The 72089-nt window shown below is 35.4% G+C and overlaps 2 protein-coding genes and 1 long non-coding RNA gene across 3 annotated transcripts; all 3 read right to left on the reverse strand.

Moving 5' to 3' along the window:
- Positions 1-4325: 4325 nt before the first annotated feature.
- On the reverse strand, positions 4326-13219 carry LOC145689075 (uncharacterized). The gene is made up of 3 exons (XR_014132084.1): positions 13067-13219; positions 7292-7512; positions 4326-4601 (listed from the first exon to the last, which is right to left on the reverse strand). It is a non-coding gene; the product is annotated as an uncharacterized LOC145689075 (long non-coding RNA).
- Positions 13220-22271: 9052 nt separating this feature from the next.
- On the reverse strand, positions 22272-22826 carry LOC145689738 (histone-lysine N-methyltransferase SETMAR-like). The gene has a single exon (XM_081763940.1). The coding sequence runs from the start codon at positions 22824-22826 to the stop codon at positions 22272-22274; it is 555 nt and encodes a 184-aa protein (XP_081620066.1).
- Positions 22827-26733: 3907 nt separating this feature from the next.
- LOC145690944 (uncharacterized) lies at positions 26734-54441 on the reverse strand. The gene is made up of 2 exons (XM_081766404.1): positions 53871-54441; positions 26734-30441 (listed from the first exon to the last, which is right to left on the reverse strand). Exons 1-2 carry the CDS (start codon positions 54233-54235, stop codon positions 30240-30242), a joined length of 567 nt encoding a protein of 188 aa, XP_081622530.1. The 5' UTR covers positions 54236-54441; the 3' UTR covers positions 26734-30239.
- Between the last annotated feature and the right edge of the window lie 17648 nt (positions 54442-72089).

Here is a 72089-nt window from a genome sequence, read left to right on the forward strand (position 1 = left end):
TGCTGCTATTTGATGGATCAAGACGAAATTTTCAGAACAACAAGCGTCATTCGATATAACGTCATGTCGATATAACAATGGGTAACACTGGAAAGACTGTCAAGGTCGCGTATGCTCTTTTTCCTGTTCCTGACACACAAATCCGAAGTGAGTGTTCTGCTGTTTAAGAACGGGTAGGGAAGGTGTAACATACAAGACCATAAACTGAAAACAATAACTGTTTCCAATAGCACACGTATTATAATACTGAATAAATACGTCGATTAAAGGATATATCAATTATACACTTCCTATAATGTTTTGTAAAAAATATATATGGGATGGGATGGGATTCGTTGTGATGTCAAAGTAATAAAATAACAACGAGTCCGCCACTCTATCCACCTAACCACGGAGGCAACGCTGTGTTTGCTCTTTTTTCTTAAGAAATAATCTTCATAACCATGGATCGTATCGCTTCGAACTTTAAGACAAGAGTTTTTCTGTTTAATTCTATATTTTCGAACGACATCTTAGTTACAGAAGCTAATTTATATTTGGCAGGCAATCTACACACTAGGCTTTAACCAATAAATGCAACATTTTGCTACAGTGTCCAGTTCCTTGATACAACTCCTTGACAACCCTACTGAATTCTCTCCGCAATCGTGCTCTGCTACTGAAAAATTCATAGAAATCATCGTTGCAAGTAAAGACAGAACCGAGCATAATTTTGATTTTGCTCATATTTTTATTATTTTATTATATTTTTTTTTAAATATCTCCTTAGATAGATTGCTTTCTATTATTACCACATACTAATAACTAAATTTTACCCATAAACGTACGGAAAATGAAATAAACGCGGAAAATCGTGTGTGGCAGTATACGCGCATTTTTTTGCACATGTGCATACATATCCGTTCTACAAGTAAGATTTCAATTTGGCATTCATATAATTTGAAACCAAGCTAGAGCGATCTGCCATACCCTGATATTATAATTGACAAACAAGTCTTAATTCATTAAAATTATTGGTTTGCAGATTTTTTTCTATACCCCCTTCTTTTTACTTCATGAACTAGAGTTGCTGAAGTTGTACTAGAGAAATACATGAGCCGAACTTTTCGCCCCAAGCCCTATCCATCGCTAACGTAGCTAACTCCAGTCCAACTCGGACCCGCAAAGCTCGGAGGTTCTTGGCTCGAACCCAACCTGACCATTAAGTTTTAAAAGGTCTTGGCCCGAGCCTGGTCCTACAGCTAAGGATCACTAACTGTACAAATTGCATTGTTTGCAATGTCTTTCAGTACACGTGCAGCCGTGCAAACAGACTTCAACGCTTAGCTATATTCCAACTATCATTTAATAAGAAACATTATTAAAGAACTGCAATTAATCGTCTGGAGCCCGTCCTGCCCTGAAGAGAAAGCAGTATCGAACCCGCCCGAGCCAGACCCGATCCAAAGAAGGAAATGAGCTGGTCCTCCCAAGTGCGATCTGTAGGCCGAAGCGGATTGCGGGTCTCAGACTGAGCCTGGTCCATGCAGATCACTAAGTGTAAATGACTTTCCTCCAAAGCTAAAGCGATTTCTAACTTGATGGAAATGGCAAATGTACAATATTTGATGAAAGTCTTTCGAATTGGTAGTTTGCATGTATCTATAATTCCCTAATACAATGGGAATGGTTTATTATCATCTCCTTGTGAATGGATTTTCCTACATTGACATCTAGTGGCTGAATCGCTTTATGACCAGCCACTCAGTAATTAACGTCATTCAATTCACAAGAACTGTTCGTTTAAGAGTATAAAATGAAATATGTTTCGCTGTTTTCATTATTATGTTATATTGATTGATGGATGGAAATTTAACGTCCCTCTTTAACACCGATCCTATGTGGCACGATATCTACAATTGACTGATTAATTCATTAAGGTTTAATGTGATGTCAGCATCGAAGCTATTAATTCCCGTTACGATAAGGCCAATGCCCAAAACATGCATCTTGTTCAAAGCAAAGACTTCTAGAAAAAATTGATGTTTAGATATAAGCTCGACCAAATAATAGAGTAAAAATAGCCATATATATATATATAAAGATTAAATTAGAAAATATAAAACGCTTAACAACAAAGTAACTAAAAATAAACTGCAACGAGGGAACCTATCTAAGTGTATCTCTGACTTCGAGTCGAGACTATGGCCGTTGGATACCTTCTCCCAAAAGAACATAACATGAAAAGGAATACATCCTCTATCCCCACACAGCACACCGACGTCCAATGTACATCCATTTAACGTCCGGGCAAGGATTTACGGGATGTCCAGTGGACGTGTGGTTTTGGTCCATACAACGTCTAGTGGATGTACACGGGAGAGTACAGGTGCCACAGTAGCCGTGCATCTACTGGACGTCCAGAACGTACATATTATGTCCATTTCTGGTACCAAAACGAACTAATTATGGACGTACAGACGCCCAATGGACGTTCAGAGGACGTGTTCTTTTGGTCCATACGACGTCCACTGGATATACACAAGATGTTACTTTGGGACAGTTGCCATGCATCTCCTGGACGTCCATTCGGAGCTAAAATGGATTTACGGGATGTCCAGTGGACGTGTGGTTTTGGTCCATACAACGTCTAGTGGATGTACACGGGAGAGTACAGGTGCCACAGTAGCCGTGCATCTACTGGACGTCCAGAACGTACATATTATGTCCACTTCTGGTACCAAAACGAACTAATTATGGACGTACAGACGCCCCATGGACGTTCAGAGGACGTGTTCTTTTGGTCCATACGACGTCCACTCGATATACACAAGATGTTACTTTGGGACAGTTGCCATGCATCTCCTGGACGTCCATTCGGAGTTAATTGGACCTATTATGGACTTCAAACTGATGTAGAGGATGTCCATATGTGGATATCATTGGAACTTGAACGTACAAATTGTGACTATTTTTGGTCCCTACACGGACCAATTATGGACTTCCACTGAATGTTCTAAAGGACTGCCACAGAAGAACTATTTCACTCGAAGCCCGCTACGGAAGCCATGCTATCTAGAACCAATCTATTTCTAACAGACGTTACACTTTTACCACATCAAAGTGGCATCTAAATAAACCTTATTCCATCAATTTTTACCATCAGTCAATAAGTACACACGTCAATATTTACACTATAAAGTTCTATGTGCAAACAAAGAAACAATGTGACATTACTATGGTCACGTTTTTTAAGAATACGTTTAGTTTAATAATCAAAATTCTGGTTGTGTACCACAAAAAAAAAAAAAGTTTCGACTTTTATCTACTAAAAGGTCAAACTATTCGAAAATTATGTATGAATAGCAAATATAATTTCAATTTTACATTGATTTTTTTTTCTAATTGAGGTTATACCATATATTTATTCATACATTACTGATCCTCCTCCTTTAATAAAGGTCGGTGGGTTTTACACCGTGCCAATAAAATTAAAATATTCTACATCATGTAGTTATTAATAAAAATCTAAATAAGTACGAAATAGCATGTGCCCTTTACAGCTAGATTAAAAACTACAATAATGCTTCCTTATTTCCCGACAATAAGCACTGAAAATGAAATTAACAAAGTAAAGTATTCTGCCCATACGCTTCAGTTAATAGAATTTGTATCTTAATTTATAATCTTCAAACCTGCATCCTCTTCCACTGTTTGCATTTGCGTAGAGAAATATCGAAAACAGAAAACTCTATAGTAACACTTTCGTTTCATTACCGCCACCTTCCCCATTTCTGTGATTGATGTAAAAACCTCCATCGATTCAGCCTGAAGTTTCATAGCGTTCACCTCCGGTGCTTGGTGTCCCTGGTTCGATCCCAGCTCGCGCCGTGTGGACTTTGTGGTGGACAAACACCGTGCTCGTGGGTTTTCTCGGGGTTCTCCCGTTTCCTCCCACTTTCTTCATTCCACCATTTCACTAATCTCTCATCATCACCGTCTCCTTTAGCCTAACCGGCATAACCGTGAGACGTAAAACTTAAAGATTTCATTTCATTTCCTGAAGTTCCATAATTCGTTTCTGAAATATCACTTCTCTCTTTTCCTTTGTATGGACAACAGGCTGGACAGCTAATCTTCTTCTTCTAGCTTTTTAACATTGTCCCCAAAACCTCTTTTTTTATATTATCGTACTCATAAGAAATAATAACTTAAACATGACGTCCCTTAATGCCCGAGAACGTTTCAAATACTTAACTTTGAAATTGTATACATTATAAAAATAAGGAAGTCGTAACAAAAAGAAAGAAATAAGATAACAATACACTTTATTGAGTGACCTGTCATTACGTCTTAAAGTTCTTAAAAGTTTCCTTATTTATTTTCAAGAAGATTGTAATTTTTTACATTTGTATACAAAGAAAATACATAAAACTATCTAGCTATTTAAAAATAGTAAGATATTTCGCTATAAAACTATCTAGCTATTTCGCTATAAAAATATAAAACTATCTAGCTATTTCGCTAGGGCCCATGGGCACAAAACACTGAAATCTGGTCCTGTACACAATGAGTGATTGACTTAAGTCCTTTCTTATTCCTGTTCTCCACATTTCTTTTTTCTGAAATCAAGAAAATGGGAAAATTAATTCTAGATACTATCAACATCAGAACGATCAAAATTATTTAAAAAAAAAACAAATTATGAGCTTGTAGTTAAATAAGTTTTTATGTTTAATTTTAAAGAGTAAAAATTACGTGACCGGGGTCGGGGATCGAACCTGAGAACTTCTAACTTTAAACTATACAAACGAGACTCAAAGGTACAAAGTTAAAATTACAAATTCGAAATTGACCCACAAATTACAAAATGTATTGTTATTAAAATGTGCTTACGTAAGCATTATGAAAGATTAAGCACTTAAAATAGCATGTTTCAAAGGAAGCCATGTCTTCTGGACAATAGAAAGAATGTGTTGAGATGAATAATTATGGAAATTTACGAAATCATATTACGGAAAAAAAGGAAGAAAAGCACTTTAAGAAATGCATGCCCTTACACTTTTTTCTGTTATGACAAACTATTACAGAATTATATATTGCAGTTGGAAGAAAGCTGAAAAATGTATATAAAACCAAGAAGAGATTCAAAGTTTTCTACTGTCAAATGAGAATTGAGCCGCAAGCAAAGCAGAAAAGTACCCTCTGATGCTTACCACAATTGGGTGCAACACTGCATGCTTTCCACTAATCTAACATGTTCAGTGTCCTTGCAGGAATCAACCTCCAAAGCACATGAAATCTTCCTAATTATAATGTTTGTATATAATCCCTAATGTATACCATAAAGCATAGTCTATTTATTACTTTATTTTTCTAAAACTATATGGAATATAAAACTTTTTATTGAAAAAAAATCTATATTTGAAATATTGTATGGCGCGACATCATCATTTCACATTCTTAGAATGACACTGAGAAAGACATATTTTGATTTCCTTTTTTTATTAACTCCATCCACCACAAATCACAAAGGAACATAATGCTTGGAGAGAGTCTTGTCATTGCAATGTGGGAAACAAATTTACTATGAACGGTTACGGTTGTTATTTAGTGTTAAAATTAATTTTAATTTCAAAAGTATTTAAGAAAATCTGAAGGAAAAGGAAATAATAATAATAATAATAATAATAATAATAATAATAATTGATTACACAAAGAAACTGCCTACCTGAACACATTTTTCATTAAAACTAAAATCATACCTTAGCCAATTCCAATTGGGTTTTACTACATGCAAACAAACTGAGAAAGTGAATGGTGAGCTAACAGCAACAGCAGATTATAGCATTCTTCAATAAACTACAGCATACTCCCGATTATACGCTGGCGTCTCCCGGAAAAAAGTTAACTCAATAAAGCTACTGCACGAGTCATACAGAACGAGACTGTTTAAATATAGAGTATAAATTAACTTACAGTATCGTACCTTGGCTTCACTGTAAATATACACTTTTTCGTTGATTGTTTTACGTTGTACTGAACAATACCGGCACAAATATTTTTAGTGTTCTGTATACATATTTGCACGCTTTTTCTTACGTTTTACGTACAATACAATAAGTTTTTAAGCTAGGACAATTCTTATTTTACGAACAAGTATTGTTTGTCATTTTCAGCTATTCGCGGTGCCTCTGCCAGCTAATTCCGCGAATAATCGGGAGTTTATTGTTCTCTTTTTCTCTACTGCTGCTTGTTCGGTTAACCTGAAAGAGCTTTCAACTAATAAGAAAACTTTGAAAACTGAAATGAAATTACGAAAATATTGAGCCCTAAGAAATTACTGAGTCTTTGCAGAATCATTATCCCTTCATTCATTGGAAAACTAAAGAGAACTCTAATAATCTCCAACAGAAGGATAGATTCGGGATCCGAACACCTATACTATATGTCGAAATTTTTATACTTTTTACAAGTTTCAAATTTTTATAAAAAGTCTGATTTGAATGCATAAAGATAGCAGACGATTTCTGCTTCAAACCAAGTAATTGCCCAAACTCAGTATCTCAAACACATAGTTGTAATTATAAATACATTATTGCACTTTTCTCCAGAAAGGCATAAGCAGATATGTCGACTTTTGGCGAAATCAAGATATTTTGCCTTTTTAGCTTTATCATTTGTGAGCAAAAGCATATAACTATAAGGTTTTAGCAAGATATGAACCATAGCATTTCATTCCTTTTCTGTAATGAAAAAAAAAAGATCTGAATTCGCCTTCAGAGCTACAAATCGACGCAGAAAAGGGGCAGTTTCAACAGAGTTAGCAGCTAATACTGAATAGATATTTCTACCAAATCCTGTACTGTTGATCTACGAGGTTGCTGCATTGAACTGTCGAAATATGTCTAACAGCTAAAGTATAACTATTTGTACTCCTGTAACCCTATACAATTTTGAAAGTAATACAAATTATATAAAACTTTAATATTCTCTTTCGCATGGATCCTCACGAAGCACAAAATTATGCACAGAACTTATTCGTTATTTCTTGAGCTTCATATGTTTTAATAATAGATTTAACTAAGTTGAAAAGTAAAACGGGATTAAAATATATTCGAACTTTGGAACTTCTAATAGTCTCTAACAAAATAAAGTGCCTAATTAAATCCATCAAATTCAGTTCAGCTAGTTTTGCATTTCCCGACCAATGCATATGCCTAAATAGGTGCAATGTGCGTGCAACGCGACTTATCACATGGAAGTGTTAGCGAAGCTTGTCTAATATAGCTCATTTAAATGAGATACTTACTTTGTTCCTTATCTTCAGCAGAAGCAAGGCACACGGAACTAACGCCAACATCTTGCTTCCTAATAGATTTAGTTACTTTAGGTCGTCCGAAGTTTCACTGTTAACTTCTGGTGTTAAAGGCCTTTGTTCCTTTCGTTTACGTAAACGTCCTTCATCGTCTGTGTTCAGATCTGAGGTGTACTCAGCCTTTCTCAGCTTGCTACGAGCCTTGTCTTAGCTGTCTGTATTAAATAAGGAAATTTAAAATAGAATTAAAAGTATGGAAATTTATGTAACTTTCGATTTTTATATACAATACACTTATATGTGCAGATATCGTTATTCTGTAACACTACTTTTACTTAAAAAGCTGTAGTAGAATATTTTTAATACTTATACGTCCAAGCTTATTTTATTTTTCGAAAATGTAAGTTTTATTTACACAGGTTGAATCAGAAGGTTGTTTACAACGCTTGAGGCGAAATTCTAGAGATCAACAGGAGAACAAAAACCTCAAAGACATCGTGTCTAGCTCTATTTACATGCGTTTTCGTAATTCTAACCGGCAAGACAAACCGTGATGTTACCTAACGCATAGGTCCTATCCAACTTCTTTCCAATATCTCATACCCTTTCCCTTCAGTGCTGAGACAAATTAGTGTAAAAGTCACAAATAAAAATAAGTTTCCCCGGAGTCAAAAGAGGACCCAGTGCAAAAATGCTAAATTTTCGTCCCATTTTGATCTAGAATCACCTCCCAAGCGTAGGAACGACTTTTTGATACATTCCGTAGATCAAAATTTCTCTCCTTCCCCCCAAAATATATCTACTCAAAATTAAAAAAAAAAATGACTCGTTAAAGGTTTCGATACTCGAATGTAACACTATGGAAGGAAAAAATGAAGCACCTTTAAAAATTGAGCTACAAATGTGAATGAGGTCACAGTGTTGGGCAATTGTCCAGTTAGAAAAAGCTACATATGTGAGCACGGATAGAGAAATAAAAGGATAATTTATAGTACGTTATTTATGCATAAAATCTTTGATTTCAAGTTCTTTGCACACTTAGGGTTTAGAATGATATTTGTGACTTCTATTGTTCGAAGCTGAACCGTGATAATCATCCTAAAAGAATATACGAACTTCTAAGGTAATTTTTGGTAAAGTTTTATTCGAACAACTTCGTTCAAATGGACAACCACGGGCAACGAAGGCTTGCCTGCATCCTGTCTACTACTTTAAGCGAGTGTCTTCCCAGTGTTAGAATTAAATTTCATCAATAGGGGAGCCTTCCAAAGACGTAGAAGAAAGGTGTTTGTAATCTAAGTCAGAGTGGGCTGTGACGATATATAAACCAAAAAAATAATAGCTCAACAGACATGCAATGAAGAAAATAAACGAAAGTACTTTTGGCGATTTTACATTGGTATCCTCGTTGTTACTAATAGAGTGAATACAAAAACACTGGATTCACGAATGGTTAAAAAACGGTAATATATATATAAAGCAAGAAGAGCATTAATACATATCACGTCACTACAGTAAAAAATAAAAAATTAACCAGTATTTTATTTATTTATTTATTTACTGCTTTTCAACCATTTGTGAAGGAAATACCTATGCATCCTTTTTAAAATGGTAACAACCTAGGATGACGATGTGAAATTGCAGAAACTACTTGAACAACACCCACCCACCCTATATCTATCTATCTACCTATCTATCTATATCTATATCTATCTATCTATCTATCTATATATATATATGGTATTATAAAAATCGTGGACAAGCTCTACAGGAACTTCTAGAAGTCAAAAGGAGACAAAATAAATTATCTTGCGTTTTTTCCTGTGGGACCTCCTTTCATTGGAAGAGTCCTTCTAAGGGTCCAAATTTGAATTTTACATTGGCTTTTAGGCAACTTTCGATTAACAATTTGCCAGGAAAGGAAATAGGATATTGGAAAGAAATCGAATACGAGCTGTTCATAAGGTAACATTCTGCTTTTCTGTTATGCAGTGCGCAGATACAGGCTTGCAGTAAAACTGGACCATTAGGTCAAAATAGACATGCTAACTACAAACATTTATCTGAGTCCTGAATGAAAAAGTAACGAGATGTTAATTTATGAATAAGCTTTATCCTACTTCTTTCCAATACCCCACACCCTTTCCTGGTCCTTTGTTTTTCGAAAGTTGCCTATAAACGGAAAATAAAATTAAAAATTGAGCTCTTTGAGCGGCCTTACCAAGGAAAGTAGGGCCCACAGGAAAAAAAAAAAGACTCTTCCTTTGAGCTCTAGGTAAGTTGCTGATAAAAATGAGGATATTACACAGGCGTATACGATATACTAAAATCTAAAGTATTAGGAATGTAGCCTACTCACAATACAGTACAATACAGTTCAATTACTCACCGTCGAGCAAGACATGATATATTATGTGTAATTGAAAGGAAAAATGTTATAAGGTAGATATTTGTAATCGACTTCAAAAATGTTATCTATCTAACATTGAGCCGACTTACTACGAAAATATATTTATCGCACATTAAATGTGCAACATAAAAATTGTACTATTTTTTTTAAATGAGATAAACATATTTGAGTCATTGCACGTCAAATTATTACACTACAGCCCATTTTCAACCCGACCCTTTTCTTTCAAGTAAATTTTATTTCCGTGTTATTCTGGATAAAAAATCATTAACTGTCTTAGAAGAAATTATGAAATCAATTACAATTTTAACTACGTCCATTATAGCTTACAATTTAGCCTTTAAATATTAAGACTAAAACCAAATTGATGATGCAATTTTTTTTTGACAATTTTTCATATTTCAGACTCGTGTCTCTGGTAACATGCTACACGTATGAACCTAACACTGCATTTCTACTAGGACAGTACCGCAAATGCCATTTAATTCTGGAGATGGTGTGCTATGGACTTACAAAACTTACAACCATTTGTTGACTTAAACCGAAACAATTAGCCATAGACCCCAAAAACGTATGATCCTCTCAATACAGACCGATTATACTATCCTCAAACCAGCTATAAGTCTGTGACCAAGCAGAGATACGAAGGAGGACCACCGTTAGAAAGTTCCCCCTTATTAACTGCGTCTTAGTTATTTCGTCTCCGCTAGACGACCTTCAGAATTGGAATTTACAAACAAATTCTATATAACAAACAAACTTCGTTACCACCAAAGTTGGTTAATAAGCAAAGATAATAAAAAGGAAAATTTAAAAAAATTCAGTTTAAGAAAATTTAAATAATAGAAATTACTCTAATCAAAAGGAGAACTAAGTAAATAGGAATAAATTACATGTCCGAAGGAAAGCTTAAAATTAAATCGGATAGTTATTAGTACAAGTCCATCGGTGATGGAAAATAACGTTAAACTTTCTTACTGTGAGCTCACACACATGTCCCTCCACATCACACCGCTCTGCCCCGAAGGAACCATGACAAACGCCATGAAGTATACAAGGAGATGAAAATTTCCTCTCACACGAAAACAAAGTAGGAAGAAAGTACTTAATTCGAATGAAAATAAAGTACAAAAAAAAACTGGAAAATACCGAAATAATGAAAAAAAAAACATAGGATGTGTTAACATGTATTACTTTTTCCTTACTAAATCTTCCTCGTTATTGGAAATATATAATATAGTAACGTTACTAAATAATATATGGACGTATTTATGAAGTTTCGCAAGATATCAATACGCATAGATGTCGAAGAAAAGACGCTGCTACATCTCCTACTCCCAGCTTCTAGAAATCTGAGAGCTAAAATCTTTAACCAATGACATTTCTTCTATCCACCTGTGGCAGATGTGACGAAGAAAAAAATATCACTGCTAGCCAGGCCGGTAGCCAGCCCAAAAATTTAGGGGGGGGGCCTGATCCAACCATATTATAGTTCATATCTAAGCGTATCGTAAAATTTTTAAAGGGGCCAGCAAAAATTTAGGGGGGCCCGGCCCCCCTAGACCCCCTGGATACGGGCCTGCTGCTAGCATTTGCTAGTAATTATTTCAACTTAATAAATATAAAGGATATTGTAAATAATAAACTTTACTATTATGATCCAAAAAAAAAAAAAAGATGCTATAGACCTTTTACGTTCATTTATTAACTGACATTTCTGTTTCTTGGCAAAGCGCTGATACTTAAATACACGATAAAAAATCTATACGGAAAAGGGTATATAAGACGTAAACTTACTGATTAACGTGGAATCCGAACCACCTGAGCTATCGCCGGTAATCGAACTCGGGTCTCGCACGCCAACTGCTTAGCCACGGACGAGCTCACTTCCGCAATGTATTTATACTTATGGTATTACTGCTGTATTGCCAGAATACGAAAATAAGAAAAGGAATATTATTTAGTTTCCCACCCAAAATACTAGATATTGGCCCTGGCTCACTTGATAATGATTAATGTTCGAAATACGATGTGAACGTATGGCATAAAAGCTAGTCCATAAAACACTGACTAATTTGTGCTACGTGGCCAGTAAAAAGCACGAATGCCATCTAACCGAGTCAAAACAGGAGAGCAGAAACAGCGTCCGTAGGGAGCAGGCGCGTCAGCGGCGATGAGTATACGCATAAACGAGGATGGTGGAAAACAATTTCATCTAACAGTTCATTTCATAAAATGCACGCCTTATGTGTTGCACAGCTTTGGGGGAGGTACTACATGCAATCCGAAAAAGTACCGAAATGTACTAAATTAGATTATACTCGATTAGGTTTGGTTAAATGTTCCTCTTCTTTTCTGTAGCTTCAATTTGTTTACACTAGTCACAATAAACTTTTTGCCTGTTTAGTAGACCATGCCTTTCACACAATTTCGACAACTGACATTCATTTTTGTATAACTTCATAAAACTCAATCACGATATGACACAACCTTGTCATTTACGCACTGCCTTTCCCAAAAATCATAACAAATATACTGCCAAATAGTCCCTTCCGCCCGGCAAGGTTCTAGATTACTGGCCCCCCTTCCCATTGATCAGTAATAAAGACAGCGTGCCCTGCGGGGCTCTAACCCGCCTTCACTCGCTAACGCTCGCTCGGCAATACTGTATAAGTTAAATGTATACTCTTTAGTACAGAAAGAAACATACCCAGCTACTAATCTGCATGGGGGACCAGTAATCTAGAACCTTCCCCTTCCGCCCCCCATATATATAGTGTAGCTTACAATATCAAAAATAACTAACGACAAGTATTTTGGTAACTATCACCCTCAACTTACTTTTACTCACGAACCAAAAGAAACTCTCCAATTTATCTGGTAAATTTTCTAAAATTGGTCCGGCGATACAGTAGTTAACCCATACTGAGCCCTCCTGAAGTCAATCTGCAAGTAGTAATGGAGCTCCTCATTTTGTGCATGATCGGCTAAAAGAAATACAAAACTCTAATCTAACCTGGGAATGTAAGAAATCTGTCAAAATTTGGTAGAACCGTCTTCTCGAGTAATGTCGAATTGAGTCCTGAGCTTTGGTACAGAAGGAACGAACCTTACTAGTATCTTATATGAGGGTGTTATTACACCCTTCACCATCTGAATTCACTGATATATATATATATATATATATATATATATATATATATATATATATATATTACCAATTCCCATGTGCCTATCTACGTTACCCCAGCCTATAATTGATAATGAGTTACTTTTGTCCACACACAAAAACTTTCAGTTGAAAAATAAATGGTGCAGCGGAATAAATCTATATGAACAAATCACTCATCATATCTTACCTTTTTCGCAGTTCCTATTCTCTCTTCCTTCTTCAATCCAACATAGAACTAAAAGTATTAATATCACTGAAATTTCTACGCTTCTCAACCACTGAATTCAAACTTGCTGAGAGTGCACTGTGCAAGGATCTGCGCATGTGCCGTCACTAACAATTGAATGTTGTTTTCCGTACGTCCCTTTTTTTATCCAGATCATGTAGCTCCGTGGACGTTTCATTCGTGGTTTAAATATTGACATCCAATGGACCATCCACTGAAGTCCAGAAAATGGATATTCACTTCTGAACGTAATATGGACATCCAATGGACCGTCCACTCAAGTTCAGAATGTGGATATCCATTGCCGAACGTAATATGGACCACCAATGGATGTTACGCATAAGTCAATGTACTAAAACTGGACGTTCTGGATCTAATATGTACGTCCACTGGCTGTGATGTGCTCTGTGGGTCGCAACCTTTGTGAAGACATAAGCGTGAAAATTTAGAAATTGAGCTCCATACTATACATAACAAAGTCGGATTCCGGGTCGGATTTTTCGGAAACGGTCTGCTAAGGAAACTCAGCGAATACATATCAAATTAGTGTGGGGAGCCCAGCACCTTTTGAATGAAAAATTTGTGTCCCCGGGGCCCTTGCAGGGTCCCAGGCGAAGTCCAACTCAAAATTTGCAAATAGATGCTGGGGTCAGGTAGCATACTGTATGAGAGCTAATGTTAAATAAGATAAGATAACAAATCCCAACTCTCTAAGATAACCTTGTGCAAACGGGCAAGTGGTCAAAATGTCAATACAACCTACATCAGAAAATCTATGGCCAAGCTTCTAAATCCGTTAAGTTGCAACAATAACAAAACAGAAAAACAAGTTTAAAAGTGCAAGGTATTGAAGTAAAGGAAATTTCTGCAGAGTCACTCTCTCAAAAGCATCCTCCGATATATTTTATTTCTGCACCATTACACCAGTTTTCTCCAACCTTATAATAGAAATTCCACGGTGCAATCTGTGAATTTGGGGTCCCGATGTGCGACGCATATACCGTTGGCTTTTGACCTTCTCACCCTCCACGACGGTTGCGGTTAACAATGTAACCTTTCTCTTCTAGGACACGAAATCCAATGGCCATGGTCATTCTATGGTCCAATTGTCATTCGAAGTCACACTTATACCTGGATAAGGTCCGTTGTGCAACTCTGAGAGAGACTGCAGCAATTTGTTTGACTTCAATACCTTGCACTTTTAAACGTAGTTTTCTGTTTTGTTATAGTCGCAACTTAACGGATTTAGAAGATTGGCCATAGATTTTCTGATGTAGGTTGTATTGACATTTTGACCACTTGCCCGTTTGCACAGCGTTATCGTAGAGAGTTGAGATTTGTTCTATCTTATTTTATTTAACAATAGCTCTTATACAGTATGCTACTTGACCCCAGGTTCGATTTGCAAATTTTGAGTTGGACTTCGCCTGGGACCCTGCGAGTGCCCCGGGGACACAAATTTTTCATTCAAAAGGTGCTGGGCTCCCCACACTAATTTGATATGTATAGGCTACGTTTCCTTACGGGACCGCTCTCGAAAAATTTGACCCGGAATCCGAATTTGTAATATATAGTATGGAGCTCAATATCTAACTTTTCACGTTTTATCTCCGCAATGGTTGCGATTGAGGATATCCCATTTCGCGTTATGTTCTTTTGGGACAAGGTATCCAACGGCCATAGTCTCGACTCGAAGTCAGAGTTTCACTTGGATATGTTCTCTCGTAAGAGGTAACACCGCAAAGAATTTTAACTAGTCTGATCTCGCGAATATAAACGAGAATTCGGACACTAAAGAGCGCGTTATCCCTCACCAGGTAAGATTTTCAGTCACTTCGAATAGCAAGTCGCTAATTATTATGAATCTACCATGGAGCTACGCGCTTTAGCCACCTGAAAATAGTTTTTCTATTAATAGAGTGAGATTAAATATGGCGATGAATCGCGAAATACAGAGAGTAGATAGTTAACTAAGCGTATCGAATATTGATTGATACTGTTTCTGTATATAACATAATCGAGTCGTTCATATTGAAGTATTATAATTACTAAGGGATGAAACTGAACAAGGACGGAAGTCCAACTATGTATATACAAAAATCATGAATATCTAATATTCAGTCACGTGCGCAGGAACTTATTTCGGAAGGAATCCAAAGCTTTTGAGGGTCCAAACTAAACATACGAATAAGTTATTTTAACATTTGTAAAATCTATTCAAAAATTAGACTAAAGATTAATTAAAACTTGGGATTTATTGAAGGATTAAGGTTCGTGATTTTGCTTTTTCGTTACGTCACGCACTATACTTAGTGATACGCACGAGATGATACGGAATTATCGTTACAAGATTCGAGACGAGACAGATCTATTTCAATAGAAAATATATACGGTTTTCGAGACGAGAGAGAACTTTCGAAAAAAAAAATTCGAGACGAGACACCCTCAAATCTTGTCTCGTGGGCATCACTAACTATATTTAAGCATTATTATAATATGTTGTGAGTGACTCAATTTTTGCAGAGTTCTACTTCCGTTTTTCATTAATATTCAACTCTGTAAACATTAATATTGAACATTGAAACATGAATAGATAAACTATCCAAACCTCTTAATGACATTTGCTTCTAGATAGCCCATAGACATAGTACTTGTTCATACGTTTAGAAACCGATACTATAATTGCGAGCCTGTTTTCTTTTCAGATGTTTAGATTGCTTTATACATTTTCTCTCAATGGGGCAGAAACATGGACTTAAGCAAAAGGGACGATAACAGATTGCAGGCTTTTGAAATGTGGATGTGGAGAAGAATATGGATAACTAGAATGTACATTTGATTTCACATAATATGAAGTATGTGTATTTTCTTTAGGGTTTTTGATAGTTCTCGGTCCTTTGGATGCAATTCGGGATAAGATATGGAGTAGAAAGAATTACGTCATTTCCAACATGAATGTTTCCAGTTCTCGAAGTGGCTCAGTAGTAGACCGATCAGTTCTGATATGTTGGATTCCTGTTTTGATCCTAGCTCTCGTTAAGTGGGCATTTAGGTAGATAAACATCCTATCCATGTGACTTCTCAGGGATGTCCCGAACCCGATTCATCTCACGTTCTTCAGTCTACTATGTCGTCCATCATCACCATCACCTACTCCCATAAACTCAGAGCAGAATTGGACACATCGGACTATAATAATAATCTCTATCAAACTAATAATGCTGTGCAGCGCAGAGTTGAGCTATTTCTTATTTTTTTATTAAGTTTACAATTACATCGCCTGACATATTAATAATTTCAACAATATACATAATAACTTGCACTTTATAATTATTTACATTTCAAGAAAACACACTACTCACTTCATGAAAAGAAATTCGGAAGTTACTCTGAAACATATTATTTAATTTGAAAAGAAGAAGTAACCATTACCATTGAGTGATCTCAACCATTAGTAATTGGTCTGGAAAACCTGGCAGAAACAGTACGCATTATTGATGTAAAATTTAAGAAGTATAATATTACTGTTTTCAACATTGACATTAGTGTTTTCCCATCCTATTTCGTTCATTGATAAACCTACATCACTAACAGAACTACAAAAGGATATATCAACACACTGTTCTTGAGAGAAAATACTGTCTTCGATTGAGGACTCTGAGTTCGTATCAACCTTCCTCTTACTTGTTGTAAATGAATTCTAATACCGACATCTCTTTCGCTTTTGTTGTGCAAAGCCTTCTTCTTTGGTTTCGTCTTTCCTGGAGTTGCTGTTAGTATTCTTGTTCGACCACTCCTCTTTTTCTCACGGTTGGTTTTATTAAGAGGGGTAGGCATCCTTCGGAAAAGGACTGATATTCTGAGTGAATACTAACGCAGTGGAAGATATTGCTGCAAAATATAACATATGTAGTTTCTTGGATAGCTAATATAAGCGAGCTTTGAGGCAGAAGCTCTGATGAACCATGGTCCATACCCTCAGATATGACAGCAACATTCTGCGTGGTAAGGTTGCCTATAGATTTTGCTGGTGAAACGGTGCGTTTCTGTTCAACGAGGGATTTGGACGGTCATTTACTAAAGATATCAGAAATTAGTCTTCTGTAAAAGAAGCACTGTTGAAAGGGTATATTACAGACTTTTTAAATCGAGATATGATATTCTATTGTGTCATATTGTGGTATACCCGTCCTATATACTCATCAATAGAATGAGGAGAAATAGTTTCTCCTTGGTTATTAATCAGCCAGTCATTGCACACCCGATTGTAATGGGTCTTCAGAAGTCCATAAAGCGAAACATCCACCAGTTGCAGTTTGACTGCAATCCGGGTTAAAATGTTCATAACACGCCAATTTGGGAAGCATTCTCTACCACAATGATGTTTACGTGGTTTTCGTGGTGTTCGAGGAGCAATATGATTGGATTTTCTTTCGAATATTTTGAAATTTGGTTAATGTGTTCTAACCAAACACCAAATATCTCAGCAATCATCCATCTAGTGATCCTTGTTAATACCAAGCTATGAGGTGGTATTTTCGTCAGAAACAAATTCTTTTACCCTACGCTCGAATATAAAAAAATTGGAGGAATTCTATTCCTAACTGCATTGAAGGTACATAGGACTGTCACTTGTTCAGCACGTTCCACTCAAGTTATCTGTCCGAATTGATTCTGTCCTCGTGAAGCTATCACAGGTGGCGTTGTGTTTATGGTACTAAATCCAGTTTGATCACAGTTAAAAATACACTTCAGAGTGAAGTTTCATTTCTCATATGCTGATTTCAAATTGTTGAAAAAGTCGTCCACGTTCTGCTTATGGAAGCTGGTACTTTTTGATAAACTTTTGATTCCAGGGATCGCAGTGATAACTGAGGGGGATGCTCCATAAAACCATTAAGCCAGCCATATCCCGCACTTTTCTGCACAGTTTAAAATTCTAGCATATTCTTCTTCAAGGCATTTTCATATGCGTAAGTCAAAGTTCGTCCGTGCCTCGTTCTAAACCCATAGTTCGTCTTACTTGCGCTAACGAGAGTTTCTCACAAAGAGATTTCCTTGAAATATTACAGTATCTCCATTTGAGTCTTGCTTGTACTTTTCAATATGTTGTGTTCTCTACCTACCTCAAAAAATACTCTTCTTTTTCTCTACTACTATCTTTACGGCTTGCAGAATATCACTGTTTGCTGTTTGTATTTAGTCTATGTTTATCTTCTTCCACTTCCTTGGCATTTTTCTAAAACACTGATGAGAAAAAGTACTAAATAAATATAGCGTTAGCCAAGCGGGAACACAGGAATTATAATAAATATACCCAACGTTTTCACACTTGTGAGCAGATAGGAGTGGGACAGTGTCCCAATCCTCCTCAACTAATTATGTTATCATTCTCACTGTATACCCATTTCAACTACTGTCACTATAAAGCTACGACTTTGGTATTAGAATAATACAAAAATATACTAAATGTACTTTCAATACCTAACTCTCTACTTTTATATCAAATCCTCTACTACCTCTTCATATTGTGAAATATGTTTATGATATACATCTAATATAATAGTTATCAGCGGTGAAGGAAAATCTGTCTTTGCTTCTAAAACCTTGTGCACGTTCAGAACCTGGTAACAATGCTCTTTAAACGTAGCCGCCACATCTGCTAGCAACCGCTATGGCTTAACACAAATCACCAGAGAGGTATATCATTGTCCCACATCTCCAACTGTCCTAAACCTCACACTTATTCCCTACATTTGTGTTGGCTCCCTGATACGGAATTTTAAAAAAAATAATTCATTATCTGAGAGTGCCAACGGGGCACATATTTGGGCAAAACTTTACTTACGGTTTTACAGCGACTTCAGTCTTGTGATAAAGTTATAAACAAAGAACTTTACTTTGCTTCAAGACATAAATTCCATATAAGACACCCTTTAGAAATAACATAATAATTGAAATTATAATGTAAAGGTATGGCGCACGTTTGTTTTAGATAACCACCCGCTCAAGGGTTATGCCCTCCATGTGGGAAAGAGAAGTGAAGGGTATTTCGAGAAAGGAGTTAAAGATGGTCTAAGGGATTTTCAAAATTTTGTAATTTTATGTCATAAACAACGTGAGTAAATAGGACATTACGATCTTTACAATCGTAATTATAATGGTGGAGAAAGGAAATTGTACAATGAATTATGAACATCATGATGAAAATATTCGGATTTACATTTCATCATATTGCGTTGTTGAGTGAAATCTATGAGAAGAGGTGCGTTTGGACGAGAGAAACTATAATATATTGTAAAATGACTGATATAGGATATTCTTATCCCTCGGGGACTTCTTCAAGCATTATTCAAAGGGATGGATAGCTCTGTTAGTGACAAAGGAATTATTGTGTAGGATATGATTGTATGATGTTGTGCGGATGGTGGTAGAGAAGAAACTTTCTGATGAGGGGAAGATCTTGATGATTCGGTGGTAAGGAACAATGATACATTGTAAAGAGGAGGAAGAGGTAGAATGACTGATGCTGTGAACGATATAAAAATAAATATGAGCGTTGATGGAATCAGAGAGGAGTAAACGATGAGGATGGAACGTTCCGGAAGTATTTGAGGCAAAGCTTTTCTACATGGAACCAAATGTATGGAAAAGTCACGCGATCATAAAGCTCAGGAGCAGAGCTCGGGAGTTTGATTTGGTATGGAATTCTGAGTGTGTGATGTTCGAGAACCTTAAGTTTTTGATAAAAAAAGGGCGTTGCTGTCGAGACCTAACTTTATGGCCGTAACTAATCACAGGTCGAAGGAAGACTACATAAGTGTTTAAGAGTATGTTTGTAGAACTACTCCAGATTGTGCCAGTTATTCGTTTTAATAGATTGAGTCAAATATATGCCTTTCTATTGATATCCTGGACATAAGTCTTCCATCTCAGGTGTCTATCTATGGTGAGTCTTAAGTATTAACAGGTTTGGAGATTGTAAAAGAGTTGTCGTTAACAGTGATGAAAGTGAATTACTGTGAAATCTGGAGCGTTTCTTAGGGGCCAGAAATGCTGTAGTTTGGGTTTTAGCAGCATTGGATTTCAGTAGCCATTTATTGCACCACAGACCAAACGTCTGTATTATTGGTTGTAAGGCGTTGTTTACTTAGTGTATAATACTGCAAATTGCAAAAAAGCTGTATCATCAGCGTATGGAAATAACTGAATATTTTGTGGGGAAAGAGGCATGTCAACAACATAAAACAGATATAATAAGGGTGATAGTAAAGAGCCTTAAATATGGCTGAGTGCATAAATATAATTTGATATGACTGTTGATTAAGGTATTACGGTGGCCAGTCAAGAAATTGTAAGTAAAATGGATATATGCGATAAGGCGAAAGTGTAGCAGGTTTGAAGGCAAACCCTAACGCTACACGTCATTAAATGCCTTTTCTAATTTAAAGAGTACCAGGCAGGATGGCTTGGTGGTATTATACTGCTTATGGATGCAGCTGAGGAGATGCAGAATCTGATCGTTGATGGTAATTTGTGGGCGGGAGCCTGCTTGATGGTGTAGTAAAGATAGTAATGAGAAACATGAGCATGAAGTCATTTGACGATATTTTTTCCCTAGAATTTTGGTGAAGATTCTGTTGAGCTGTATCGGACGGTATTGTTGATTTTAAAAAACAAGAAAAATTTGGATGATTTGTAAGATTTAGCAGTATTCGTGGACTTTGTCTTACATGTCGATAGATGTTATTGATTTTCGGGCCATTATAACATTTATGATAGATGAAATTAGTGATATCAGTGGTAGAAATGAAGGTAGTGAGTGCTTTGTGAGTATATATGTTGGGTTGAAGATGGATATGTGGTGAATTGAATTTGAAATGCCTACAGGATGATAATTAGGCCTAAAATGCTAAGTGAATGATAGAGGTGTAAAAATAATATAATATAATTAGGAAGCAAAGGTTTTAGCTTTTCCTTGGTCTCTGTACAATTCCTGATCGTGATGTAAGAGAGGATAAGAGGTTTGGGTAAATTTACCAGCTAATGCGTTGAAACGCATCTAATATTGCGAAGGGTGTGATAAGGCAGAAATTGTGTTTGAGGTTTTAATCCACTGTCGTAATTCATACACTGTTCGGTGGAGGGTTCTATGTAGCTGAAGAGCTTCGTGGTTGCCAGTGCAAACATATTCTGTATAGATTTGACGTGAGTGTTTAACTAGACGAAAGTAGCGCGGAGGAATTTTAGGATGATGAGGTGATATATATGCGGTTTGAGGGATGAAAAGCTCAATTGCGAGTTGAATGATTGGTGGTAGAGATTAGAGTGGATTAACCCTTAGAGAACCAAACCTTAACTGTTATGTAAAGTACTAAGCGTGGGTTATTTTGACCCATTCGTGCTTCTTACAGTAAGTTTCATACGCTGTATACACTGTCAGTGGCGGCTTTTGATTCTTTCAAACAATACCTGAATTATAGTAATGTAACATTAGAAATACGCTTTGTTAGGAATAAATTCTGTCCCACATTGTATTTTGATTACACCTGACAATCCTTGCAGAGCGGTTTGCTGGTGCAATGCGCTTTGCAAACAAGCTTGTGACAGATTACATACAAGGGATGGATAAAAAGTAATGGCACAATTGTTATAATTTACAAATGACTGTATTAGAAGGGAAAATATGTTCTACATTCCTTCAATGTAATCATCCCCATGTCCACAACCTTCTGCCACACGTATGGAAGGCGCCGTACTCCGTCAGCACGTTGTACTCTGGCTATGTCTCGCAGCGACCGCCCTATGGCATTGAGGATGGCCTGTCTGGTGTTGTATCGTTGTCCGCGAAGTGGTTGCTTCATCTTGGAAAACAGGTCATAATCGCACGGACTCATATCCGGCAAATATGGTGGAAGTTCCAGAATCTCCCAGTTCCAGGCACGTAAAATTTCCGTCACGGCAGTAGCTGTGTGACAGCGTGCATTGTCGTGCAAAATGATTGGGGTCCATGCCAAAAGACCAGATCGCTTTCTCCGAAGTGTGGGACGCAGATGGTGTTGCAAGAACGTACAGTAATATGGCGCTTTCACAGTCTGCCCTGCTGGTACAGCATGGTGCAGGATAACCCCTTGGACATCATACGCCACTATCAACATCACCTTCACTACTCCCTGACTAGGGCGCACAGTCTTTGGCCGAGGGGAACCGGGATGCTTCCATTGGATTGGCGCTTCAAACATGGTTCGTAGGATCGAACCCAGGTTTCATCAATGGTAATGATCCTGCCTCTCTGGTGGCGGTCGAGCAATTCTTGTGCCAGTGCATATCGGTACCATTTAGGCACCTCGGTAATGACATGTCGAACCCAATGTGCTGCAAATTTGCGAAAACCCAGGATGTCGTTCAAAATGTGAAGCACAGTTTTATGGCACACCCCAACCTCTGCCGATAACTCACACGCAGTCCACAGTCTATCCACGTCCAGCAAGGATGCAAGGAGCTGAATTGTCATGTTGTCCACTGGAGGTCGTCCAGAACATTGCCGGTCTTCAACGTTCTGTCTGCCTTCACGAAACACTTTAACCCATCGAGCTACGGTGCGGTATGTCAACGCTGCATCACCACATGCTTCCCGCAGTCCCTGAAAACATTCTCGTGCACTACGACCACGTGCCACTTCAATTTTGATCCACGAACGCTGTTCATGTTTAGTGAACATTGTGTTTAGAGCGCTTCCACTCGCGATACCAATTTGACGCCACTGCTCTCGTTGACTGACTGACTCAACAGCGTTCCAACTCACCTAAGTTCCTCAACTGAGATTGTCTTCTCCGGTGCTGCCACCTCGCGGTTCTCCGTCACTAGACTGGCGCGTGCCGGCAGGGTTGCCAATACTTTTTATCCAACCTATGTACTTTTAAGGGGTGAAGAATCACGTGTCTTGCTAAAAATAAAACCAGATGTTTTAGGGAACTGAACCAAAATATAACAATTGCTGAGAAGGAAATATGTAGTGACGTGTGGACGTGGGAAAGATTGGGGAAAAAAGGAGTTTCATAAAATAATATTTACTATTACTCTTACCCGAATCAAAGCTCGGTAGAACGGAGAAGTGATTATTCCAGGTTTCATTTCAATTGGCAAAATAATAATAATAATAATAATAATAATAATAATAATAAAACGATATTTTTGTGGGCCGTGCCGCGAGGTATCCGAAACTGGGTGAAAATGACCTAGCTACACTTTCTGCCATTTTTGGGGCTATTTTGTTGTTTTTTATATGAATTCAACTGAAATGATTTCCAAAAGTAAAAATGGTTGCTAATGGGAGAATACCAAAAATATTAGCCCACTACCTCTTTTTGATATTGTGGCATTTCTTTATAAAAGATCATCTTGGCCAAATTGACCCAGTTTTGGTATTTAAACGTGTAAAAGGAGGATAAGCCGCTGACAGTATATATGTTTAGTAAGTTTAGTAGCGAAGTATTAGCCGAGAAGGTGCTCAGACGGAGGAGGAAGTAGTGGAAACTTTTTGAGTGAGAGTAATGGGCACATGTTAACTACCCAGAGGATCTAGAATGTAGATGAAAATACTGTGGGCGAGAGACCATGTGATCACTATGTCAGGAGTAGTGTTAGATCAGGAACGGATTGGTTTTGGTAATGGGTGAATGAAGCATGTAGTGGAGGCAGGGATAAAATTGTTAAAAGCTGTTTTTTCTCGGTCTGAGCGGCTATGGATGTTAATATTGGAAGGGATCAGGTAATGTCGGAAATTATTTGAAATATATTGGAATGGGAGGGGAATAGGAGGACCTGGTCGAACATAGATGACTGTCATTGTGACACATAAAAATCTGTAATAAATAGTTATGATTAGATATTTTGGAATATTAGATGGAGAGACAATACTACACCATGTATAAGGATAAAATATATTATCACGGCGCTGGTGGCGTGTAGAGTCGGAAGCTTCTTATCGTGTCGAATGAGTTGATAGCCGGTAAATTTGCAATTAAATTTGGAAGTGAGGTGCGTTTTACTGATAAGCAATGTGTGAAATTGTTCCTCGTATAATAATTGTTCAAATATGAGTTTATGAAGTAAGTAGAAGAGAATGTTGAGAAATAGAAATAAAAGTCATAATCAAATACCTAGGTATATATGATCACTATGAAGTTAAATATTTGTTTCGAGTGAAGATACATGAAATTGCACGTACGAACCATTGTAAGTGGCATGAAAATCGAAGTGAAGAATGTTGCGAGCTGCGTGCTGAACGTGTAATATTCATGGTTGAGCAAAAGATGAACGTTTTGAAGAGTGTGGTTGCCAAATGCTAATAGTTTATGAATATAAACAAAATTGAATAGTTTCTCGTGAAGTCTTGCCTTTTCGATATGGAATATAATGAGTCAACAGTGAACATAATGAGTTTCCTTATGTGTAATACACCCCTATTAGGAGAAATCCTTGTTTACTTCTTTCTAGTTAATAAATATTTTATTTTGAGTGCTGGTATTTAAGCAATAAAATAGTCACATAGGTATCGAACTTATTTATAACAAGAAAGATATTGCTTCAATAAAGTGAGTGTACAGTTTCGGTTAAAGCGTATCCACTATCTGGTGTTTGTATTTAATATTGTAAATATAATAGAAATTTAAATCCTAGTTCACATCTTATCAGGCAAAAATGGTCCTGGGTCCAGGAAGCAAAGTGTTACCATTCATGAAATTTTCTTTCACGTTACCACTGTAGGGTTAAGAACAATGAATGTCACGAGGGTAAAGTGTACTAACAGGGCGTAAACATTAGGGACAAGGGGTATGCTGATAGCGATTTCGTGTAGGATCTAAAGTGATGTAATAGATATTGTATGAATAAAGGGTGCTGACTTTGGAAGCGTTTGCTGATATAGGTGACATTTAGTTTTTCGATATAGTACTGTAATATGGGGAAAGTTATGCATTGGTATAGCTCCAGAGTAGGACTAGGTAATCAAAAAAGGAAACCTCTTTGGAAAACTTTTGGTTAGAGGATCAAAAGATTTTGATAAATTATGGATGATGCGGCTATCCGCACCGTAAATCTGTGTGTTAAATTTTGCAATACGAAATCTTTGTATGTACTTAGGATAGTCTATGCATAAAGTTAAAAAAAATGCATAAAGTTCGTGCTCCTGCTTCGGGAAAAATATTTGTGCTATTTCTGTGCTTTTTCATTTCCATTGTGAACCCAGTAGTAAGGTTACGGCTAGAGTCTGCGTTTGACAATATCTCCAGCTGGCAATGCAGTGATATACCGTTTTCACTTATTGCTACAGGACACTGAAATAATATAATTTACAATGTTCAACCCAGATGGCAAGAAAAGAATGAGAGTGACTAGAACAACGTGATCCCACGCTAGAGAAGTGTGCCGTCAGGTGCTCCATATTCTGCGTTTAATGTGGTGATGTACAGAAGAATGCTGATCAAAAGTGCAGTGAACAAAACCACGTTTAAACTATACTATACAATGTTATATCAGGTGCACAAATTGAGGGAAGAACAGAAAATTTTAATAAATTATTTTGTAATAAGTTCTCAACTGCATAATCGACGTATCTCCCTGTTCAATCCGTTTACTCGTCCACCTTATCTCATTTATCTATCACTCCCCCAGAGTATGAGTTACTCTCATTTTCACTCCGGCCTGAGAGCCTTTGGCCAGGACAATATAAGCTGGACGTTTCTGTGTTAGAAATCATATATTATTTCTTTTCCACTTTCGCTCATTTTCAATAGATGTTTCAGGGAATCCTGTTTTCCCTGTTCTTGGAAAACAGCCCGATTCTCTTCCATTTGTAAATGTGGATTAGAAAGTAATGTGTAATGCAAAAGCAATATCTCGCTACTTTAAACATACCAATCCTCTGCTAGAAAATTATCAAATTCATTACTTCCCGTTCAGTACAATCCCAAAGTTGGTAGTGGAGGGTGAACGGTCAATCTGCCGTCAGAGGGAGCCAAAACGTGATTTTTTGTTTTGCATTTACATAAAATCGTAAATAAAAGTTTCATTATTTTTCATCCGCTGCGTCATTTTTAACTGTCCTAACATAAAAAATATTACAAACCCATATCTATACGTGTTAGCATTAGAATTAATAAACGAAAACCTGAAAGCTCATCGTAAAATATCAATTTTGCAAAAAATAAAATAAAAAAAAATGCTGGTGTGCTTGGCACAATACAGAAAACTAACTACCGATGATGAAGCAGTGTAACCAATCCGAAGAGATATTTCCTACATCTGCGGGTCAAGGGAAAGCAACAGAACTCGCCTTGAATGTAATGATTGTGGAAAATACATGTTCAGATTGCAGTCAACAATTATCACTACTTGGAATACATGCAAGCAATCTCAGAAAGAGAGCAGTGAAGTGGATGTTGATTAACTTTGAACCCGCCTTGAGTCTACATATTGTGGAAAAACATGCAAAAAGCATTCCATCATTACTGCTCTCTGCAATAAATATCAGCATTATAACAAGCTCAGTGACATGGATATTGGTTAGGTTCGAATCTGTTATTTTGTGTTTTGTACAGTGTTTTACCCATATTTAGCAGTATTATAGTTTAATTAAACTTATACGTTTGGTCAACAATGATTTGTCTTGATTTACTAAACCTAAATGCTCCAAAACATACTTTTTGCATCATGCGCAATGCTGAATAATCAATCACGGCCGAATTACCGTCGTTGCGAGCGGAAACGTGAATTGGCAGTACGTGAGATTGATACGTAATATTGAACGAATTTTATCGCGCTTTTGATAACTAAGATGTTTCGCATTTGTATATTTTATCACGTGTGTAAATTGAATATACTTTTTATGTACAAACATGATTTTTTAGTAATTAGTTTCACATATCTTACAATGTCTTTCCACTAACAAAATATGGACTTCATGTAAATGCTTTTCACAATTATGCACAACCATCTTTCACACGTATGAGATAGGATGTTTCATCAAAATTGAACTTCGATTATACCGTTCTTCATAGTCTTGACTGAGCAGTTACTCCCCATCTGTATTAATATATCTGTTGGGAAATAGAAACTTTAATTAAGCCCTTTCTACACACGTAGAACGCTTTAGTTTTTTCCTTAGTATTTAATACTATGTTTTCTCTTGTGCATTGTAAAACGTGAGCTCCATATGAATCTTCTCTTCGCCTGTGTGTTGTCATATGTGTGAGAGTTTCATATGTGTATTAAAATATCCTTCCAAACTTGAGTATAGACCAAGTAGTGTTCCAAACTCTTCGTATATGTGAAGTTTTCCACTTGTGTATATTTAAATTTGTCTTGCCAAGCTTGAACGCGAACTATATGAAGCACTCAAATCAGAAGTTGCTAACTCATTATTGCTTGATTTTACAGGATCACGCTCTAAATTTTATAGAAATGTGTTGAAATACGGATATATTAATACAATGGTGTAAAACTTTGTATGCTGGCTCGTTTTGACCGGTGTGACGTTGTCTTACAGTACCAGATTTTTATAAGGTAAAGAGAACGTTTTTGAATAAAATTTAAAACCTGATTAACAACTTTTCTTATAAAACGAGTGAAAAGTTGTTAAGTCAGTATACTCAAAAACTTCTAAGTATACAAGAGAATAAGTAAGGAATGCGAAACATAGCTTCGAACTTCATTTTTATCAACCCACATGCACATTCACCTTATATCATAATCCCGCGCTTGAGAAACGACTGTGGGCGAAAAAGAGTAGAATATATTTGCGTCGAAATTTTGGTACAGACCCTCTTTTCGCACAAACACCACGAATTCCGGTAAAGTCATTAACACTTTGGATAAAAATGCTATTAATCTCGATTTGAAATCAAAGACGACAACAACTGGAATGCAATCGTTTTCAATAATATTAGTCAGTCATCTTTTGGCACATGCAACCTTAATACAATTTTAACGTAAAGTTTATCTGATCAGTTTAACCCATGTGGAAGGGACAAAGACTTGAGTTTATGGTCGCTTCTTATCTTCAAATTGCATAGAAGTTTCTGTCAAAGAGCATAAAAGAATGTCGTAAAAACGGGAAATATAAATATTTGCGGTGAAAATGGAACTGCGCAACCATGTATCGACAAGCAAGATGCAGCTAAAATGCAGATGGTCCAGAAAGTTCTAGTGTTGGAATTGACATGTTTTTCCGCTGGATCAACACTTGTAGCTGATGAGGAAAGTGCGCCCTCACTATGGATGTCGCTGAAACTTGTTGCCCTCAACTCCCTTACATACAAGAACTCTCGTGGACTATATATAAAATTTTTATCTCTAGATAAATGTTCCTTTGCAAAATCGTAATTTTAATCTTCGTCGGCGTCAGCCACCTTTACACTATGCAGCAATCGCTGTGGCGGCAAAGCAGAAGAGCTATTCGTGGAGTAGATGCGGAACCAATTTCCTTTAACATCTGCCCCCAAAATACGGACTTAACAATTTGTCCTTCACAACTTACATTCCATGCCAAAGGGCAGTTATATTTCAAGGGCTTAATGTGGTCTGACTCCTTTAATATTTAATTCTTTTGTAGTCCTCTTTAGCAGTGTATTTATCGTGCACATAATATTTCTGCCAAAACTTCACTTGTGAGAGCGGCAAATTCTTTTCTATATGCCATGTCTATTTACGTGTCTTGCCAAGCTGATTCTAAACTAAAACCTATTGAACTTCCTTCGCATATCTGTCGTTATTGAACTATGTGTTTTACCATACGATTTGCAAAATAAGAACTGCCAGTAAATGTATTTCTACACTCCGCGCGTGTGAGACTCTTGTCCTGTGAGGATTAACAATTAACTTGCTCAATGTGAACCTTGAGTAAATACGAGGCTACGTTCTATCCATCTCTTTGATTTGTCACTTGTGTACTGATATGCCTTGCAAGGATTGAACGTAGACTAAATCATTTTCATCATTTTCCATGTGAGAGATTTACGTCCTATTTGGCTTAGCACGTATGAACGTTGAATAAATTCCATTCCAGGGTTTTGGCACGTGTGAGATTTTGGATCGGATGTGGATTTACATGTGTGTAGCCAACTCTGAATTTCATTTAAATACTTAACCACACTTTGGCAAGTGTGAGCTTTATATCTCTTATGAATTAACGTGTGTAACCAAAGTTGCACGATGTTTAAATCTTTCACCATACTCTTGGCACGTGTCATCCTTTACTACTGTGTGGATTGACATGTGTGAAGACAAATTGCAACGTCGATTAAATGCCTTACCACACTCTTGGCACGTGTGTGTTTTTTCTCCTGTGTGGATTAACATGTGTGTAGCCAAATGTGAACTTACACTAAATCTTACCACTCTCTTGGCACGTGTGTGTTTTTTCTCCTGTGTGGATTATCAGGTGTCCAGCCAAATGTGAACGTACACTAAATCCCTTACCACACTCTTGGCACGTGTGTATTTTTTCTACTGTGTGGATTAAAAAGTGTCTAACCAAAGCTGAACGATGATTAAATCTCTTACCACACTCGTTGCATGTATAAGCTTTTTCTCCTTTGTGGATTAATAAGTGTGTAGCTAAATGTGAACGTACACTAAATCCCTTACCACACTCTTGGCACGTGTGAGGTTTTTCTCCTGTGTAAATTAACATATGTGTAGCCAAATGTGAACGTACACTAAATCTCTTACCACACTCTTCGCATGTGTGAGGTTTTTCTCCTGTGTGGATTATCAGGTGTCTAGCCAAATGTGAACTTACACTAAATCCCTTACCACACTCTTGGCACGTGTGAGGTTTTTCCCCTGTGTAGATTGACAGGTGTGAAAACAAATTGGAACGTCGATTAAATGCCTTACCACACTCTTGGCACGTGTGAGGTTTTTCACCTGTATGGAGCGACAGGTGTGAAGACAAATGGGAACGTTGTTTAAATGCCTTACCACACTCTTGGCACGTGTGTAACCTTGCTCCTGTACGATTTAACATGTGCGTAGCCAAACATGAACAAACACTAAATTCCATTCCACATACTCCGCATTTGTGGGATTTTTTACCTGTGTGCACTAAGTTATTGCTTGACAAAGTTGTACTTTAACTAAAGTGTTTTTCACTCTTTCTGTAGGTATTACACTTTTCACTCACCTGAGCTAGAATATGCCTTGACAAAAATGATGGATGAAACCCCTTGCCAAACTGCATCGAAGTATGAGATTCCTCATGTGAATGAAAAATGGTTTCCTTTAAAGTAATACACGAGTCGTCTTCTCCGTGGAATGGTAATACGTTATCGCGCCTGTAACAAATTCAACAAATAAGGAAATGTGAATGGAAATAATGATTAAGTAGCAACAAAAAAATAATCATTCTCTTTATTTCATGATAAAATTACACTCAATTTTTTTATTACATGAAATATTGTACAAGTATGAAATGGAGTAACACTGAGTAGTTTCAATATCTTTCTATTCTCAAAATAAGAGGCTGTAGTTTGTTTCAATAATCAAATTGAGCCATCGTTTATACCGTGGCTGTCATAAGTCTTTGACCGTGGCTGCTTTGAAACAAATGCACAGTACGAGAATTAAATCTGTCTTATCTGTAGTTTCATGTGGAGTAAAAACAAATTTGCTTTTGAACAACTGAACTTATTAAAATAAACTCTATCGAAAATCATTCACTTATATCATGAGAAGAGGAATTTCGTATATGAGACATTTTTAAAAGAAGAAAAAAAATATATACAATTTCCAAGGTGAGGCAGAGAAACTTAAAGTAACCAGAATAAAGACGAATCATTTACAGCATAGTGATTGTAGTTCAGTGGTCTAGGCGATTGGCGAGTAATCTGGAACTTTTTCGATCGAATACACGTCGAGCATTTATTCTTTCTTTTTTTTTTACTTTAGGAATGTTGATGGCGATTGACCAGCGATAACACACGCTTTATTACATTCAAATATTTGAATACTTCTTTAATAATTCTTTAATAATAAATTTCTATGATAGACACGCCCCTGTAGTTAAGAAACGTGTTTCGCAACACCTATCACCATGCTAAACCGATGTATTACGTTCGTTAATGGCTCGGACAGATAAAGCTTATAGAGCATACAGGAGACATGTTTAAAATAGCGATCCTTCCAGTGATAGCAAAATAAATCCTAATAAGAAATTCGAAAACAATAGGATGTTAAGAATCCGTTGCATTCAAGAAGTAACGAAGGCAAAACGGCGCTTTGCCTATTAAATACTTGAATTCCAAAATAATGGAGCAGTTCTTTGGAAATGGCTAAAGTATTGGGTGTTGGGAGAAACATAGCCAAGAACGCTGTTAACTATACGCCAGACGAATTGAACACTTTTTTCTGTCAAACCTGTATGGTACCAGCCTGCATGAAACTGCAAACAATGAATAATATTGTAGCTTCGAAAATTAACTCTCTGTTCTCCTCTTCTCACGTACAGCCTGCACATGTATTAAAAGCGATCCAAAGAATTAAATATAAAGCCACTGGTACACATGATATTTCAATAACCATGATCAGGAAAATCTTACTGCATGTACTTAATCCTATCACTGACATTTTTAATTACTCTCTTGCCACAGGTACTTTTCCCACAGTATCGAAACTCGCTAAGGTCCCCCACTTCCAAAAAAGAACAACGCTGATAATATTGCAGACTATCGTCCTATCAGTGTCCTTCCCGAGCATTCAAAAGTTTTTGAATGTATTGTAAATGATCAAATTCGGGAATACTTAAAAACAAATAATTTATTGGATACATTTCAATCTGGTTTTCGAAGTAATCATAGCACATGAACTGTACTAGTAAACATAACGGAGGATATAAGATTGGCTATTTATAACAGAAAACTGACGCTCCTTACTCTACTTGACTATAGTAAGGCATTTCAAACCTTTGATTTTGATATATTACTTCAGAAATTATCATTATTGTTTAACTTTTCTGAATCAGTGGTTAAATGGTTTCATTCTTAACTTCACGAACGTAAACAAAGAGTAGTGGTCAATCAGCATCACATATCGACATGGCATTGTATCAACAGTGGAGTGCCGCAGGGTAGCGTACTAGGTCCCCTTTACCCTTTACATTAATGATCTCCCTAAAATTCTCACCTATTGTAAATACCATATTAACGCTGATGATTTTCAGTTATATGCTTCTTTTCCCCAACAAGATATTAAAAATGCGATTGACAAAATAAATACTGAGTTAAACAAAATCAGAGACTGGTCTACGGCTCATGGGTTAAAATTAAATGCACCAAAATCGCAGTGCATCTTAATTGGCTCCCCAAGAATTCTTTCTTCTATTAATATCTATCAGCTCCCAAATATATTATTGTCCAATACTGTTATTCCATTTTCTACAGCTGCCAAAAATTTCGGAGTCGTAATAAATCAAAACCTCTCCTGGTCAGATCAAATAAATGGAGTTTGTTAGAGAGCATTTGGTGCCCTACATACGTAAATTGACTATGAATTTTCTTACCAATATCTTTGAAGATCAAATTTGTCAAGTTACTGGTGTTCCTACATCTTGACTACTGCGACTCAGTCTATTCTGATCTAACAGAAAATCAATCAAAGCACTTGCGAAGAGTGCAAAATGCCTCCAATAGATTTATTTTCAATATAACTTACAGGGAACATCTCACATCTTTTTATAAAAAACTGTCATGGCTGGCGTTAGTCGGAAGAAGAAATTTATATAATCTTACCCTATTGTACAAAATACTTACTACGTCAGAACCATCGTATCTAGCCCGTAGATTTTTATATTTATGAGATTTTCATACTAGAAACACAAGATCACAAGATAATTTCTTGCTCTCCATCCCCAGTCACAATTCTGATTCATACTCAAAATCCTTCACAGTAAGTACTACACGCCTCTGGAACAGTTTACCTCAATTAATACACAAGGTTTCCACAGTCGCCAAATTAAAAAAAAAAATCGGTATATTCCCTTCTCTTAAGTAAAGATAAGGAAACTGGTAACACATGCAGCATCTTCGTTTTGCCAGATTATTAATAACCCACATATGGACACACAACCAATAGGTAACCTATGTTAATTTGTACAGCTTATTCATACCTCTAGTACTGCTATATGCAATATGCAATTTTTCGTTTCTCCATGTTATTTTTGTTTCCCCTATTGAATATTATTTTTCAATTTTTGTTTTTTGAAGTGCTTAACCATTTTTTTAAAATTAAGTAGTATATTGTTTTCTTATATGGTTCAATACTTTTCTTTTGTAATTGTTAATATTTTCTATGTTGGTGTTTTTTTTAATATATATAATGTATGCACGTGGTTAAGTGCTCGGAGAAGGCTGCAGATCCTTTTCTTCGCCACGTAAAAGAAGTCATAAATACATAAATAAATAAATAAATAAATACTCGTTTGTTTCAACACTTCAACTATCAAATTTTCTGGAATAATACTAGGGATAATAAATATTATCCGGAAAAATATTTAAAAATTAAAAATTTGTTATCGCTCAGGTCATACAATTACAAGCAGAAATAAAAAAAAATGGTTTTGTGTAACGTTGCCCAAGAAAAGACGAATTTCTCATCTCGATTCTAAAAACAAACCAAACAAAATCTGGATGAGACTTAACATTTTAATTCCAGACGGGACAAGGCTAACTCACTCTATCGTCATACTTTGGAGATGAGAATCGAGACGAGACGAAAATTATCGTAAACATTTCTCGTCTTATCTCAATTCTAGAAATAGTATGTGCCACTCTTTAAGCAACAATTGGTATGCAGACTGAATCTTATATATTATTTTGCTACTTTGTACTTCAGAGTTCACTGATTTATGGTCTGTGTATATATTTTTGTAGCAAGGCTTTTATAATTACATCTGCAAATTCCACACGTTAGTTTATTACAAGCTTTAGTGTCAATTATATTCATGTCTTCCTATTACAGTTATTTTCCTGGAAACGTAGAGCAGAATATTTTCTACACGAAATATTAGCAGAAAGCTTTCGTTTAAATTAGAGTAGCTGTACCCCTTCCTCGAAACCCCTACGTTTAAGTAAGTTTTGCCGAATGTTAGTGCAACTATAAACTTTTAATACCATTATTATTATTATTATTATTATTGTTGTTATTACTATTATTATTATTATTATTATTATTATTATTCAAGTGTTGTAAATTTAATGGTACAACCTGTTCCACCTAGCTCCCGCCTAGTATGTATTGTGCTGAACAAACAACGGGTGTATAGGTTTCCTCCGTGTTCTGCTTCCTCGTACTATCTTTATGTCAATATTTCTTCCATTCTCATCATCGACGTGTTCTGTATCTTAGCCGGCATAACCATTACTTGAAAACAAATTTTCTTACGGCTCTTCTGAGTTCAGAATCCATATTTTCTAAATGAAATTTGCCTCGAAACTTTCCGCTAGTTTTAGGGACGTTTGTGAGGGTATGTCCTGTTGATCCTGACACTTCTCTCTAATCCCGACTATTTTGTAACTTCTGGCTAACGCTACGGGCGATTTTACAGATTTTAATACAATGTGTCCTCATACGGAAATTGTTACCTATATTATTATTATTATTATTATTATTGATTATTTGAGACCTCAATATTACGTCCTACAGCAATGTAAATAAACATACTGAAGTTACGGAAATGAAAATAAATTCTTTTAACCCTACATAAGGATGAATTGAGTTAGGAGATACTATGCAAAGAAAAGATAGGAAAAAGGTGTCACCTACTGGATAATGAAGAAAATCGAACAGAACCTAAGCAGGATGTGTCTTTATCACAACACCCTTTCGAAGTAACACCCTTTCTTTGGGTAAAGGACAGTAGTGTAATAACCTAACTCCTGGGCCAAACTCTAGGCCAACCCATTTTGAAAATATCTTTGACCAGCTCAGATTGAGTAGGGTGAGATTGAGCAAGGTGCTTTGCGCATAGGCTTTAATGACATTTAAAATCATAAAATACTTACATCTAAAACTTACATCTAACATTAAAAGTAATAAAGAAGTTTTTACGTCAAATTATACATCCTGGGTTGATTTTAAGAATAAAAGATTGATTAATGTATCTAATGCTATCCATAAACAAGATTTTGTAACATTAGAGCAGCTTGATTAAGCAAAGTTTACACAAAAAGAAACTGTAGAATTACCATGTCGATTGGCAAAAGATGATGTTGAGAAACCAGTCATTTTTGTATATAATTTAGCTGCTGCCTACAAATTTCTTTATAGAAGTAGTTAATGCATACAGAATCAAGTTTCAATTCATAACTTATAGACACATTTTTAAATGACATTCTATTTGAAAGTTTTCCATTACACTTTAATATAAATGATTAGTCAACAATTAGACCATCCAAAAATTCTGATTTGAAACAAGCCAAATCCTTCATGCTTATTATGTATGTAGAAAGAGAGGATGAAGATGAATACGAAAACGAATCAAGTGATAATGATAATGTTAGGAGGGTAGTATTAGGTAATTATGAATTTTAAATTTCTATATAATAAACAGGATGTATTGCGTTAAGTGTAAGAAATCAACAGATACGAAGAAAAACACTATTAGAATAGAAAAAACAGAATTGAAGATATAGTAAGAAAGGTATTGGTTCAGTATGTGGTGTTACTAAATCGTAATTCGTTAAAAAGAAAGATTGACAAGAACAAGGTAAAGGTATTAGAGAAGAAATTATAGAAGAAATTCACAAACGTTCCGGTAAGAATTATCCTAAGTTAAATGTTATTGTTAAAGGTATAGATGATATATGGCAAGCAGATCTTGTTGAAATGCATAGTGGCATGTTGAAAGGTATCTCCAAGATAAACAAAGGCTATAAGTATTTGCTAACGATTATAGATGTGTTTTCGAAATATACTTTTGCTGTTCCTGTTAAAGATAAGAGCGGTAAAAATGTTACAGAAGCATTTGAATCCATATTAAGAACGGGAAGACCTAGTAACTTACAAACTGATCAAGGCAAAGAGTTTTACAATAAAGAATTTAAGAAGGTGATGGAGGAAAATAAGATTAATCATTACTCAACCCATAAGGGCAAGAAAGCTTCTGTTGTTGAGAGATTCAATAGAACTCTTAAACAAAACATGTGGAAAAATTTACAACACAAGGAGATTATAAATGGATATAAAAATTACCAACACTATTTAACAAGTATAATAATCGTATGCATAGAACCATTGGTTTAAAGCCTATAGAAGTGAATAAAAAGAATAAGCAAATAAGTAAATCGAAAGGGTTATTTGAAAAAGGATATACACCTAATTGGTCAACATAAGTATTTGTTATTAGCGAAGTTATACCATCTAATGCACCTACGTATAGAATTAAAGCTTTAGAAAAAGAGGATGTGCAAGGTAGATTTTACGAACCAGAACTATTAAAGACGAAACATAAAGATGAATACTTAGTGGAGGTGTTGAGAAAGAAAGGTGACAAAGCATACGTTAAATGGTTAGTATTTGATAATTCACATAATAGCTGGATAGATAAAAGTAATGTTGTAGTATAAATTTAAATATTATTTTTATGGAATAATAACCATAATAGGTTAGTATGGATCAATGTTTGAATGAGATATGTTACGAACAGACTAAAGATATTGGTATGGTATCTTTGGTGATTTTAAACTGATTATAGATAAGAACACAGGTTACTTTAATGCTACTAAATTGTGTGCAATGGGAGGTAGTAGATTTTTTAAAAAAGTTAGAAAATAAAGGTTCAAATGAAATATTAGAATATTACAATAACAAACTAAGTGGACCAAATTCGGGCCACTTCAAGAACTCACCTTATACAGTAAAACTAGCTGGTAACGAAATAATGTTAAAACATATTTTCTAAAGAATAAATACGAATACTATGGATAGTTTAAACGTTATTTGTTACGAACAGATTAAAGACAATTATTGGTATGCTATTTTTGGAGATTTTAAATTGATTGTGGATAAGAGTACAAGATTTTTCATTGCTACTAAGTTGTGTCAAGATGCTGGTAAGAGGTTAGATAATTGGTTAAAAAATAAAGTCACAAGAGTTAATAAGATACTATGAGCTAGAATTAACCAACTCCCCTAATTATAGGAATTGCTCTTCCTTACACCTAATAAAAGGAGGAGACAAAGAAGCAACCTTAATCATATGTGGAACTTATGTACACAAGAAATATTTCTAGCTGTTGCCTTTTTGTTATCTAAAGATTTTTACAATAAGTGTTATGATATTATGGAAGACTATTTCATCCAAGACTTTAAGCAATATAGAGTTAGCAACGAATTACTCCAAACACGAATGCAGGATATAGAAATACAGACGGAAAAGATAAGTCTTAAGAACAAGGGCTTAAAAAAAGAGCAGCACCATATACAGACGATGATTCAAAAGATAATTGCCTAATCATATACAAGAAGAACAAACTTAATTATCCTTTCCCTTATTATGCTATCAGATGCCAAAAGAGAAGTCTATATAAGCCTCTTAATGAGGCAGAAGAAAAATATCCAGATCATGAGATAATATACGAAAAGTTATTCAACCTAGTGCAAAAAGAATTAGATATTCGTAAAGGTAAGGGTAATGAGTTTTGGACGTCCCTATCAGAAGAAGATTTGCTTAAAGAAATTTTAAAAAATGATTGTTTCTATTATCGTTTAACATCGAGTCCTATTAAAAAACTTTCGATATAAATTTTATGATTATCATTTCATAAAAACTTAACATCAATATTCGATGTTATTATTTCCAATCTTCCACAGAAAATAAAACGGATTATCAAAATCAGGATTTTCTTCAGGATATTCATTGTTGTTGTTGTTAAGTATAATAACTGTTTTACAGAAAGGGCAAGTGTTATTAATTCTTAACTAGGTAAGCATATGTTCAACACAGAACACGTCATTTTACATAATTCAGTTTTTGTTTCTTTGCATACTGAGCATTCTTCTGAGTTCTCTATTAAATGTAAACCTGTTCAGAGTTGCACTAGTTTGTTTCTGAGGGACTCGTGACATGCTTATTTACTTTTAAGAATTTAAACGTATCGATCTTACCTGTGATTTTCATTAGAAAGTTTTCTGAGAACTTCCTATCGCAACAAGTGCGTATTATGCTGTTTTTACTCTAAACCTTTGCTTTCGAACTCGAGAACGAATTTTTCGCTTTTATCGTGTAAACTAACATTTGACCAGTAAACTTTATTTTGTTATTTCTCACATGTGCTTCATCTAGCAGTGGTGTAATATCGTGCAAATCGATAATAGAATCAAATTCTCTCAAGAAGGCTGTTAGTTCTTTTCCTGAGATGCGACAATTTTTAGAAACTATATCCCAACAGAGTTTGTTTTTAAAGGTTTTTAGGAATGTAAGTTTAAGCAAATCTGTTTTGCAAGAGAGTATGCTACAAAGTAAGTATTCTTGGAAGTGTGTGCAAACCTCAATAGCTTGTTTTTGCGAATATTTTTCCAGTCATTTTTTTCACCAAACACGAGCCAATCAACTTTTTCTTTAAATTCATTAACATAATCTTCACTCATTTGTTGACCGTATTTATACGTGTAGTCTCCCAATGAATATGTCGTCTTGTATGTTCTTTATGGTTTCGTACCAAATCTGGTTTTAAATGATGATAACAACATGAACCATACCTTCGTTCACACAATTTGTCTCAGAAAAGTTTATCACTATACTTATTAATAATGTTTTCGTATCTAACTAAGTCTCTCCTGTTTGATAATCTGACCCAATTGATGTGTTCTTCATAACGTTCTATAAAAGAAAGTGACAGTTTATGGGTTGATGTAACTGAACACCAATGTATCTTGTTCTTGAAGATATGTAGAAAGTTATCGGGTAAGTTCTTTATTTCTAAAATTTGTTTCCATTCTTTGAATTTTCGACTACTAAGTGCATTTATAAGTATATTTCTACAAAGCGGATTCTGAAAGTAGTTTACAATATGCTCAGGGTTTAACCTTTGAATCGTGTCTTTTATAAGCTCATCTTTATTCATCATTGTTTTATCTTGTTTACTTGGTTGTTGTAAATTTGCAGCAGTTGTTGCTAGAGACTTATTTCTGTGCTCGTTGATTAAGGCTATTATTTCTGCTTTTCTAAGCTTTGAATAACCATGTACTCCGTTCTCTCTACATTATTGCTTAAGTTGGGGGATAGTTTTCCTTTCCATAACCTCCTTTTTTCTAATAATAAGAAAGTAGGTATTCATTTTTGTTCATTTCTGTATTTAATAAATATGGATAAGCAGTATGAATGGATACAGAATAAACTTAACCTTATTCATCAAGATCTTCAACTCATAACAGTACTACTAGAAAAACAAATATTAAAAGAACAAGAAATGCTATTAAAAGAAAAAGAGAATGGAGTATTAGAAAGATATACACCAGAATCAAATTGGGATAGCGACAAAATACTTTAGCCCACAAATCATAGTGACAAAGAACTTGAGCCTACAAATGATAGGTGAGATAGATTTGAAAACATAATAATAAAAATGAATTAGTTTTCATTAGATCATTAGTAACTTTCATGGGTTATTCCCATAAAGGCCATGTTCTAACACAATATGCTAATAGACATCGAGATTTCCTACGTCATATGAATATTAGCTGTTGTATTAGATAACGAAAATGATTAAAAATTGTTTTTTGTATAATAAAAACAAGAGGGTAATTATGAATTTAGTTAAGCGCACAGTAGTGGAATTAAGAAAAAAACTTATGTAAAGGAAAGGGGATAAAAGTTATTCCCGATTAAGGAAAAACAGAACTCATAGAACGTATTAAAGAATATGAAGATGAACAAAACAGATTAAACTTTAGCAAAACTTTCCCATTAAAAAAAAAAAACATATTGGAAAAACAAAAACCTAAGATATTAGGTAGGAAGAGAGCTTTAAAACTGCTTCCATTTAAAAAAGAAGCATTTGAAGAACCAAAAATCAAATCTGAATCAACACCAATCGATGTAAAACGTCAAAATACTACATTTAAATAAAAATTAGAAACATGGAGATTCACAACATAATACAAACCAGAAGATCCATTAGAATATAATATTAAAACATCTAAAGCTATATTAAACAGAATACAACTCAGCTTACAAAAACATGGCTCATTGAAAATTAATCTATGTTTGTTCTAAATATAAGAAAGGAAAAGAAATGCAAGAGTTTTATTTTAATACTGAAAACCGAGTAATATATCAATCAACCAATGTAGAGGAACCACTAACTAATATGAAACAAGCATTAAGAACAAGAATAGATGAGTTTCAAGCTTGAAGTTCTGGCTGGGCTCTTATAAACATTAACTTTTTTGAACTAGCAATCGTTAAATATATACCATACAGAGGATCATCATACATTACCTAAACAGATTCAAACAAAAAGGAAGTAATTAATGTAAAAATGAAGACGAAAAATGCTTCTTATACTCATTATACAGTGCCTTATATCCTACAAATTCACATCCTGAACGAGTACCAAAAGATGATGAACTATTGTCAAACTTAGAATCCATACTAAAAAATATTCATTTTCCTGTAAAATTAAGCGATATTCCAAAAGTCGAAAAATTACTTAATATTTCTATAAATGTCTATGCGAATGATAAAGACTCTCTCTATCTCTCTCTCTCTGTCTCTCTCTGTCTATGGCCTATGGAACCCGGAGGTTCAATGCCGCGTTCACAAAAGCTCTCCACTGTTTTCTATCCTTAGCTAACTGCATCCAGTTTCTACTCTTATTCCAATCTCTGCGAGATCCATCTTAATATTGTCCTCCCACCTGCGCCTAGCTCTTCCTAATGGTCGTTTTCCGATTGGTCTTCCAGTCAAGATTTTGAAAGCGTCTCTACTTTCTTCCATTCTAGCTGTATGACCCGTCCATCTCAGCCTCCTACACTTGACAACCCTCACAATGTTGGGTAAACCATATAATTATGTAGTTCCTCGTTATGAAGTTTCCGCCATTCCCCATTCTCGTTCCTCTTGGGTCCAAATATTCGTCTCAGGATCTTGTTCTCAAATACTTTCTTTCTATGTTATTCCCTCAGAGTAAGTGACCATGTTTCGCAGCCATACAAAACAACAGGCATAATTATCGTTTTGTATATTTTAATCTTCAATTTCCTCGACAGAATTCGCGACGACAAGAGATTTTGAACCGAATAGCTTCTGTCGAGGAAATTGAAGATTAAAATATACAAAACGATAATTATGCCTGTTGTTTTGTATGGCTGCGAAACATGGTCACTTACTCTGAGGGAAGAACATAGAAAGAAAGTATTTGAGAACAAGATCCTTAGACGAATATTCGGACCCAAGAGAAACGGGTATGGAGAATGGCGGAAACTTCATAATGAGGAACTACATAAGTTATATGGTTTACCCACCATTGTTAGGGTCGTCAAGTCTAGAAGGCTTAGGTGGGCGGGTCATGTAGCTAGAATGGAAGAAAGTAGAAAAGCTTTCAAAGTCTTGACTGGAAGACCAATCGGAAAACGTCCATTAGGAAGACCTAGGCGCAGATGGGAGGACAATAACAAGATGGATCTCGCCGAGATAGGAATTCAAAGTAGAAACTGGATCCAATTGGCTAAGGATAGAAGTCAGTGGAGAGCTTTTGTGAACGCGACATTGAACCTCCGGGTTCCATAGGCCATAGAGTTAGTTAGTTAGTTAGTTATAGGCGCAATGTACAGTATTTAGCTTTAACCTCAAAGCACTTTAGCATTCTAATTATTAAATACTTCACGCTATTCTTATGTTCTGATCAAAGCATTGCGATAACGGGTGTGCTGAAAGTTATAGACACTCAAAAAATGGTCTAGAAGTTATAAACAATCAGGAGGACATTATGCGATAGAGTAAAAATGTAATTATGTATATTGTAATGCAGTTTTAGATGTAAGTTTTTTATGATTTTAAATGGCATAAAAGCCTATGCGCAAAGCAACCTGCTCAATCTCACCCTACTCGATCTGTGCTTGTAAAAGATATTTCCAAAATGGGTTGGCCAGTTTTGGTCCAGAAGTTAGGTTATTACAATACTAAAGACATTGGATTATGTATGCGCAATATTGATATATTATCAATATATATATAAAAAAATAATTATGATTTATCAATTTTTCTTGAAGGAATATACGGAACTTCTTGTAAATGCCTAACGAAAATATTATTATTATTTCTAGTAAGAGTGCAAGAACACTTAGTAACAATTACACAATGACGTTCCAGGAAAATTTATGACTCAAACTAGGCCTGAAAAATGACCCGTTTCTATTCATGAATTGTTTGCGAAACAAGCGAAGTTTTCAGACAGTAGAAATCGAGATTGTAGGCTGTGACGTCATGTAATTACTTTTTCCCTGTGAAGGAAGTCGTTTCAACTTTAATTTGTAAGAACGAGAGAAATCGACAATTCTACATTTTATTACAAATCAGAAATATGATCATTCTAAATTATAATTTCTTTTCTGAATATCCACGGAGAATCGAACCCCGGATCCCTAATATACAAAGCGAATACTCAAGCCACTACCATATTAATGCTCTTTTAAGTAACAGTGAAGAATCACTCGTCTATGTAGGAAATGAAAACGTTTACAAATGCAATGTTTTATTAACCATGAATCACTGATTTCGGTCACGATAAAATAGTGCAGTCCAAAGAATTCAAGATTAAATTTTAAAAAGAATGAAAGCATCACTGAAATTTGTCTCTATTCTATTCGGTTATTCTCCTTCTACAGGTAATTTCAATAACCTGGAAGGGCAGGGATACACCAAGGGCATCGTATATGTCAAAGGTTTTCCCATCGAGAATCGAAAGTGAGACCCCGCCTACTAATCAATCAGATGGGTGGGGTGCCTGGTTCGTTTCCAAGGCAAGTAAGGTTGAGACGGACAAAATAGTGGTCGTGGGTTTTCTCGCGACACTCGCAATTCCTCATTCCACCAATTCATCCATCATCACCTCCTTCAATCATAGTTTTCCTTAGCCTAACAGGCATAAGCGTTGGACATTAAGTGATTTCATTTTCAAGCTGTTAACCCAAACCAATCCGAATCGAAAAACAGTTGTATTTTCTATTGCTCATTAAAGTTTTCTCACAAAAACAATATGTAGAAAAATCATGGCGAATCGTAATTCCATTCAAAAATAAAACAGCAGACTAGCAATACCTTAAATTAAAATGTAACAATTACATATCCTTTAGAATTTTTCCAAAATCTGTACGGATATTCTGGAAAGTGCCACAGCTGGAGTTGGTCATTGAGTCGGTGGGGCAGTCGATACTGGGTCAACAGCACGCGACCCACTGCAACTCACCACTCACCATGACCCACTGCGATAATGACCCAGAAGTATGTATCTTCTGCACACGAAACTACAGACATGGCAGATTTAATTCTCACACTCTGCACTTGTTTCAAAACTGTCGCCATTGCCTGGTCAAAGACTTATGTCCCACACGACACATACGATATCAGAGTTAACTCAGGTACATACCAAAATACTTATTTTGTGCTACATGGAATAAACATTTATTATAAGTGAAAATAGAGATCCGTTGTCACTAATATTATTACTTTTTGTGTCAGAAATTTTAAAAACGGAAGAGGCTTTTGCAATTGCAGCTACAAGAAACTGTCACTATGATTAGAAAGAAACAAAGGGACGATACAACAACTTTTAAAATTTTGCACAAGATACGTGATTTCATTAAGCATACCAATTTAAGGTTGCGCTTTATATAATCTGATACCTTGAGATAGTAAACTTTTGTTTATATTGATATGTAGCGACGTAGTTACATCTCATACATTCTAAATAAACAAATACATTTGAGAAGCATAGAGTTTGTAAATCATTGTTATTATTATGTACTTATTTGAAATACATGATATAATGATTCCAGAATTCAACGTTAAGGTAAAATGGACACCCAACAGCACCTTCGTTACTCTTACATTATTACTAGTGCTTTTATGTTTGTGCTCTAAACATAGAATTTATCACATGCAATGCCATTAGCAAAAATCGAAATATATAATAGGTTTGAAATTCTGCTGTTACAGGACTTTTGCAAACAATGTCCTCGAGTATTATTAGCATCGTGAAACACTCTAGTCATTATTGCTTTTTTATGCTAAAGTAAAAAGGGAGTGCGAAGATAAATGCTAGACTCTGAATACCGAAAAATTGAAGAAATATGTTATACATCACATTATAAAATACAGGGAGCTGAACTGTTTGAAATAAATATTTAATATGTTGAGCGTGTTCATTTAAGTGGCATTTTATTAAGTTACGTTCATTCAAATGGGTATCATAAAGACGGGAACAGGATTAAAACTGTACGTCAAATATTATAATCTGAGTGGTTTCTCTTGTTAGAGAAAGGACAGCTGGCACACTAGCTTTTTTACTTTTAAAAAAGTTTCACGTGCAGCAGTTTTCGGAAATAAATATTCAAGAGACAGAAGACGAACAATCTGCATACTACACCTAAGTACAAAAAATTTGACATCAACCTAATCTGCTATTAGCTACAGAAATAGCTGAACCGTTTGAAAATTAAATTTTACATGTCTGCAGTTAGCCACACATGTAACTCATTTAGATTTTTTTTTTATTTTTTCATACGTTAGTGCAACTAGAATGAAGATCCTACGAGTAAAAGAACAGATTTAAATTTTACGCTAAAAATTGTGAGTGGATTATGCTTGAGAGGTGTCTATACGCTATACCAGTGAGCAAGTGATCTAAGACTTACAGGAAGAAAACGGGCAATTTCCGCAGGTTTCATAATACATAAATTTACCATATGATATAACATTAATATGCAATGTACAGAACTTCATCACACATTGGCTGATGCACTCAAGTGATCACAATTTTGCTAGCATAAAAATAATTATAGAAGAACTACGTTTTCAAGAGGATATTGTGAAATTAAGCTGTAAACCTCAAATAAACATACAAGGTCTGTATGATAGGTAATGAGAATCGCCGCGCCGCGGCGCGCGTGTCGCTGGAGCGGGTTTGTCGGTGATGGAGGATGTAGGGGGGGTCCGAGCAAAGCAACGCACCGCGCGTCAGTTGGCTCCGAGCCTTAGTGGAGCGCGGACAAGCCTTGGACAAAGCCCTTGTGAACATTCTTGTCACGGCGGAAAATCAACAAACATGGAGGGTTCCATCGAACAGCGTTATGCGATCAAATTTTGCGTTCGCCTGGGGAAAACGGCTACTCAGACGCTTTCTCTCATCACGGAGGCCTACAAAGAGGAAGCCCTATCCAAAGGCCAGGTGTTTCGTTGGCACAGTGCGTTCCGGAACGGCCGGGAAAGCGTTGAGGATCTGGAGAGGGCTGGACGCCCGACAACAGTGACTACGGACGAAACTGTGGCAAAAGTGAGGGATCTCCTGAACTCAGACCGTCGATTATCGTTGAGATTGATTGCTGATGAACTCGATATGAACCACACAACAGTGCACAAGATTGTGACGGAACAATTGGGAATGAGAAAAATCTGTGCGAAACTGGTGCCGCGAGTGTTGACTGACGAACAAAAGCAACGACGTGTTGATTGTTGTCAGGAACTGTTGAACCTCATGAACAGTGACCCTAACTTTGAAGATGACGTCATAACAGGTGACGAGTCGTGGGTGTTCCAGTACGACCCTGAAACGAAACGTCAAAGAGCGGAGTGGCACACTCCTGCGTCCCCGCGCCCCAAGAAGGCCAGAATTTCGAAGTCAAAGGTGAAAACAATGTTGATTGTTTTTTTGACAATGTGGGGGTGGTCCACAAGGAGTTTGTACCCCAAGGACAAGCCGTCAACGCCGCCTTCTACAAACAAGTCCTTGAGAGACTGCACAGGAGCGTCAAGCGGAAAAGACCGGCGATCGCTAGCCGGTGGAAGTTGCATCACGACAATGCCCCTGCCCACACCGCCTTCTTAGTGACCTCCTTTTTGACCCGGATTGGGGTGGAAGTCCTTCCACAACCACCCTACAGCCCAGATGTGAGCCCGGCCGACTTCTTCCTCTTCCCGAAGCTGAAGCCACGCTTGAAAGGAACCCGTTTTGCAGACGTCACAGCCATCCAAGCAGCCGTGACCACATTTCTAAAGGACATGCCGGCTGCTGACTTCCAGGGGGCGTTTGCAGCGTGGAAACATCGATTGCAGAAGTGCATCGACGCAAGAGGAGAGTACTTCGAAAGCTTTTAAGTCCCTGTACAGATCAGATCAATAAAACAATGTTTCCAGACCTGGTCTCATTACTTATCATACAAACCCTGTATAGACTTCTTTAGATGTTTTAACAAGAGCAACGTCAAAAACAGCAGTAACTTATCTTAGTATTCGAACTGGGCTAATGTGACGAAAAATACATTAAATTTAATTATAACCTTACAATCGAACGAATACATTCTATGGTTTGATATTATTTGATCACAGCAAAACGCATGCCTCCTGCTGGTTTCTTCGGAACCTACCCCTCTCCAACTCCCTACTACCCGTACAATCTCCCGTTTACGCAACACCCAATCTGCTACGCTCCATGTGGATTACAATGACATTCTTTTTTTAAACCAGAGTTACCTTATTGTCAACACCTGGTGTGAAATGCCACGTAAATTCCGCGTGATCAACAACTCAGTTTCAGAACTAGAGCGCAGTTTTGTATCTAAGTACTATGAGAATCGTCAAAATAATTTAAATGATATTTTTATTACTTGTTTATGGTAATGAAGAATTTGTTAAACCATTAATTTTTATTTTAACAGAGTGTGACGTGAAAAGTCACGAAATATCAAAACTGCATGCGATGTGGCAATAATACCGTCACATGCCAGCACATGATTCGGGTACTACTTTCCTAGTGTAATCATTAGCAAAACGAATTCACACCTGCGGAACTATTTCCAAACAAGCAAACGGAGTGAAATGAATAGTATATATACAGTCAAGAATGTCCAGAGGATTAGTAAAATGTATTCGCATTAATAGTAATTGTATTTAAGCGCAGATCTCAACGTTAACAAACTTAAAACCAGAAACGTAATAAAACGACATAATGATCTTACTTTTCTCCAGACACTATTATGTTTCTACCTTGAATTTATCATGAAACCATTGCCTTCAGCAATCTTACAAACACATAAATCTTAAAAGATGAGGTTGGTAAATACTCTTTACATCTCTTATACCGTACAGCTTCTATACAGTATTCATACAGTATACGGCAAAGCTTCTACACAGTATTCATCTTAACTTCTTTCTCCATAACTAAACGCAGCGAAATGATAGCTATTCTATAATAAGTTACTAGGTTTGGAAAAACACCAGCTCGAATCACAGGTAGCGTATTGAGTTATCAAAATTGCCAGAAGGCCATTTTATAACTTTTACGTTTGTAAAGAAAAGTTTAATCGAATATTTCTGATTCAGGCCTACACATCCGGGATAACGATGCTACCAACTTGAAATGTACAAAATATAGCTAGAGGACCAAATATTTAAACATGTACAAATTTTACCCTGAAATCCAAATTGAAAAGTTGGATATAATAAAAATTCAAGGATAGAGTAGTCACATAGATAGATTGTTTGATCTCTGTGGGTTCAAACTTCAGAAAAACGATCATATGGCATTTCATATATTTGAGTTAAAAGCCGTTGCTTGTAGGAAGCGCAAACCGTTGGCAGCTAAGTTAGTCCGACGCTGATTTCTTCCGGCGTTTGGTCTACCATGCAGTGACATGTTTAATTATATTCGGTATTTAATCTTCTAGTATAAGAATTATAGGAACCATGACCTATAAACATTTCCATCGTTTCTTTGTTTAAATCTCTTTTCCCTTTCCTAATTTTAAGGTCGGTATATATTATTCCAATTTGTAATTTTATAATTATTTTCTACCATGTTATGCATTTTCTTTTGATGATTGCGTTTAGCTACATAATAGGAATTGTTCCAAATATTTCTTAAACGTTCACTTATTTCACTTTAATCCAATTTTTTATTACTTGTCCTAGTCAGCTAACCACTAACATTTAAGGAGACTGGCGTTCTAAGAAATAGTAGCTCCTTTTTTCAATTGAATCCGTTCAGTTTATGTCTAATAGCTGGACATCGTACATGGCAACACGTATGTTATTAGAAAATATTGTTATTAGAAAAAGCTAATTGAGATACATGGTATAACATCAAATGGTAAGATAGAAAATTAATTTAAGAACTTAGCTCAATATATGATAAAGATAATCGGGAGAAGATAAAAACAAGGAAAGCAAGAAAAAATCATACATTCCTTCAGCACAAATTATAAATCTTTATAAACGAAGACGAAAACTTGTTATAAACAAAATTATCTTCTCTCGAAATAACGTGGAACAGGTGAACATCACTTCCGTTTTGTTAATGTTCGTTATAATACATGTTTGTAATTCCAGATGTTGTTTGGCCATAGACAAAATGGAAAAGAGATATTCGGAAGAATGTAAAGAAAGCCAAGAACAAACTTTAAGATGATATCCTTGTTGATTGCCAGCTGTTTCTTCTTGTTTTAATTCCATTTTACTTGCGCTTTATCTTATCGATTTTAGGACAATACTGATTGGAATTAATCGCGAAGGATTCATCCAAATAGTAACATTATATTTAACTGAAGACAAAGAAGAGAGAGTAGTTTTTTGATTCACTCCCAGCTCTTTTAGGATCTCCATTTTTGTGAAATGTATTCTATTAGAGTAATTTTTAAAGTCAGAAAATATCTTAACCCTTAACAGGGAACGTTATTTTTGTTCGCTTACAGGAAATGCGTGTCTCTGGGACACGGACATGTATAAAGTAATATCTTTTTTAAAAAACGTATGTGTTATGTAGAATAAAGAAAATTTATATTTTGTACTTCGAGCAAAATATGATAAACAAGAATTACATATATTAATTCGGTTTTATTGGAATATAAATTCGGAAAATATTTCAATATCTAAATAAAAATAGAATATAAATTTAAAAACTGACAAATTTTAAATTAGTATAATTCTACATATTACTACCCCGCAAATATGCTATTTGTCCACATGTAGCTGCCCTGTTCAAATGTTTTATTTGTCCAAGAGCTTGGAAACGTATAACGAACATGGTAGCTTTAAATAGAGGTCGTTCCAAAGTGTCTTGAAAATGGTGAATACATGTCTTCGTATCCTGATTTACAAATAGAACACAATATTAGGAGAGCAAAAAGGGCTTTATTTTCAAATAGGTCAGTAGATCTGTAGTTTGACTTTGCTCTAATTTACTTCAAATTTGTTTCGATTTTCTTCCAACTTCATATTGAAATCTCCTGAATTATATCATCATTACATAAGTTAGACAGGATTTTTTTTCCCAGATTTCTTACATGGGTGACTATACCAGGAATCCCTCTGACTATGTTTTGATGAGAACTCTTCGGTTTCTTAGAGGTTCATTTCAATTCCAAACGAACCTGTTTTTACCTCTGTATCTAAGGCCTTCGTTATCACATGAAACTTCACTAGGGCTGCTCAGATTGACAGTTCTGTTACTACTTGAGCTCACACCTGGCACTGTATCAGAATTGGTATCGTCCTCACTTTCAGTAGGTAATTCTTGATTTGAGGAAAAAATTAGGCGTCTCAGTCAGAATCTACTGAAGACAATAATATAAATTACTTCTGTACTTTCAACATTTTTGGAAATTTTCCCGTGAAATAAGGATCTGCTGTGCTTACAGTTTCATTCTTAAATTTCTTTCTCGAGGTACTAGGTCTATATTTTGCAAATACATAAAATCTCACACAAATAAAATAGTATGTTTCAAGAGCTCAATCGCTTTTATTTCATGGTAAATAAAAGTAAACCACAAAAATTTTTGAAAGCAAAAATCTCTTCAGGAAATGTGTGTCCAATAATCACGCAAAAATATAAACAATAATGGAAATGTGTGCCTCTTTCTAAAATCATCGATAAATGTTCACTCAGACATGACGCCAACAATGGACTACTGCGACACACATACAACTAAATAATTGGAAGGTACTGAGAGAACTGATACATTGAGTGAATCAGTGTTGCCAATGTAATACAAAGAAAAACCATAGGTGTCTGACATACACATATTTCCTCTTAAGGGTTAAAAAGCAGAAGGAAACGAAGGAGAAAAAGATTGAGTTTAAAATTCAGGGACGATGCAAATTTTAAAATGCATTTTCGTAAACTACTGAGTCACAACTAACCAGAAAAAAAAAACAAAGGAAATAGACACTTACAAGGATGAAATAGCATTACGCAAGTGCCCGAGATAAAGCTGTAAGTAGTCAACAAAAAACGGAGAATGCAAGCTAAAATCTCAAAAGAAAACAATAATACAAATTAAAGAAATCCAGGTTTGTTAATGGAAATTCTTGTAAAGGGTGATGCCAAGCTTAGAAACGACACTCAAGCCTGTATCCTATGAGCTTTGAGCCATCAGCAAGTGCAAATCAAACAAACGTCAATTTCATTTGAAACATAAAATCTAACTTTAATTTTTAAGGCTTCACTCGTGAACTTCCTGATTTTATATGGAATAGCTCAGCGTTTACAACTTTAAGAGCAAAAATATAGACCAGTCCAAAAAGGAAGTATGAACTATGGGAAAAGCTATCAATTCACACAAGTACTGACAAAATGATGGAAAACTCATATCTTGGTGGAATTTAGTCTAAAATGGTGTGAAAAAATCTTAAAAATTGAGAAAAATACAAATTAAAGAAAGGAAAAATACGTGGAAACACAAAATATATCAGGAAACTAATACACAAGTAAACTATAAACCATTAGCTCCATAACCTTTTCGTCTGTCTTGGTTAGTTTTACTCTCACGTTCCTGCACTTTCGATTGGATCATAGAATATATTCTCCCATGTAAAAAATATAATAAAGTGGAAAATAATTTTTCTTAAAGCAATTTAAATCTTTGTCTCATAAAAACTTGGACTCAACCATCATCGTGCTTTACTAATGCAAAACCTACATTCAAGAATGAAATGCAGCTTATACTATGTAGTTTTCTATCATACTAAGAAATTTTGTTCGAAAGGTGGGATGTACTTAATAATATCGTATTTATGTTATTCTTAATCTGGACTGTAAAAGGGCTAATACACAAATAAATAAATAACGCTTCGCTGGCATTTTATGAGTACATCTCATTAACCCACAATAAAATTTGATTTAACATCGTTCTGAAATGAATTTAAATAATAATGATGATCTATATAGAAGTTCTACATTTCTATGTAGAAGAACCAAAAATTCGTTTATAAAATACCCTTTTCAACAGTACAACGAGAACATTATCTGATAAAATGTTGCTGCCCCATAACAGAAATTGAAACTAACGTCACATAGAATTCGATTTGTAGTCATAATGACAACCGCCCTTTAAAGGGAATCCAAAAAGAAGAAATCGACGTCGGGCACATTTTTAAAACATATTAAGATTCTCTATTGTCGAAAGAGATACTTTGCATAGTTATTTTGTATTGATAAATCTATTCTTAATCTTCTATTCCAAAACTGTTCTTAAATAAAAAAAAAAATCCTGCGGGACTTGTATCTATGGCCATTCTCACTCTATCTAAAATCTAAAAGCAGAGTAACAAAATTTATTTAACTCACCTAATAAGAAAGACGTTATCTCAAATTACATTCACTGCAGTTAGAAGCGAAATAACTGGCAATAGCTGTTAAAGTTTGGAAGATGTTAAAAATAGAATGGTTGGGAAATTTTTCATGGTTTGTATCTGAGATATTCTTACTTTCCTTTATATGTTCAAATAAGATCTCAATTTATTTCACTCGGCTAAAAGAAATGAAACGTTCTCAAATTATACCATCAGCAGAGTAGGAGCCGTTCTGATCACGAAGTTTGAAACAACTTTAGAGCTACGATCAAAATGTCTTTCATTGTTTGTCAGTACAAACATTAATACTTCCTTCTTCATTTAAAAAAAAAATCGCGAGCTACTTGCCACTTCTACTAGGAATACCTAGATGTCAAATACCTACTTCTACGATAGGCTCAGAGCAGCGCAAAAAAAAAAACAAAAAAAATCGAATTGGAAAGCGCTTGAAATAGAACGAATTCAAACTTTCTTTGTATTCGCCACCTAGGGATGTTCTTATAAATTTCTAAATTGTAAAAGGCACAAATCCAAATTTGTTAAACTTAACTACTAAAAATGAAAAGAACTAAGTTATTTATTCAGTAAAGTTGGTTGTAGAATAGTTACCACGATCGTCGCCATGAAACCAAAATTCAATTACCCGCTCACCGCATTCCACACATACAAGCAGACAGAATATGTGGCGCCACAGTAGCATAGTACCATATGACTGTACAGACACCCAGTGAGAAAACTATGAACTACCACCAACCAGTTTACAGTTCAGGGTTTTACTAACATATGACTGAATCTCTTTTCAAATTTTGTGGGAAGTAATGCCCAATGTGCAAAGTAACCCCGTGTTACGGTAGCTAGTTACCACTGTAAGCGAAATGAAATATCAACATTCAATGTGGCAAATCATGACACAAAACTAGAAAAACCTTTGGGAAGGAAGGAATTCATATAACTAAGGAATTACGTCCCTAACATATTGCGTTAGTTTGGAACACAAATATACAAGCAAAGAAAGCATTTCAAGATGTTACCTATAAAATACTTAGGAACGTACAAGAACACATTCAACACGTAAGACATGTAAGTTTATCCTAAATACAGAATTTTGCGCTATCCTCGTTTACCAACATTCTGCGTAATGCTCTAATCTGCATAGCAATCTTATTTTTACCGGCCATCTAGCACATGCTGGTTAGCTTTGTCTGTACAATAATTCACACATCATGTACGTTCACTAAGCCCCTACAGTGATTATACATTGAGAAATTTAGGTCCATACTCTAGAAATGATTCCTGTGAATGTAAAAAGTCGACTTCCTTGAAAGAAATGAGTGCAGCTATGAAATGGTTTGATGTATGGACCTCCACAATTAACGAACATCCATTGATGGTTAAAATATTCTTTCTCTTGTATTTTACTAATGTCTTTCGAAGCCCTCCGGAAAAATGAGGCTAGACACATTTTAGCTAAATTCTAAGTAAAAACACAAACGTCCATAGTTCTTGCTTCAATATAATATATTCCACGTTTAAATTTGCAAAATATTAGGATATATTCCATTCTCACGATTTCTTATTTTACATAAGTCTCTATATAAATAAAACAATATTGCCAAGCACCCATATTTTAAATATGTGCAACAATTAGTGAGAAGTGTGTGATCAATAATAAAGAAATAATTAGTTTATCAAGATCTAAACTACATAAGACTTGTATTAGTCGTATCGATCTTATTTTTATTTGGTATACAGCTTATCTACCTGTGCCTTGCAATTTCCTAATTGTAGGTTACTAACTTACGTTCGAGATATCTCCCATATCTAAATATTTCTCATGAAGTATTGCTTTTAACCAACAAACTTTCCGAACGCATGTAACCGTATTATCAATCTGAGCCAATTAGTATATGAAAAATTGAAAATTACCTTTCTGGGCGAAGTGAATTTAAACTTTTTGTTGTTAATTGTTGCAAGTTATTAGAGTACGACGCGCAAGTCTCCTGAACTACTATTTTTCTAGGCGTTTCTATATTCCTTTCAAATTCAGGGTCATCTTCTACTGCTAATTCTGATTTCACCCTATCAACGTTTAGTTTCGCATCCAAAGAACACATAGCTGTATCCTTGTCCATTGTTTCCTCTCCTTCCGTTGTGGATAATATTAACTCTTTCTTGTCAGTCATCAATTCGTATGTCCACCCTTTCCCTTCGAGTGGATCTTCCTGAGGTAAGTCAAAAGCAGTTTCTTCTTTGCACATCAATTCCAACTTAACAGACGCCTCACCAGCCATTGTGAATTGAAATATAATAAGAATATAACACTTTTCTTATACTTCCATTATATTTAATGTTGCCAGTCTTAATGAAATGATTTACAAGAACGTTCACAAAAGCAACTTTATATTTAAAATCATCTTCTTCAGCAGATCCTTATTTCCTTAGCCACGATCGCTCTCTAGGCAATTGTTTGTTTGTTAGTAGCACCCAGAGGAAAATGAAAAAGGAACCCGGATGTATACTTCTTTAGTTCATATTTCGTTCAAGTGAGACCTTTTGTCGCTAGTGTAGCTCACTCTCACATACCGTTATTCTCGTGTTTCAGAAGGTATCCATCCATCTTTATCGTTTTAGCGGGAATAGCAAATCCTGTATTTCAGTATGCCATTGCGGTTTGATTGACTGTCGATCTCCCGTTGCGTATACCGGTACTAATTTTATTTAATACATGTGCTATTATTGCTTTAAATGCTACTTTTGATTGTGACTTGTGCCGCGACTTAAGATAGTTAGTGCGAACAATTTAATATTTTAACACAATTTTTTCACTTGAGAACAATAACTGGTTGTGGCATTTGTTAATTCATCTACTCATTCTCTATTGCTCTCAATTTTATGTTCTAAACGTTCACTGTTATTTTCTAGTTTCTGCTCTAATTTAGCAGATTGTTTCTCTAACAATGCTTGAATTTGTCCTAATGTAATTCTACTCTCTATATTTATTTAAGTTACAAACAACTAATTAACAATATAAAAGTGAAAAATACGAACGCCTAACTTCAACAACAAAGTGTAAACAAACAACTTTCTGAAACTAATGTGTCATTATTTCAATTGCACAAAACCTTCTCTTTTTTGACACTTCTCAAAACTTATTATATTATTTTAACATATCTTAACACGTATCCTATAATTATTTTCTCACAATATTCTTAGCATAAGTATAAATAAAGGTGCAAACAGAAGGTTATGTCTATATTGGTGTGTGTTCGGCTGTGATCAGCTGATTGGTGTTTATTCATATGTGCGTAATATTGGAAGTTGACGGTTGGAAAGCTTTGCGAACAAAGATAAAAATGTTATATTTTAATGTCTTACGAAAAACTTATACTAGTAATATTTCTATAGTAATTAAATTTGCTTTATGTTATTTAAAGCCTGCTTATTATTTTCTCTTTCCTTTATCACAAGTTTGAACTATTTCCAAGGAAATTAAATCTAACTAGTTTGCTACATATACTACGTGACTCAAACTCTGGATTCCAGCAACCAATCAAACGAGTCACATATAAAAGTAAATGGAATATTTTGTATTTATAATTGTATCTGGATATTTTAAATGAATTAACTTGTCTAAAATGTATATTATATTTCAGTAGTCAAACAGTAATTTATGCCATAGTTCCTCTGAAACAATTTTTCATGGTTAAGCTGATTACAAAATGTACATTTTAAATCTAGTTTTTTTTAAAAAAAAAAAAAACATGCACAACATGCTAATTTTCGTGACTTTATCTGAATAATATTCCGACTGTTCCGTGGGTGCCATTAACGTATGTAGGAAAATCAAGAGTATGGAATTGAAAGTGCAAGGGTAAGTATTCCATACACATGGTTACGTGCACCTTGCACTACACTGGTTTGTATACTTTGTGTTTATGGCTTCTGGTGCTTACGTTCAAGGTAACGTTTACTAAATCCCTGTACCTTGTGCTTGAGCAAGGACTTTACCGTGTAAGTGTTGTATCGCCGGACCAATTTTTGGAAATTTACAGGTTGAATTCGAGAATTTATTTTGGTTTGAGAGGAAGAGTAAGGGAAAGTCAGGTGAAGGGAATAGCGATTTCTGTAGGCTGTGTTTGATATTGTAAGGGATATTGTATGCGGAGGCGGAAGTGACTGTTTGGCGGAGAAGTACACTTGCTATGATTTAGTGGTGGAAAAGACAGTGTGGTAATAGCGCGTATATATCAAGATTCTGACATACCTTGTTTGCGTTTTATAGAATTACACAAAAATAACGAATGTCAGTTGTTGAAATTGTGTAAAAGACACAGTACACTGTTTACAAGTGGAGCTTTACTAATATGAAGTCCTATTGAAGCTAGTATCATTGCCAAAAAACATTTGTTTCACTACTAACTCGCATACCCACCATCGCTGACACGCCTGCTTCCTCTGGACGCACACAGCACTGTAGCATACATCCGTACGCCGTGTTTGTACGCAATAGTAATTTTTTTATGCCATGTAAATCCTAAAAGTTTACATGGCTCTGTTTTGAAGGTAACTGAACCTGACCTAGCCTCAAGTAACGTAATGTAATCTAACCAAGTGCTTTACACTTTGGTACTTTTTTATGTTTTCACGTAGTCCTCGATATAACGCTAGAGAAGCAAGGGCTCGGAAAAAACCGGCGTTTTTGGGAAAAAAAATCGGTTTTTTCTGCTTCTCTTTTTTGCTTGGGAAATTTTGGGCTTTTTCTCAAAATTCTGCTTTAAATTGATAAAGGAGACTTTGTTTCGCTTCTCTATAACACAAAAAGTCATTTAATTAGTGGTTGGTGCTGATAATAATATAAAATTTGGAAAATAAACTATGAATTTCGAAAAGATATTTCAAACAATTTTTCTTCAACATATTTACATTATGAATTCCACAGGATTAACCAATGTATATAATAAATTTTTTTAACCTTCTATATACAAAAGTAAGCAGAGTTGACAAGAACCATGGTAGTTTTTGAAAATGCCAAAAACCCGTTTTTGGGGGATGTTTAAACCAGTTTTTTATTTAGATTTTTTGCTTTATGTATTTATATTACATATTCACAGAAATAAGTTTGCTTCGCCTTTGTGTTATTATGCAACAGCGAGATTTTGCCGGAAGAACTCCCATACGCTTAAAGAAGCCCGGTCAGTAAATTTCTTAATTTGAGAATCTCCCGCCTTAGCCATCGGGAATATCCCGTCATTACTTGAAATGTAAGACAATAACGGGAAATTCCTGTTATTGCTTTGCATGTAAAATTTAAAGGTCAACGTATCATAATCAGTACGCTAAAACTGAGGTATTAAATTATAAATTTAATACATAGATATCATTGAAAGTGCAATCCAATCTAATGCTGGAAGCTACGTATCCAATGGATAAATTTTGCCAATTTCTATCAATATATTTAAGCAATTTTGGATTCTTTATAAAACAACAGGCATTCAGGCAAGGAAAAATATACAATTTGGTATCGTTTTGTACGTTTAGGCTGAACATCCTTACGTAATACCGAGGTTATCAAGGAGAAGACTTTCGCTTAAAGTGACATCCAAACCGCTACTTGGTTTGTTCGACCGAGAATTGATCATGAGACACCTTGTTTAAAAGGTGAAAAGGAAATAAAACTATTGCAGGTGGTTTGATATCTGGAAGGGTCACCATGACGTTCACACGATTCGCATTTTTCATTTTTATGGTTTAAACCAGTTATTAAAAAAAAGTTGGTTAAACCAGCCCACCCTGAAAGTAAACACTTCTTTTTTTAAAAAAATACACAAAAAACTAGCAAAATAGTATGTAATATTTTTACTTCAAAATATTCCAAACCCTCTTTTTGAAAGAAGATAAAATTAGAATAAAACATAAGAGAAATACTTAGTTTTATATGATACACTTAAAGGCTGCACATCTAGAGCTTTTGGTTTTGTATATTCTCGAAATTCTACAGTTACGTTTTATATAGCCACCATCACGGTTTACCCAATTCTCAAGTTTTCTGAATTTTTAACAAGAGGGATTCAACATATCATTACGGAATCCCCCCCCCAAAAAAAAAAGGACTACGGAATATATTTAACCCATTTGCGCCGTGCGTGATCATATGATCACAGCAGTTAGTGTTTATAAAAATAAGCCTTGTATAACATACTTTCAGTAGTTTCTTTACGCTTTGTGTGTTGACTACTAGGAGAAGGTTCTGTTAGCGATATTCAGACAAAACAAATTCTACATTGCGGCATGCATGTAACCTAGAGGTACAGATATCCGCAACGCGCCAGAAATACAAGAAAAATGATATCGTCCTCGCAGTAAGTATTAAAAAACAATCTTATATCTTATCCTTCCAAATTATTTTCTGTTGGATTATGTTTTAGAGATGTCAAAAGTTGTTACAGATTACATTTCACTCATCTGAAAATATTTGGGTTATGGTTATTGACGTTTTCCATCAGTGTGATCATATGAACACGCAAGGCGTTTAACACTACGCTGGTAACGTTGGGTCTGTGAGACCCAAGCCTTTACAAAAAATAATATAACTTTAGTTGGCATCACTCGAACTGCTACATCCTCACCCTACCTTCCGCTCCTAAGTTGTAGTTTAATTATACGTAGCCTGTTTTAGTTTTCGCTTGGTCATTGTTGTGTGCCGCGTGCTTTTTCATAGAGTGTGCCAGACAGGCCCAACGTTACCAGTGATGTTATTTTTACTAGTACGATTAAATCATATTAAGTAGCGATTTTAGAAGAGAAAACTTCATATTTCCGTGTGTTGATTTGCATGTTTTTTAAGCACTTGTCGTACAGTTTTTTTATATACATATTCAAGTGAAGCATGGCCGAAAGCTATGAGGCATATGTCCAAAAATAAGGGACATGTTAGAGCAAGAATTAAGTGATGTAGCTTCCAAAGAAGATGATGAAGATTGTGATCCTGACTTTTGTTTGCCTAGTGATCATTATACTAGTGATGAAGGAGGAAACAGTGATGGAAGTTCTGATTTTGAATAAACTGTACACGAATATTTTGTAGGTAGAGACAAGGACACGAAATGGAGGAAGAAAAAAGGAAATGTGAATTTTCGTTCTCGTTCTAGTAACATCGTGACTGCTCGTATACCGATGTCTAAAAAATATTCTAAAGTATTGATACAGAGCCAGTTGATGTAGAGAGCACAAAATAAACGCAATCCTACTGATCTTCGAAAACCAGCTGCAAGGTTATGTGGATTAACCCTTGAAGAATATGCTCCTATGCAGCGAGAATTGAAACGAGGACGTTGCAACATGTGTAAAGACAGCAAAACCGGGTACTTTTGCCAAAATTGTGGTAAGTGGATTTGCCTGGGTCACGCAAGAATGTTGTGTGGTGAATATTCAGATCATTACATGTAAAAATGCCAATAAGAGTGGCTGCAGTTTTTCATAAATTCGATGGAAATTAGTGCAAAGAAAAATTGAAATAAAGCTAAAAGACATATTTTCCTTCAGTTTCAAGTGATATCGTCATTACCTAACACTATTCATTTTTGTATCATGTCTGGAATATTGTTTTACGTATTGAATTCTGTGTTTAAACCAAACCTAACTAAATAATAGCTGAATGAAAAATGTTCGTTAAATACTTTCATAACAATAAAAGACATATATTAATTTTGAATTTGGCATTCAAAATAAATTACTGTACTCTTTCGTTTAATGCAACTAAAGATAATTTCGTCAATGTAAGTTAGAAGTAATAAAATATTCTTCTTTAATTGATTTCAGTGCGTAAAAACTTGAATGGGTCCCGTAGACCCAACGTTACCATTTATGAAAGTTTCCTTAACGTTACCACTGTAGTGTTAAGTAGCTTCTTCTCTCTTACGTACGTACGTATAGGTATCAATAATACAGTAAAATTTTGCAGGTATATCAATTTAGAACAGTTTGTACATGCTTTGAGTTGACTTACTCTATTCTTTTCACTTTATTATTATTATTATTATTATTATTATTATTATTATTATTATTATTATTATAAATCACTTTTGCAACTCTTGTTACTGGTAATTGTATGGTTTTCCCTTTAGATACAGAGGTCTTTCACTTCAACAAATTCTTGATATTTTAGAATCGGATGACGTGCATGACATGCAAGACATGCTGAACCTCTGAGACATAACATCTTTTCGGATGAAGATTCCTGGAAAGGGGATAACCTTACAGGGCACCAACTTACCAGTCATGCTGAAGTAGTTTTTACAGATAATACTCGACTTGGTGAAGATGATGTGACAACTCTGTCGTTACAACTGCGTTACGTGTAACAGGGTTCAGCCTCTTTTTAATGTCGAGCAAAATTTCCAAAATGAAAACAGAAAGTACTCGTTCGTATGAATTCGGAGAGTATTAGCAAGCACATGAAACTTACTGATCAAATGGACCAGGATATCTCATATTATAGAATTAGAATCAAGTCCAAAAAGTGGTGGTGGGCGCCTCTGTCTTGGATGATTGATGTATCGCACGAATCGCATGGCTAATGTTGAGAAAAGCCAGAATAGGCATCTCACACTTAGAATTTGCAAGATACATTGTACAAACTTATTTGCAAAATTATAAAGCCATTCTATTATATGCAGGGCTTCCAGCCATTTCTGAGTCCAGCAGTCAACAACACCATGTAAGGGATGACGTTTGTCTTTATGGAAGAAACCACTTAGTGGTTCGGTTTAAGAATAAACATTGTGCAAGTACACTGTGTTCAAACACAGTACCTACGAAATGTTTCAAATGTACCATAGGTTTGTGCGCGTACCAACTTTTTTTTTCGATTTCCATAAAGTCCCATAAATATTGGGCTCCATAACCTGACATTTCCATAGTCCAAATACTGTTTTTATTTTTGTCTTCTACAGTGTAACAATTTCTAAGACAATAAATGTCTCTTCTTTTCCATATGTGTTAATAATTTAACAGGGCATCCACTTTATCATGACATACGAAAGTACTTAAACGCCTAACGTGTTCATATGATCACGGGGCACCCCAACAAAACCGCTTACGTCACGAACTCAAAATTTCTCGTAAATGGTCCTTACACCCAACTAACTCAAAATTACAAATTTCACCGAAAATAAAAACAAAAAATAATTTCGGCGTTAATGGGTTAAGTTAAGCTAAATACAACTGCACGACAGACATGACTGAGTGATTAACTTTTACGCTTCTATCGGGAAGTCCGGGATTCAACCAGCATTCGACCATTCTGACAATGCTTTTCTTCATTCCATCTGTGAATGTAGAAATAGTGTGTGTACCGTGAGTTGGCCGACTTCCTTTCTTATTGTTTATAAATCGTTATTATTACTAATTATCAGCGATGACAGTTTTGCGAAGGTTAGGGGGCAGTCTTTCGGACCGAAGCCCGTTCCCCAAAGTTACGGAATGTGTGCAACAAACAAAATATCTATTAGTTATGCTTTTTCTCATAAACTTTAAGCTCTCGTCAAATAAAAATTACGATTGTTTAGAAAACTAAACATTAGTAAGAAAAACCCTTCCCAAAATACTTTTCGAAGTCCGCCTCTGATTCTCAGTATAAAATTATTTTTAAGGTTGTATCCGGAAGATTATTGCTAAATATATAAACGAAACGAAATATTAGTTATGCCTGTACTCATAAACTTCAAGCACCTCCCAAATAAAATTAGGACTTTTTAGAAAACGAAACAATCAGAAAAACCCCTCCTAAAGTACTTTTCTAAATTCGCTACTGATTATTTGTATAAATTGGTATTCAAGATTGTGTTCGGAAAATTATTGCTAAATCACATCACAGCTACAGTTTAACAGGAATGTGGAAGTACGGTTTGACGGGTATATTGAAAAACGTATGCTTTGACGGATAAATAGAAAATGAAACATGGATGACAAACTAAAATGATATAGAGAAGAAAAAGGATGTCGATAACTCAAAAGTTAAAATAAAGTTAAATAGCCTCTAAAATTGCCCTCAAATACTACATTCTTCATGTTAGCTTTAATTCGTAAAACATGTGCTCCATCCATCTTGATGGTGAATTTCAGAGCGAAATATTGCATTCAGGACATGTTATTCTTAACTAACTATAGAATATACTATAAGAAATAACGTGGGTTCCTGTCACCACGGCATGGCGCGTCCTCAGGTTGCGGATCGAGGAGAAGGCCTCTAGATATAGAGGTTAGCTGCGAATATACTGAATAAGCAGTCGCGGACAGACGACTAGGAGCTGTCCTCCAGCTTGGGGGTTTGGGTAAGGCTAACACCCTCATCCTGTAAAAAAGGGGTACTTGTTCAGAAACATTCACAAAAGCCTCGGACAAGGACTGATAACTTGGCACGACATCAGCAAAAGAAAATGGACATGAAGTTTGCAACATGAAATATTAGAAGTCTTTATAGGGCAGGCGCGTTAAAATCTGTAACGAGTGAGTTAGAGAAATACAGGATGGACTTAGTAGGAGTTCAGGAAGTTAGGTGGGAAGGAAATGGATCTGATAATTCCGGAAATTTTACTTTATTTTACGGGGAAGGAAATAAAAATCACCACTTAGGAACAGGGTTTTTCGTTCACAAACGAATATTACCAGCAATTAAACGGGTTGAATTCGTTACTGACAGACTTTCTTTTATTACTCTTAAGGGACGGTGGTGTGATATTATTGTTTTAAATGTACATGCTCCAACTGAAGATAAGGGTGACGATATAAAAGATAGTTTTTACGAAGAAGTGAAACGGATATTTGACCAACTCCCCCGATACCATATGAAGATTCTATTAGGGAATTTCAATGCGAAGGTAGGACGAGAGGATATTTTCAAACCGAGTATAGGGAACGAAAGTTTACATAAGGAAAGTAATGACAACGGTGTTAGACTCGTGAACTTTGCAACATTCAAAAACCTAATTGTGAAGAGTACAAAATTCCCACATCGCGACGTTCATAAATACACTTGGACATCACCAGACGGAAAAACACATAATCAAATTTATCACGTTTTAGTAGATAGAAGAAGACAATCTAGCATAATTGACGTCCGGTCGTTTAGAGGGGCTGATTGTGACACTGATCAATATACCTGGTAGCAGCGATAATACGGGAGAGATTATCGTTGAATAAAGGTAATACTCAATGTCCGAAAACGGAGAGATTTAATTTAAAGAAATTAGAAGAGAGCCAGGTAAGAGAGAAATACCAGATTGAAGTTTCGAATAGATTCTCGGTTTTAGAAGTCTTGGAGTGCACTAGTGTTGAGGATACTTGGATAGCAATTAGAGATAGCATTAAAAGTTCAGCAATAGAAAAATTGAGACACGCGGAAATACGTAGGAACAAACCATGGTTCGACCAAGAATGCAATAGCTAGCAGAGAAGAGAAAACAAGCAAAATTACGGTGGCTACAAAATCCGAATGAAATAACTACACAAAATTTCGCAGATATCAGGCGGAAAACTTCCAAAACTTTTAGAACAAAGAAACGCGATTTTCTGAAAGCTAAAATTAAGGAACTTGAAGATAATAGTAAAAATAAAAATATTCGGGACATGTATAAAGGGATCAGCGAATTTAAGAAAGGCTATCAACCTCGTACTTATATATTAAAGAAATCTGACGGAACAGTTCTCACTGATACGGATAGCCTCTTAAATAGATGGAAAGATTTCTTTGACGATTTGCTGAACACGCAGCCAAAAACTAATGTGCGCGGAGAAAAGGAGATACACACCGCAGAACCGTATATTCCAGAACCCAATCGAATAGAAGTGGAAGTGTAAATTTAATATGGGATGATAGGAGAACAATAGAAGTAAATGCAGAGATTTTATTAAACGCTTGCAGGGACATGGGTTTAGAAGTACATGCAGAGAAAACTAAATACATGGAAGTGCGTCGCGACCGTAGTACTGCAAATTGTGGGGGCGTTAAAATATTAAATAATACTTTTGATAAAGTGGATATTTTCAAATATTTAGGATCAATATTAAGAGACGAAAATCATATTCACGAAGAAATTAAATGTCGACTAAAAGCAGGGAATTCGTGTTACTATTCGGTTCAAAATCTCTTGTCGTCGCGAATTCTGTCAAGGAATTTGAAGCTTAAAATATACAAAACGATAATCATGCCTGTTATTCTGTATGGTTGCGAAACATGGTCGCTTACTCTGAGGGAAGAACATAGACTGAAAGTATTTGAGAACAGGATCCTGAGAAGAATATTGGGACCCAGGAGGAACGAGAATGGGGAATGGCGGAAGATCATAACGAGGAACTACACAGTTTATACGGTTTACCCAACATTGTTAGGGTCGTCAAGTCTAGGAGGCTTAGGTGGGCAGGTCATGTAGCTAGAATGGAAGAAAGTAGAAACGCTTTCAAAGTCTTGACTGGTAGACCCATAGGAAAACGACCATTAGGAAGACCTAGGCGCAGATGGGAGAATAACATTAAGATGGATCTCGCAGAGATAGGAATACAAAGTAGAAACTGGATGCAATTAGCTAAGAATAGAAGTCAGTGGAGAGCTTTTGTGAACGCGGCACTGAACCTCCGGGTTCCATAGGCCATAGAGTTAGTTAGTTAGTTAGTATACTATAAGAAAGCTATTTAGATAGAAAAATCATGAAAATGAAAAAAGCCAAAATTTCCAAAATTCTCGTTTTTTCCCCCAAAAAGCCGGCTATTTATGTGAAAAAAACATCGATTCAAAAAAACCGGGTTTTTTACATCTCTATATAACACAATTTCCCCCTTCTCCCTCGGACACCAGTCACAACGTTGCACCCCTCTACCTTCTACGAATACCTCGAAGTCCTTGTACAAGTACATGACAAAAAACATACACAATGTGCACACAGAGAAGGCGGTTTTATCCAAATGCGGCAAATAAAACTCGCAATATCATAGGGGAGCGGTTATCCTTTCCCTCACCTCATAGGCCTTTATCACGAAAGTAACGACGAAAACTGAAAGGACTTAAATTAACCTGGCCCTAGCTGATATTCCACAAGAGTTCGTAGGAAAAAAAAACGTAAAAGCGATCGAAGGAAAATTTAGCAACTGGGCCTACAACTTACACAGTTCTCTCTGTCTTTTTTTTATGAACGGTGATAGCTTAAACTTGGCCAAACAAAAATAAAATATACGGTTCCTTCGAAATTTCAGTGTTTCTTGCTCAGTATCATAAACTCAAATAGGGAATGCAATATCTCAAACTAAACAAACAAACAAATATAATTTCGTTAAACTTTCCTGACCCACTCAACAATTTGTCTGTAAATACTGTGATTCTACTCGTGTGTAATTTATAAGACCCCCAAAATTACTTACGCTAATAACATATAATATTACTCGATACAGCTGGTGGGAAATATTTTGTTGGGTGCCACTATCTGTCTGCTACACATGGTCAGCCAATATATATATATATATATATATATATATATATATATATATATATATATATATATCTTTTCAAGCGGTGTTTTGGATTAAATAAATTTCTTAATTTATTTAGATTGCATATGGATATAAATAATTTTATTTGGCCTTAACGTCCTTATGCAACACAGTGATATGAAAGTAGATCTTTTTCCGAAAGTAGACAGCGATTACTAGGAAAATGTTTAGCTGTCTGATGCAATAGGAATAAATAGCGCGATTATAATACAAATGTGTTGCTTCATATTTAAAGCACACAAACTTTTATTTTGATTTATAATTAAGAATTAGTTTATTATTGGTAAAATAAAAGTGACAGTTCTCTCCTCTTCTTCTTCGTAAGGTATTTTCATAAGAAGATTGACAGAGGAAGAAAGAAGCAAAAACTGTTGTCAAAAGAGAAGCAACAAACCCGTGTCGTTCCAAATGAACTTGAGTTAGGGGTAATTATATTTAAGTTTTGCTTTATATTAGCGAGTGAGCGTAGGGCAGTTGAGTAGAGCGTTGGCATCGTTTTAGGAAGTTCCTGGGTTCGCGCTCAGCAACCGCTTATCCCTGGTTTATCTCAGTCGTACTAGGCAAATGCTGTAATGGTGCCTTAAATACGGCCAGTGTCGACTTTTTAAACCCTTTAACATAGGTAACAGTATTGTACGAAATTTTAACCATTTATTTTTATCTTTTGCAATTTTTTATTATTTTGAAAATAAATTTATTAGAAATCGCAACATCAATGTTTCGGATGTCTTTAAGATCGTCATCAGTAATTACAGTAAATTGGAGAAGGAATTTTGAATAGCCTGTTTATGCAATACTCATGCATTGTAGTAAAATCTGGTAATATGGCAGTAGGATACAGAAGGATATTCTTCATTTTTATTTTTTTTGAATAGAAGTGCTTGGAATTGGGACTGCAATTTGATTAATCTTCGCCTTTGCGTTCTGATCTCAATAAGTAATTCGTTATTTTATGAGACATAGATAGCAGCAAAATCGAAGTATGTTTTAATAAATAATCGCTTTGATATTTTAAAAATCAAGTAAATGTTCTCTTACCATTAAAATGGTAATGTGTTGCTATCTTTAAAGAGCAATAATAATTATAGGTACCTGTATACATTATTACATTTAGTAAACTTCCAATTATTTAATTACTGTACCAATGCCTTTAATCAAGTGTACTAGTTTTGTTATCCAATCACACATCACTTTTGAAGAAATTGCTGGAGTTGCTCTATCAGTGAATGCCCAACATAAAATTCATTGTATATTCATTTAAAAATTCTAAATTTAACACATGAAACCATACTTATCTAAAGTTACATAGAACTTTCCGCGATCTGCCGCTCTTTTCCCACGGAATTACTGTAGTTTTTTAATATATTTTAATTGTATACTTTTTTTCTTTTCCTTCTGACATCCTTCTACGACCAACAGATTACATCTATTGCACATAAGAATTTAAAAGCACTTTGAAACCAATTTTGCAGTTCAGAAAGAAGTCTTGTAGCACCTTTTACTTGATTTTGTAAATGAGAACGAGAGTTGGCCGCATTAGCCGTGCGGTTTTAAGTATCATTCCGCTTACTTCAATGTTCCAGGTTCGATTCTCACTGGAGCATGGTTGTTTGTGGATTTTAGGAATTTAACAGCTAATAGCATCGTACCCAGACAAAGTCGAGAGCTACTAAAATCAGGGTTTAAAAAAACAACCCACCTACGCCTGTATCGGTTTTCTCGGACTTAATTTATTTTTCAAAATATCTAAATGTAAGTGGGTAAAAGTGTTAAAATATGATTTATATTTCAAGATTCTCATTGTCATAATTTGCAACAAGGGGGCGCGGTGGTTCAGTGGTACAGCGTTCACCTCCGGTTCTTGAGGTCCCTGGTTCGATCCCAGCTCGCGCCATGTGGACTTTGTGGAGGACAATCACCGTTTCTCGGGGTTCTTCCGTTTCCTCCCACTTTCTTCATTTCACCATTTCGTTCATTTCTCTTCATCACAGCCTCCTTTAGCCCACAAACCATAACTATTTGACGTAAAACTCAAAGACTTCATTTTTTTCAAATATAAGCATAATCTGTGCATTAATTTGTATAGTTATCTCAATTAATTCCATAATTATCTCAAGCTGAGTTTTTAAAAATTCATTCAGTACTTTACAAAGGTCCTAGAAAAGACTTAATTAGTATATATTGAATGATGTAGTATGCCTAAAAGTCCAAATTTTGTAGAAATCACTTTCAATGTGATCCGCTTAGTTGTATGACTAATATACTCATCAAAAGCTCAATAACCAGGTGGTTTTTTTCAGGTGTTTCCAACCCGAAAAAAAACACCTTTTTGGCTGAGCTGCGCCCACATGGACAAACTCTGACGAAAATACAGAATTTTACCAAGAACAATCGAATTTCAAAGTAAAGTTATAAGTTTTTGTAGTATGTTACCACTAAAACAACGTACCAAAGTATAACATATTTCCTTTTTTAAAATTAATATTCAAATTCAAACCGTACTTCCACATTTCTGTTAAACTGTAGCTGTGAAGTGACTTAGCAATAATTTTCCGAACACAATCTTGAATACCAATTTATACAAATAATCAATAGCGAATTTAGAAAAGTACTTTAGGAGGGGTTTTTCTGATTGTTTCGTTTTCTAAAAGTCCTAATTTTATTTGGGAGGTGCTTGAAGTTTGTGAGTACAGGCATAACTAATATTTCGTTTCGTTTATAAGTTTAGCAATAATCTTCCGGATACAACCTTAAAAATAATTTTATACTGAGAATCAGAGGCGGACTTAGAAAAGTATTTTGGGAAGGGTTTTTCTTACTAATGTTTAGTTTTCTAAACAATCGTAATTTTTATTTGACGAGAGCTTAAAGTTTATGAGTAAAAGCATAACTAATATATATTTTGTTTGTTGCACACATTCCATAACTTTGGGGAACGGGCTTCGGTCCGAAAGACCGCCCCCTAGCCTTCGCAAAACCGTCATTGGTGATAATTAGTAATAATAACGATTTATAAACAATAAGAAAGGAAGTCGGCCAACTGACGGTACACGCACTATTTCTACATTCACAGATGGAATGAAGAAAAGCTTTGTCAGAATGGTCGAATGCTGGTTGAATCCCGGACTTCCCGATAGAAGCGTAAAAGTTAATCACTCAGTCATGTTTGTCGTGCAGTTGTATTTAGCTTAACTTAAATATATTCCGTAGTCCTTTTTTGGGGGGGGGGATTCCGTAATGATATGTTGAATCCCTCTTGTTAAAAATTCAGAAAACTTGAGGATTGGGTAAACCGTGATGGTGGTTATATAAAATGTAACTGTAGAATTTCAAGAATATACAAAACCAAAAGCTCTAGATGTGCAGCCTTTAAGTGTATCATATAAAACTAAGTATTTCTCTTATGTTTTGTTCTAATTTTATCTTGTTTCAAAAAGAGGGTTTGGAATATTTTGAAGTAAAAATACTACTTATTTTTACTAGGTATTTGCTAGTTATTTGTGTATTTTTTTTAAAAAAAAGAAGTGTTTACTTTCAGGGTGGGCTGGTTTAACCAACTTTTTTTTAATAACTGGTTTAAACCATAAAAATAAAAAGAATGAAAAATGCGAATCGTGTGAACGTCATGGTGACCGTTCCAGATATCAAACCTCCTGCAATAGTTTTATTTCCTTTTCACCTTTTAATCAAGGTGTCTCATGATCAATTCTCGGTCGAACAAACCAAGTAGCGGTTTGGATGTCACTTTAAGCGAAAGTCTTCTCCTTGATAACCTCGGTATTACGTAAGGATGTTCAGCCTAAACGTACAAAACGATACCAAATTGTATATTTTTCCTTGCCTGAATGCCTGTTGTTTTATAAAGAATCCAAGGTTGCCTAAATATATTGGTAGAAATTGGCAAAATTTATCGATTGCCTACGTAGTTTCCAGCATTAGATCGGATTGCACTTTCAATGATATCTATGTATTAAATTTATAATTTAATACCTCAGTTTTAGCGTACTGATTATGATACGTTGACCTTTAAATTTTACATGCAAAGCAATAACAGGGATTTCCCGTTATTGTCTTACATTTCAAGTAATGACGGGATTTTCCCGATGGCTAGGGCGGGAGATTCTCAATTTAAGAAATTTACTGACCGGGCTTTTTTAAACGTATGGGAGTTCTTCCGGCAAAATCTCGCTGTTGCATAATAACAGAAAGGCGAAGCAAACTTATTTCTGTGAATATGTAATATAAATACATAAAGCAAAAAATCTAAATAAAAAACTGGTTTAAACCAAAAAAGCCTGGTTTAAACATCCCCCCAAAAACGGGTTTTTGGCATTTTCAAAAACAACCATGGTTTTTGTCAACTCTGCTTACTTTTGTATATAGAAGGTTAAAAAAAATCTTATATACATTGGTTAATCCTGTGGAATTCATAATGTAAATATGTTGAAGAAAAATTGTTTGAAATATCTTTTAGAAATTCATAGTTTGTTTTCGAGATTTTATATTATTATCAGCACCAACCACTAATTAAATGACTTTTTGTGTTATAGAGAAGCGAAACAAAGTCTCCTTTATCAATTTAAAGCAGAATTTTGAGAAAAAGCCCAAAATTTCCCAAGCAAAAAAGCGAAGCAGAAAAAACCGAGTTTTTTCCAAAGACGCCGGTTTTTTCCGAGCCCTTGCTTCTCTAGCATTATATCGAGCCCTACATGAAAACACAAAAAAGTACCAAAGTGTACTGCACTTGGTTAGATTACATTAAGTTACTTGAGGCCAGGTCAGGTTCAGTTACCTTCAAAACAGAGCCATGTAAACTTTTAGGATTTACATGGCATAAAAAAATTACTATTGCGTACAAACACGGCGTACGGATGTATGCTACAGTGTTGGGTGCGTCCGGAGGAAGCATTCGTGTCAGCGATGACGAGTATGTGTACTTCTCCGCCAAACAGTCACTTCCGCCTCCGCATACAGTATCCCTTACAATATCAAACACAGCCTACAGAAATCGCTATTCCCTTCACCTGACTTTCCCTTACTCTTCCTCTCAAACCAAAATAAATTCTCCAATTCACCCTGTAAATTTCCAAAAATTGGTCCGGCGATACAACGCTTACACGGTAAAGTCCTTGCTCAAGCACAAGGTACAGGGATTTAGTAAACGTTACCTTGAACGTAAGCACCAGAAGCCATAAACACAACCTATACAAACCAGTGTAGTGCAAGGTGCACGCAAGCATGTGTATGGAATACTTACCTTTGCACTTTCAATTCAATACTCTTGATTTTCCTACATACGTTAATGGCACCCACGGAACAGTCGGAATATTATTCAGATAAAGTCACGAAAATTAGCATGTTGTGCATGTTTTTTTTTTTTTTTTTTTTTTTAAAAACTAGATTAAAATGTACATTTTGTAATCAGTTTAACCATGAAAAATTGTTTCAAAGGAACTATGGCATAAATTACTGTTTGACTACTGAAATATAATATACATTTCAGACAAGTTAATTCATTTAAAATATCCAGATACAATTATAAATACAAAATATTCCATTTACTTTTATATGTGACTCGTTTGATTGGTTTTCGGACGTTCAAAATGCTCAGCAATTACATTTTTTTTTAGTTTCTACCAGGAACCATAGCGCTTTGAAGAGAAAGTGTGAACACTCAGTTAGTTGGAGTGGTTCACCACAGAGAGGCGCTGTTGTAGTTTTACGATCCCACTTCGTATGAAACGTTACGGAAATAAATGTAAATCTCATACATTTTTCTTCTTTTTTAACAGTTCGTCAATTCACCTACAGAAACGTAGCGTGTATTTAATTGATTTCAGTATTAAATTGTATACTTAATACATGTGTAGCAGTAATTTGTAGATAAACATGAAATTTAAAAAATAACTGAAAAAGAACTTCTGCACCCACAAATTTCCAAAGTCTCAAATTTGATATAATATTTTTCCATCTATTAATAAAGTCTCTGTATATTTTATACATGGCATTGAGACAAAACCCAAGTTACATTTTAAAATATAATGAATGTTGTATAAACCGCAACTTCAACAAAGTGGAAATCTGTCATTAACGGAAACTTTTCAAAGTCCCGGTGTGTCTTTATATTGCTCTTCAAATTTGTATAAAACGGAAATCTGTCCAAAACAGACGAAAATGTCGGACCCATTGCTTTCCGTGTTTTGTGAAAGTTTTATTACAAAAATAAATTGATAACATATATAATATTTTATTATAAGTAGAAATATAGGCCTACCTATAACTATACTGCAAGATTTCTTCGTTGAGCCCTGGATCAGTGATTAGACACTAGCAATTTTTGAAAACTTGAGTGATGATTTTGCGATTTTTGACGACGCTAACTCCTTCCGAATTTTCTTTGAGCGAAAAGAGAAACGGCATTTGATATAATGTAAAATCAATTTGGGAATTAGTTTCATGGAATGAATGTTCCTTCCTACATCCCAGCACTATGGCCTCAACTTTGATTTCATTCAAACTGTCCAAAGTATCATAAAAATATGTCACCTTATATGCTTTTATTAGATGCAATGTTAGCGGTCACTACTATTCTGCCTGTAATAACAC

This window comes from Thermobia domestica, chromosome 7, assembly GCF_964235325.1.
Source record: "Thermobia domestica chromosome 7, izTheDome1.hap1.1, whole genome shotgun sequence".
Classification (NCBI taxonomy): Eukaryota; Metazoa; Arthropoda; class Insecta; order Zygentoma; family Lepismatidae; genus Thermobia; species Thermobia domestica.

Bases quoted from the DNA above. Each gene is read 5' to 3' on its own strand.
- LOC145690944 (XM_081766404.1), bottom strand. From the start codon at position 54,235: ATGGCTGGTGAGGCGTCTGTTAAGTTGGAATTGATGTGCAAAGAAGAA. The intron at 30,442-53,870 runs GTAATTTTCAAT...AATTTGTTACAG, and splicing joins AATTCACTTCGCCCAGAAAG to GCGCGATAACGTATTACCAT.
- LOC145689738 (XM_081763940.1), bottom strand. From the start codon at position 22,826: ATGTTCACTAAACATGAACAGCGTTCGTGGATCAAAATTGAAGTGGCA.